The sequence below is a fragment of the Lactuca saligna genome, chromosome 6 (assembly GCF_052625555.1).
Source record: "Lactuca saligna cultivar CGN05327 chromosome 6, ASM5262555v1, whole genome shotgun sequence".
Classification (NCBI taxonomy): Eukaryota; Viridiplantae; Streptophyta; class Magnoliopsida; order Asterales; family Asteraceae; genus Lactuca; species Lactuca saligna.
The window spans coordinates 82,649,808-82,710,755 of record NC_136422.1 but is presented as its reverse complement, the minus strand read 5'-3'; the positions used below and the strand labels follow the sequence as shown (position 1 = coordinate 82,710,755).

At 40.0% G+C, this 60,948-nt stretch overlaps 1 protein-coding gene across 1 annotated transcript; it reads right to left on the bottom strand.

The window, feature by feature from the left end:
• Positions 1–6,084: 6,084 nt before the first annotated feature.
• LOC145001914 (large ribosomal subunit protein uL14) lies at positions 6,085–7,593 on the bottom strand. The gene is made up of 4 exons (XM_078961242.1): positions 7,491–7,593; positions 7,073–7,357; positions 6,415–6,456; positions 6,085–6,309 (listed from the first exon to the last, which is right to left on the bottom strand). Exons 1-4 carry the CDS (start codon positions 7,501–7,503, stop codon positions 6,227–6,229), a joined length of 423 nt encoding a protein of 140 aa, XP_078817368.1. The 5' UTR covers positions 7,504–7,593; the 3' UTR covers positions 6,085–6,226.
• Between the last annotated feature and the right edge of the window lie 53,355 nt (positions 7,594–60,948).

Here is a 60,948-nt window from a genome sequence, read left to right as displayed (position 1 = left end):
ACTCCCAGCATGTCTCGTAATCACCATACTGCAAACACTGCAATCATCAGATAACTCTCACAAACCTAGGAACCAACCCCCAACCCAACCCTAGGGGTTATGACTTCCTTGATGCGCGTATGGCTCCTTTGCTTTCAGTAGTACGGGCCCATACTACCTTCCACACCTAGCCATATTTACATCAAGTATCACCACAACACCCTAAAGATGAACTAACATAACAAGCAACAAATCCTCACTCGTAGAGGAAAACTAAATATCTCATACTGACCTACCGGTCCCACAACTCACCCGACAATGAAACTTCCACCAACTCCTGCAGCACTAGTGTATGCTAGTCATACATAACGATGGACCCTTTAGACTTTCGAATATTCAATCCTACCCTAAGCTCCCAATCAAACAAGAACAGAACATAAGGCCAAATCAAACATTCTCAAGCTACAAGATCTTAATTACATATGGTCGTGATGCATACACTAAATATCTACAGTAATGATGTCAATTTCATACAAGGAAACCCTAGGCTAGCAGGCATCATATAATCAGGCAATTCTATCATGCAATTCCTGAAGATTCCTAGCCTAGTACTAGCATGTTGTTCTATCATATCTCATAAACAAATAACTTGTATGGTATTTTGGGGCTACTTACTGGCTCCGGCTGATCGTACCTCCGCGTCCTCCTTTATTCTTTTTTTTAAAACCATGTTAAATTCTCTTTTGAAAACTCTCCTTGATTTGAGACTGGATTCACACGAATGTTTCTCCAATGCACTCAAACCAAGGCTCTGATACCAACTTGTAACACTCTAAAAATTCAAGCCAATTTAAACTTTTCGAAAACAACCCAATTTCATTAAGTTATTTCAAAAAGATTTTCAATACATTTATTATCAGAGTATTCCCAGAACCATATCGTAAAACAAGAACATGAGGAGCGGTACAATCACGCCTTCGCCTTGCCACGGTCTCCTGAAGTACCTGAAAAACATTAAACCACAACTGTAAGCCCGAAAGCTTAGTGAGATACCCCCAAAATACCAACCACATATACCATACACGTAACATATCATACAGAACAGAACAACCATGCATATCGAGTCTACAGTGTGACTGGTCCACCTGCACCAGGCCTTCAGTCCACCCGGTCCACTCTCTCTATCTGATTCTACAGTGTGACGGGTCCACCCGCACCGGGCCTTCAGTCCACCTGGTCCACTCTCTGAGTCTACAATATGACTGGTCCGCCCTCATCAGGACTTCAGTCTGTCTGGTCCACTCTCCAAACCACGACACGTCTGGTTTGCCCTCGTGGGGCCTTCAGCCTATCCGGACCGCTCGCTAGGCCTTCCGTCTAACAGGTCCGCCCTGGGTATGTTGGCCTACAGCACAAAGTAGGACTCGCCTCAACCCAACCCAGTCCAACAACCATGTGCACATAAACATATAACATATAACCATTCACAACTAATCAACCGATCTAACAGATCACATAGCATAGCAACATCCTAACCAGGATACCGACCTAACCGGTTAGTAACATATACCATCCTATATACCACGATACCAACCTTAGCCAGATCTATAACATATACCATCCTAATTACCAGGATATCAACATAGCAAAGTAATAACATATCACGACTACTACCCGGATTACAATCCGATAAAGGGTCGGCCTTGGTGCCTTAGACCTTATCGATATATTGAGGATAACTTACCTCGCAACTGCTGATTGGAAAGATAAGATCACGCTACTCCAACCTCCGACACGAACTCCACCACTGATCAATACCAAATGACTGAACTCAATAAATACCAATAATTACCAAAATACCCTTGGAAGTCAACTGGTCAACTCTTGGTCGAAGTCAAAGTCCTCAGTCAAAGTCAAACTTCCTGACTGACTGTACTCACCGAGTCAGCCCGCTGACTCATCGAGTCCCTAGTCCGTGAACACTCCCATATCGCGACCCAACTCGTCGATTCGTCCCAAGACTCACCGAGTCCCACAAACTCTGAGTCGCCTCCTGCTCAACTCACCGAGTCGTCCCTCGACTCACCGATTTACAGCTCAACCAAAAAGGTTTGGATTCCACGACCAGACTCGCCATTCCAAGAACAGACTCGTCGAGTCCAAGGCAATCTTCAACGAACTCGCTGGGTTGTTCTTCCAACTTGCCGAGTTCTTGCCTATCTTCATCCAACTCGCCGAGTACACCCATGTGACTCGCTGAGTACCTCTAGTTCTTAACCCATGCAGTGGCTTTTTAAGCCATTCTGGAGCTCCAATCCATAGATCTACCCTTCCACGAGTTATTCCTCACGTAAAGTTGCAAACTTTACGTGAATCCAAAGAGATCTAAGCATAAAACACTCTTGCGCTAGGGTTTGGGACAAGAAGGCTTCACTAACAACTCTTGGGCATGAACTTTATGGCTTCCTGGACCATTACAATCCTATATCTGAGGTAGCAACCTCAGATCTTACACCAAACTCGAGATGGACCTCATTTATGCTCCAAAAAACCCACAATTGATAAATCTAGATGCACAAAAGCTCAAGAACAAATCTCTTACCTCCAATGCAAGCTCTCAATGGAGAATGAACCAAATCTCTGCAAAGCCCCTTGCTCCAAATCTTCTTGCTCTTCAATTCCCCTCCAAGATTTCCTCCTCCAAGGCTCTAATTACTCACAAAGGAAAGCTCACACGAATCTATGTCTTCTGGAACTCAAAGGGAAGGTAAAGAGGCTGGGGAAGAGGTGTTAGGCTCTTTATATAGAGCACAACCCCGAAAATTAGGGTTCTCTCCACCCAGCACCAACTCGCCGAGTCACTCCTCCAACTCGCCGAGTTGGTCACTTAACACATGACTAGATTTGCAACCCGACTCGCCGAGTCTATCCATTGACTCGCCGAGTCGGTCTTCCATATTTACACAAGCACCCTGAACTTTGCTCTTCTGAACTCGGGGTGTTACACAAAAGAGATTGGGTTCTGCGACCAGACTCGCCGAGTCTAAGAACAGACTTGTCGAGTTCCAAGGAAATCTTCAACAGACCCGCCAAGTTGTTCTTCCAACTCATCGAGTCCATGCACATGTTCATACAACTCGTCGAGTACACCCATGTGACTCGCCGAGTCTCTCCAGTTCTCAACCCATTCAGAAGCTATTCGAGCCATGCAGAGGCTCAAATCCATAGATCCCCCCTTCTACAATCTAACCCTCAGATAAAGTTGCAAACTTTACGTGAACCCATGGAGATTTAGACCCAAAACACACTAGGGCTTGGGTTTTGGACAAAGGGGCTTCACCAACATCTCAATGGCTGAAACTTTATGACATTATGGACCATCACAAGCCTAGATCTGAAGTAGCAACCTCAGATCTAAGCGTCTAACTCGAAATAGCTCTTAATCATACCAAAAGTGCCCCAAATTTCAAATGATAATAGATCTAGATACCAAAGAGCCCAAGCAACAAATTATTACCTCCAATATATGCTCCACTAAAGTAGATCCCGGATCTACACCACTCCTTTGCAGCAAGCCTTTAATTCCTCAAGCTCTTTCCCACCAATTTCCTCTTCCAAGCTCCAATCTCCTCAAAAATGAAGTCTCACACGAAAGTTAGGGTTTCTGGAACTCTCAGGGGGATTAGGAGGCTGGGAGAAGGACATAAAGTCCTTTAAATAGGGTGCAAACCCTAAGATTAGGGTTTTCTCATTCCAGCACCAACTCATCGAGTCCAGCTTCCGACTCTGCGAGTTGGTCACTTGATTCGCGATCCAAACCCGCTCTGACTCGGCGAGTAAGCGTACCTACTCGTCGAGTCCCTTCCTTTATTTACACTTAGCACCCTTCACTTCTTGTTCCGAACTTAGGATGTTACAATTTTACCCTCAGACAATATGTTTTATAATAATTCATTTATGATTTACCATTTAACTTATAACATTACATTTTTTTATAAAAACATTCAACCCACTGTAAAAAGTAAAGAAATTAAAGATTTAAAACTTGATAAACATTGTTGAAGGATCACATGGAAATGATTGAAAAGTTAGTCATCCAAGGGTCCCATTTATTATACATGTAAAATTTATCATCAAGTCTAACAGAATCAACCCTGGTAAATGTTAATGATGTTTGATACTTCAAATCTCTAGCAATTGTATATGTAGAAATCTCTAGCATCCTTCATCATCCATCGAAATAGAAGAAGAATATTGTTTTTTTTTAGAAAGGAAACTTCCCTAATGAGGGTTTCCGGGCCAGCTTTCACGTACTGACTAATCTCCCGCTGCGAACATGAAGCTTTGCCTCATGCCCTGGAGTCACTGCAGGCAAAACTCCATGGCCACAAAGGCAAGAAGAATATTGTTTACGCTGATGGATTTGCTTTTTTAGTTGCAGCCTATGATTACATCATTCAAATATATTAGGCATCAAAAGTAAAATTCAATTATTCTTTTTCGTAGCAAAAATAGGACATTACCTATATTGATGAAGCTTTTCTAATTGATGAGAGTTTGGGGGTGTTTGGGGTATCTTTTCAAAGGGCAAAAGAACTTTTGGGAAAAGTTCCAAAAAGCCAGGTTTCTGACTTTTCCGAAAAGTCAGTTTTTCTTCTATAAAAAATCCATAAGGAGCTTTTACCAAACATCTTTTCTTTTTTGCCCTCTCAAAAGATATCCCAAACACCCCCTTCAATTCACTAGCATTTTCAATGAGATCATTTGATATTGAAATAAGAATATCCCTCATATCTTGCAAATGGGTTGCAGCTTCTGGGCAAGTTCCTAACCGAAACAATTTTGGAAGTTGCATGCCTTAAAAAACCATGACTAGGGTGATACAATCCATATAATAATGTGAGATTTGTTTATATAATGTTTGAAATTACATAAGCCCACAGTCCACATCCAATTCTGTAGGTAAACTTATGACCTCACATGCTACAATACTATTATTTGTAGCTGGGGTGAAGGGTGGAGAATTTGAGATTAATTGATGTATTGTGCAAGATGATTGGAAGTGTTTGATGCACATCCAAATTCAGCAATGAAGATAACCCCCGTATTTCTGCATTCCGGTTCCTTGTATATAACTATATATTTCATAACTCCAATTGAGATGACAAAAACACACAAATACTAACAAATGTCTACAATAGGAAATCGAAATTAACATATGAAAGGAATGCAATCTAATTTCAGCATAAAGGTAATATTTCTTTCAACATCTCATTTCAGAAAATAAGCAAAACCAATCTGATTTCAATCGAGCACCTGGTATGAATTTCATTAAATGCCAAGTACATATTTCCAGTTTACAAACCACTAGAATCATAGAAATTAGGAGTGCATAAAAAACGCAGAAAGAAGAATGAAAAAAAACAAAAACATTGCAATAAGAGAAAAACTTACCAAAGAAATTGATGGTTTTCTTTTCTGTAAAGATGATAAAAAAAATCGTCAATTAAAGGTGAGAATCGATTGAAGGTTAATAGGGTTTAACGCTGAGCAACAACCAAAGAAGTTAATTTAAGGTTTTCATAGGTTTCGAGTTCCTTTACAAACCTCATTTGGTAAATAACTTCTCCATGGATATTTCTTATATGGAACTTTCCTTCCATGTTCTCATTGACATACATTTCTTGCTAGAATTTAAAGTCAAACAAGTTGACAGGTTCACTACCAATTCACCTTAGGATTGATGTAACGCATAACATCAGACAAATGCAGACTCTGCCACAAGCAAGAAGAGGGTATGACCTGTGTCATGTGGGGGAACGCACAAATGGGGAAATTGTTCTCGCTTACAATGTTTTTATCTCTACCACCAACGTAAAAAAAAAAACACAGATGATTTTGATGTTACGCCATTTTGGTGCAAGTAGGAGAAGGCATGAAGGAGAAGAACTGCAAAAGCATAGGTGACAGAATGAAGGCGTAGGTTGAGGGAAGACAAGAAGGTCATGGTCAATTTTTTTAATTAACTTAATTTTAAATATGAAATACACTTATTTGGTAAATAATTTAAATACACTGCTTTTTAACAAAATGGACAAAATATCATAAGACAATCAAGCATTTTAAGCATATCATCACCTTCCAATGGAATATAAAAGTCAACTAAAAGTATATAACAAACAGAACCAAAAAAAACTCAGGCAGCTCATGTTTTACAAATTTGATTTTGTGAAGAATAAGAAAATTCTTAGACTATTGCATTTGCTGCACTAGCAATTCTTGGCCACAGATCAGCACATTCTTTCCCAATCGGTCCAGTGATTGCAGACCCTAAAAAATCAACCACCATCAACAACATAACTTGTAAGGGTATAATGATAAGTAAAACAAACTTTTCACCATTAATCAATAAACCAATCAAAATATGCCATGTACCTTTCATTTCTCCTTTTGGGTTGACAATAACGCCAGCATTATCTGTTACCATATAAAAGATATACCATATTAGGAACGCCATAGTTTTAATAAGATGATTTAAAACATAAAGTGTACAATGTCTTCGTTAGAATGGAGGCAAATGTAGCAATCAGATGTAGCAGTTGCAAGCTTAAAAAGAACAACAACTGTAACGATTGATCACAGATTGATTTTCCAGACGTGTAACAATATCATCCAATCAAAATGAGAAGATATTTGACTAGTCTGGATATATTTCCATTCACTAACATTATAAGAGTAAACCGGTCAAATAACATTTTCACTATTTACCATAGACAAATACATCCCAAAGAAAACAGAAAAGAAAATTGAAGTTTAGTTAATGTCAAGTCTACATGGAGCAGATGAGTGCTTAATTAGCATAAGAACATCTGTAACGATAGATTTAGTTTATATTCCAGACGTGTAACAGTATCACACAATCAAAATGAAAAGATACATGACTAGTCTGGTTACATTTTCAGAGAGATCTTTTTTTAAAAGAAGAGGCATGTCCCAATCTTGAGAGATCACCGAAGTAGGGTCAAAAACCAAACAAAAATCATGCAAATGTAATGGAAGGATTCAGAGGAATACGAAAGTTAACGAGTAATACCTTCAAAGTACATGAAGACGCCATCCTTTCGGCGCCATGGCTTGCGTTGTCTGACGATTACAGCAGGCATCACTTTCTTACGAAGATCAGGTTTTCCTTTCTTCACAGTAGCCATCACCATATCTCCAACACATGCTGAAGGCAACCGATTCAAACGTCCCTTGATTCCCTTTACGGATATTATGTAAAGGTTCTTTGCTCCGGTGTTATCAGCACAGTTCACCGTCGCCGCCACTGGCAGACCCAGTGACATTCGAAATTTGTTACCCGCAGAACCTCCCCTTCCTGCATACAATGCACATTGAAAAATCAAACCATTGAAGGTAGGAAACGAATAGAAACAAGGATCATAAATCAATTGGAAACACTTGTAATGAAATTTATGCATATAAACTAAAATACTCTTCTGATCATTTACCTCGCTTCGACATCTTTATGAAAGGATGATCAATTAGGGTTTAGAGTTGGACGTGTATATTTATAGTAGCTTGCTCTGAAGCTAGGGTTTCAGTCAGATTCAGTATTGGGCTAATGCATTCAAATTGGCCCAGTTAAAATTATGGGCTCTAAGTAGTTAGCCTAAGTGTGTGTTTTTACAATAACTGACTTATAAATTTTTGGTTATTAATATTGAAAATATATTTTATTGGAATGCCCCGGAAAAGCTTAAATTTTTGGTTATTAATATTGAAAATATATTTTATTGGAATGCTCCGGAAAAGCTAAGGTTGTGTTTGGTAGAAATTCTTTTTATTTTTTAAAAATATTTTAAGAAGATAGAGTTGAGTTTTCAACAAAAATCTCAAGAACAAATTTGATCGAAAACTTTAATAAACCATAAAAATCATTTTTTTAATTTTCATACAATTTGGAAAATATAAAATTATCATTCTTTTTTGAAAATTTTGAAAATTGAATCGACCAAATATGTTTTCAAGATTTTAATTTTCATTTGAAAAATTCTATAGAGAACTGGAAAAAATTTCACAATCAAACACACCCTAAATATCTCTAAGTTATATATTTCATACTCATTTAAAACAAATTGAGGTAAATGTGGTAAAATCACATAGAATGGTGTCGGCCTGACAATCGTATCGTGTTTGGGTTGGCGTGTCGCGGGTTGACGGGTTGGCGGGTCAAAATATGTCAACCCACACACGACCCATTTAAATTTACAGGTCAGGGGTTGGCGGGTTTGGAACATAAACCCACATATGACCCACCGACCCATTCATTTATATGGGTTTACAGTTTGTCGGTTTCGTGGGTCAGATTTGGGTTCATGGGTCTGAATTTTAGACATTTAAGTCTTAAACGTCCAAATGAAAATTAAAAACATTCATAGAAACATGTTATAGACTTAGCCTGATAGGTCACGACTTACGACCTTAGACCATCCATCACGAGTCAAAATGTCAAAATAGTCAAATGGTCTATGAATCAATGGTATATATTATATAATACCTATTAAATATTAATACTTGATACATAAATACATTTAAAAATAAAATATTTTTTTTATTAAGAATATAAACGGGTTGGCAGGTCAACCCATTTATTTTTTTGAGAAACTCATATATGACTCGTTTAATAAACGGGTTGGCGGGTTAGCGGGTTGAAAAACTCAACCCAAACTCATTTATTTCGTGTCGTGTCGTGTGTCGTGTCGAGAATTGTCAGCCCTAAAATGGTGTGTTTGTAATCCATTTAAACACTTTGTAACTTTATTTCACAAAGATCATATTTTACTTTTCTTATATATATATATATATATATATATATATATATATATATATATATATATATATATACATATATATATATATATATATATATATATATATTGTAACAGCCCGGATTTCCAGGTATCTTTTAATTTCATATTTTTGGTATTTTGTGAGGGGACTCGGCGAGTTGGAGGTCGAACTCGCCGAGTCGGGTCGCGGTTTTGGACGAAGGTACGCGTCTGGACTCGGCGAGTCCACGCTGTTTAATGAAACCCTAATTTTCCGGTCCTAAGCCCTATTTAAAGGACCTTATGGCCCTCCATTGCGGCCACCTTGATCCTTGAGTGCACCAAAGCAGTTGAGAGTCCTTGTGAGTGAGATAAGAGGCTATTTGTTCACCAATTTGTGTGTTATTGCAAGAAAGGAAGGAGAAGATCAAGCTAGAAGAGTTGGGGAGCTTGGATCTGCTTCTATTTCGTCAAGGGAAGCTTCTTGAGGTAATTTTCAGAGCTAATCTTCGTGTTTTGGTTGATATGTCAAATCTAGGGTTTCTTCTTGCCTTATTTGACTTGTATTTGAAGTGTGAAAGGTCCCATGGAGATATGGAACCTAGATCTGGACCTTAACAGGTCCAGAAGGCCCCAAATGATATGCTTTATGTCCATTATTTTGAGTTGGGGACTAGGGTTGCCATATTAGAGGTTATTTCCCTAAAGAGAGCCTTGTAAGTGTTGCATGGCAGCCAAGACTGAGACTTTACGTGATAAATGAGCTTGGGAAGGCCAGATCTATGTGTGTATGGAACAGATCTGACCGCAGAAGCAAGTTTTAGCTGATGCATGGCATGTACTCGCCGAGTCTGAAGAACAGACTCGATGAGTAGCTTGAAGATTGTCCTAAAAACCACCCAGTGAGTAGTCATGCCGAGTTATAGGTGACTCAGTGAGTCACAGAGAGTTAGAGAGGTGTTGACAGGTGGACCGAGTCGAGTTGGGACTCGCCGAGTTGTCCTTGCGACTCGGCGAGTTGAGTCGTGGTGGCCCCGTGATTCATGACCAGGTGGAACTCGTTGAGTCGGGGGAGTACTCGACGTGTCAAAGGGAAATCCTTGCGAGTTGGTGAAAACGCGTAGACTCGCCGAGTCGCTCTAGTGCACTCGCCGAGTCTGGTCAAATTTACCGTTGACTGTTAACCAGAGTTGACCAGTGTTGACTTGATAGGGATGGTCAACCTTAGTGGTACAAGTATTAATTATAGATATGTGATGTTATAGGAGGATTATAGCTCGGGGATTCGAGCTCGAGTGATTTCCAGGGTTCGCGAGTTATCGAGATATACGAGGTGAGTCTTCTCACTATACTGTACCCGGAAGGGTTTGACTGTGTGACCGGAAGGTCGAATATGATATGAGATATATGCATTATGTGTGATAAGTTAATCGTTATATGTGCCATGTATGATATGCTTGATATGGACCGGAAGGCGTTATGTTTTGGGCCAGAAGGCGTTGTAAAATGGACCGTAAGATTGACGTGGGTAGGACCGGAAGGTTTACCCAGACGGGACGGAAGTCCCCTGGGACACATGGATTGGAAGGTCAGGGCCTGGAAAGGCGTATGTGCGTAGGTTGTATTTTGGGGAACTCACTAAGCATTTATGCTTACAGTTGTCGTGTTATGTGTTTCAGGTACTAGCGAGGACCGTGGGAAGGCGCCGACGTGATCGTACACACACTCAGGGGAAACTATTTTGCGATCTTTGTTATGTAATCGGTCGTGACAATATTGTTTACATTGGAACCTAAATTATTACTCGATGTTTTTGATGTTTGTAAAAATGAAAAAAAAAAATTGGTTTAAAATTTACGTCGTTATATATATATATATATATATATATATATATATATATATATATATATATATATATATATATATATATAATGAAATGAGAACACATAAAATGTTAAGAACGCGAGAACAGATCTTAACCTTCCAAATAGTAATATCTATGGTTATTAAAAATGTGTCATTTATATAAATTATGAAAGTTATGAGGTGAAATTAAAAATGCTAAAATGAACGTAAGGGCATTATTAGAATTACAATTTGTTTGACTTCCATAAAATTAGCCTATATTTAGAGGATATCTCCCTCATCTCTAATTAAATTAGGGCTCATCATAATCACATTCACCAATTTAATCATCATTTGTCTCCAAATCACCCCTTTCACCGTCTTCCCTGCTCCTCCACCATTTGTTACGCTTACTTCATCCCTTTATCTTCTACATTCTGTAATATCCCAAAATATAAGACCAAAAAATTCATTTTTAAATAAGTTATTATAAAACCAACAGTATAAGATAGCATCCATAATAATATGTCATGTCAGAACCTAAGTAGGAATAGTCAAAACATATTATCATAAAACAGTATCACAGTGTAATCCCAAAGATCTCATGTGCGGAAAACCATAGTGTGACGCGCTGCGATCGAGCCGACTCCTTTTCATTTGAAAACGAAGTACCTGAAACCAAAACTAAAAACCGCAAGCACAAAGTTTAGTGAGTTCCCCCATCATACCACATACCATATAATCACATAAAATACATATATTGTCAGTCATATCTGGGTGCCCGGCCTACCCCTTCGGTCCTCTCGACCGGATACTGGCTAACATATCTGAGTGTTGGCCTCCCCTTCGGTCCTCTCGACCGGATACTGACTAGCATATATAGGTGTGGGTCTCCCCTTCGGTCCTCTCGACCGGATACTAGGGACTATTTCACCCCTACTACTACCATATAACACATCATATAATCTATCTAGCATGGCTGGGCATGACTACCCCTTCGGCCCTATCGACCGGTACTCTGGGGACTATCTCCCCTACTGTTACTAGCACATAGCATCATATCATACTAGCACATAACATATCAGGTAGTAGCAAACCTAAATGAATATCACATAGACAATCATCTAATTATACAACTCCTACTGATGGGCCGACATTGTGGCCATAACCCCACATAGCTGAAGTATCGCAGACTTCACCCCAGCTGCTAGATGACAGATTCTCGAACTGTCAACACCAAAATAACACCCAATTAATAATTAGGTTCCAACACATAAACATAAATACATACTTGGGTAAATACTACTTTACCCCTAACTCAGCTTTATCCAAGCCCAAGGCCTAATCCAAAGGCGTAAAAGTTAACTATGAGTCAAAGCCCAACATATGACCCAATTTTCTAAATTGGGCCCAAACCCTTACAAGGTCTTACCATAAGGCCCAACCATTTAGTCCAGTCCAACATTGAACATTCTAACGACCCAATATCACATAATCATAAAGGCCTAAACTATGGCCTAATTTTCCAAATTGGGCCCAACTCTTCATATGGGCCTTACCACAAAGCCCATTAATTATTCTAGTCCATTTGCTTGATCTTGGATGGCCTATTTATAACCCAATCATCAAGGCCCAAATGAAAGGTCTAATAATAAATCCAAGTGAAATTAGGGTTTCACCTGAAATGATGATTAGGGTTAAGTTTCCTACTTAACCCATTAAGGACTTAATCCATTAAGTCCACTATCGCTTAGATTAATCTTGTCATTGTTTATTACTTAATATTTCAAGTTATTAAATAATTTTCATGTGTCCCGATTAATTCCCCAAATTAGGCTTTCATTGGCATTAAGGTTTTCCAATCCAAATATTAGCCCATTTATCAATTTGTTGGGCTTTTAGGTCAATTAGGGCTTTATTGGGTCTATTAAGCCCAATAGAATATTATTAAGCCCATTAGGATTTTATTGGGTCCATTAGAGTCCATTAGGGCTTCCTTAAGCCCATTGATCACATGTTTGAGCTTTTATGTCCATTAAGCCTCATTGGGCCCATTAGGGTTTTTGTCCCTTGTCCAAACATCCCCAAACTAGCAATCCAAACACAACTAAGCACACCACCACCCGACACGGCGGCCGGTGGCGACAGGATGCGGCGGCCACCACCATACGGTGGTGGTTTGACTTTTCCTTTTCATTATTTCGTGATGGTTATAGTTTACAAAGCTAACTCTCAAAATAAACACACACTAACAAAATAAACACACACAACCACCCTATGGTGGCCGGTGGTGGCTCTTCTCACAATTTCCGACCAAAAAGTTACACACTACAATCGGAACACACACACCCACACATTCCTGCTTGAAAAGTGAATCCAGCACCCACTTGTGGTGGGTGGCGACGACAACAACACCCTAACGACAGCAATGGCGTGACAACGACGGTGGTAGGAAGCATATCGCGATAACAGCCACACCACACGAATCTGAAACATCAGCGTCCTTGAACCCACGTGAGACACGAACTCGACCACCTCTCGGGTGGCAAACGGTGATTGGAGCAGCAACGCGTTGCACAGGTGGCGGCGGCGGATCTGTGACAACATAACAGAAGAAGAACAAGGAAGAAAAGGGAGTCACGACTCCGACTGGTGAAAGGAAACATCAACAACTCATGTCCCCCAACTGCCCACGGCCCCGACGACCAAGGAGCAGTCTTCATCGGCAAAGGAAGGAATGCATCGGTGGCGTTTTTCTGGTAGTTCTTAGCGGAGGAAATGGATATGGCGTTCTCGCCAACGGAATGTAACAACGGCGGTTCATAGCCTCAACATCAGCGATGCAACAGCAGAGATGGTGGCGACCGGAGGTGAAGGAGTGGGAGTAGCGGCCGGTGGTTAGGGGATATAAGGTGGAGAGATGGCGGTTGTTGAGAGCCGCTAGGGTTAGGGTTAAAACCGGGGGTGACGGGTTTATATACCCCGATCCCCCAAACTTGTTTCCATAATGGCAAGTTCAACCCCTCCTTTCCATTTTCTTTAAAAATGTGATCCAATATTTACACTTTCAACCCAATCCATGGAGATCCCTTACAATTTATGACCCATAAATTATCAAACAGCCCCCAATATCTTAATTATGACATAATCAGCCCTTCTACCTCATTTCCTTTTAAATTAAATTCAATTAATTACCACGGAGCCCCTGTCTTCATAAATATTTATAAAATGAGCCCCAAACTCATGCTTTTAACCCCCGACTTCTGAAAATGTGGCAACTAACTCCTCGAACCCAACACTCTACATATATAATTATTTATTTTAGGCTATCATTCGTTCATTAACTTATTTATTTAACTAATAAATAAACGGGTGTTACACATTCTTTCATTCCCACAAATCTTTCACGTCTTCTAAATAAATAGAGTTTTCTTATTTTTCTCTTTCTTATCGCATCCTTAATCGGACCCTTGAAAAAACATATATAATCAACATTTCGAGTTCATCTGACAATGTCATCTAGCTCATCAGACGGGGGTTCCTCACGTCTACAGTTCTTTCCCTCATTGACTCTTGTGATTCATCTAACATTGACGTTCAATATATGTATGGTTGATTATCAATACAATTGAGTAATAGGACTTGAGGGATAGAATAAGGAGTATTCCTTCTTCTCTATCAAGTTGGTATAAAAAATGGTGATAAAAAGTGTTTGATTCTGTGTTTCTTTCCATATTTCACGCAAGTTGATGAACATAGAAAGAATAAGGGTTGGGATATGTGTAACTACTTTGAATTTTTCTGGATGTAATTAAGGATAAACACAAGAGAAGCAGTGTATTCATTTGTGAATAACAGTGCATTCATGTGTAAATTAATGTATTTATTTATGATTAGAGGTATTCATTTATTCATTTGTAAACACGAAGGTATTCATTTGTTAATAGTAGTGTATTCATTTGTGAATAGCGGTATAATAATGTGTTAATGAGTGTATATATGATTAAAGGTATTTTTTTATGAAGAAATTATATTTTTTACACTCTTTTTATTTTTAGTTAATTAAAAAAATGAATTGAATTACTTGTAAATTAATGTGTATTCGTTTGTGATTGGAGCCAGGTTTTTTGAAAAAAAAAAATCATTTATGAATACAAATGTATTGATTTGGGGTTTGATTTCTATTCATTTGTTTTTGAAAAAAAAAATGTGAAATAGGAGAAAAAAAATTGATTTTTTTTAAAAAAAATTAATTTTTTCAATTTAAAAATAAATTTTGGTAAAAATGTTTTTTTATTCCATTATTAAGAAAAATAAAAAATTGAATAGTTCTTTCTTTTTGGATAACTGATCCTAAATTTAAGGGAATTGGATTGAATTTTATTTTATTTTAATTTAATTAAAATATACAATTACTAATATCACATTATATATTGATTGGTCCACAATTGTTTTTGCGTTCTCAACCTTTTAAGTGTTCTCACTTGATCCTTCCCTTGTGTGTGTGTGTGTGTCTATCTATCTATATATAACGATTTTTATAACATTGATATATATATATATATATATATATATATATATATATATATATATATATCAATGTTGTAAAAATTGTTCTGATGATAAGCGATTAATCAGATTCGGCGGGGATTAATCGACGATTAATCGGGGACCCTAAATTATTTAAAAAATCAACTATTTGGAAATTTTAAATTTTAAAATTTTGAAATTTAAAACATTTTAGCATAATATTTTAAAATTTGAAAGTTTAAAGATTTAAAATTTTAAAATTTTGGTGTAGTATTTGAATTTTTTTTTTTGAATTTTTTAAATGTTTCCTGCCTATGACCGTCAAACCCGATTTTGACCAATTTACGTCAGGCACCTTAATCGTAATTGGTTCGAGGCCGTCAAACGATTAATTGGCCGCCAAGACCGATTTCTGCAACACTTATATATATATATATATATATATATATATATATATATATATATATATAGAGAGAGAGAGAGAGAGAGAGAAAAAGAATGTATGTGAAAATTAGGATCATGAATGTATAACTAAATGTATAACTAAATGCGGTCCAATCATTTGATAAATGATGTTATAGTAAATTGATTATTTATATTAATTATTATATAAATTATGTCTTTAGAAACTTAATCAATAGATTTAATTTAAAATCAATCATTTTACGGATAATTACTTATTATTCTCAAGGCTATCACTATATTCAACTTATCGTAATTTTCTTCATCACCATCCATTGTCATCATCACCATAAGCGACCACACCCGTTCCTCAAGCAACGATCTCAAGGACTCGAAAGGCGAAATTAGGTTCTTGTTGTCGATTATTAAGAAATATTGGCTTCCCACAATTCTATTATCCATCTCGTTCTTTCCTTCATTCTTATTATGATGGTTTGTGGCTTTTTACTTTTTGTCAAAGTTTTTAGTTTTGTTAATAAAATTTGATAGATTATTAACTAACAAGATGGAGAGTGAGTGACAAGATGGAAAATTGATGAGAATGTTTTGATTAAATTAATCGGTCATATGAATTCAACCTAAAGAAATATTATTGGAGACACATTTAAGGATTTATATGATCAATCTCTTATTGATATTCTTTATTCAATTCTTTTTATTGATTTTTGTGTATTTCGTTTTTGCATCTCAACATATGAAAAAGTAAATGCACATTAATTATAAGTAAGTTGAATTCTTGATTTTGCATTACAGAGAGTAATGATAATGTAGACATTCGAACCAGTAGAAATGGATCAAGGCTACTATACAAAGCTTTGAATTCAAAGCAAATTGGTATGCGTACACTAGTAGTAATAATCGAAATATACAAGGACTAATATTGTTCCACAATCATTTGCACTAGTAAAATAGTAATCACGAGTTCTTGAGTTGTTGTCGGTTTCAATTAAAGAGATTCTCAAATTTCAACTTGTTTTTATTATGCAGAAGTTATTTTGGTTTATAATACCTTACATGGGAATGAGAGTTGGAAAACTTTAAATTTGAATTTGATAAATGGGGAATGGGAGTTGGAAAACTTTATATTTGAATTGGGATAATGATTTGAAAGGGTAACGAACTTACGATTTTTGTCACATTTAGTCACTAAACTTTTTTTCGTTATCTATTTGCCATTGAACTATTGAAACTGTTCACATTTTACCCTTATGACCGGCTGTTGTCGATCATAAGGGTAAAATATGAACAATTTCAATAGTTCAATGACAATTAGATAACGAAAAAAAGTTTAGTGACTAAATATGAACAAAATCGAAAGTTTGTTTCCCTCTAAAAAGTTCAATGACTAAATGTGAACAAACTTCCTCTTGTATTATGTTTTAGCAAATTATTTATTTTTGTTAAATTGTAGCAACATTTGTTGATGAAGAAATCTATGAAATAGAAAAAAAAAAGTCATTGGTTTGTTTAATAGTGTTCTGCTTGTTCTCATCTTCCGCGACTTTACATGCACAAGAAGTAGAATCATCAAAAACGTTCACCTCAACATTCTCAGTTGACCCAGATTGTTCAGTCTTAACTAAAGTGTAACACCCGTTTATTTATTAAATAAATAAATAAATTAATGGATGAATGGTAGCCCAAAATAAATGATTGAAAGTTTAGGGTGTTAAAAATATATAATCTCGGGATTATTATAAAGATTTTAGAGGTCAAGGGGCTAATGAGTGAATTCTGGAGTTCATTTGTAAAGAATTTTAGAGGATGGGGTTGAAAGTGTAAAATAGGGACTTAGATTGAAATGAATAAGAGAAGGAGGGGCTGGAGATGTAATTATGGGAGAGTTGCAATAAGGACCGGGGTCTCGCCAATCCCCAAGGTGAGCTACTCGGTCGAACAAACCCCTTCCCCAACAGCTTCTGAAGCTGCGAGGATAACTCCTGCATTTCTAGTGGAGCAAGACGATAAGGCGCCTTGGCGATGGGCGCCGCTCCCGGAACCAAATCGATACTGAACTCCACTTGCCTTTCCGGAGGCACACCTGGTACTCTTCGGGGAACACGTCCGAAAACTCGCATACTATAGGAACGTCGTCAACCGAATTGGGCCTCCCCACGGCCACTCGAGTATCCATCACGTAGGCTAGGAATCCATTGCAGCCTTGCTGCAAACTCTGCCTCGCCCTGGCAGCCGAACAAAACGCCGACCCACACCGGGTCCCCTCGCCATACACAGTAAGCACTCCCCCACTAGGGTCTCGAATAGTCACCAATTGTCTCTCGCAGTCAATGACTGCCCCAAATTTACTCAACCAGTCCATGCCCACGATGACACAGACATCCCCCATCGCTATAGGAACCAAGTCTATAGGGAACTTGACCCCAAAGATCTCGAGCACGCATCCTCGAATCACATCAGTGGCGTATACCGCTTTCTCATCCGCTATAGAAACTCGCAGGGGTCGACTCATCACTTCCCGCTCAATACCGATGTGCTGGCTAAAAGTCAACGATACAAAAGACCGACTCGCACCCGAGTCAAATAATACCAAGGCAGGTACAGAATTCACAAGAAAAGTACCTACGCATATCATAATATAAGCACAATACCTTATCATAAAAGTAAATACACGAAAGAATACATACCAGCTACGATATCAGGTGCCGCGCGGACCTCCTCCGCAGTCAACTGAAAAGCTCTCCCACGAGCCTTCGGAGCCTCGGCTTTCACTCGCCGAGTCTCGGTAACCCTGGCAACAGGCGTAGATCCCTGGCGAAGCTGGGGGCACTCGGCCTTCCGTTGCCCGGTCTGGTTGCAATGAAAGCAAACCATGAATCCCTTGGGGCAATCCCTAGCAATGTGCCCCTCCTTGCCACACTTGTAGCAAGCACCCGATCGACATGCCCCCTTATGACCCTTGCCGCACTTTCCGCTAGTGCTGCCCTTCTGACCTCCCGACCTCGAATCGGTGGACTTGGTCCGCTTGGCTGCCGGCTGGGACTGAGCCGGCCGCCGATCCACCCGTTGAGACTCGGCCTCCTCCCTGGCTTGGGTCTCCAACTCGATCTCACGCTTCCTGGCATTCGCCTGGAGTTCAACAAAAGTCTGGTATGACGAGTTCGATACGAACTCCCGGATATCCCTCCTCAGCACACCCAAATACCGGCTCATCCGAGCCTGCTCCGTGGACACCTGCTCAGGGCAAAACATCGCCCTCTCATGAAACATCAAAGTGATCACCGTGACATAATCATTACCTTGCTTGAGGGTCAAGAACTCCTGAACCAACCGTTCCCTCTCCACCGGGGGAACATACTCGTCTCTGAACATAGCAGTAAACCTCTCCCAAGTCACGGCTGAAACCTCCGCCAGAGTGAAGTTCGCCGTCACGAACTTCCACCAATCCTTTGCTCCTAGGCGGAGCTGGTTCAAAGCGAACCGTACCCTCAGATGCTCCGGACATGAACAAGTGTAGAAGCATCCCTCGATATCAGAAATCTATCTCATCGCAACGATTGGATCCTGCGTCCCGTCAAACTCGGGTGGCTTCATGTTGCTGAACTCCCGGAACAGCAACGAGTCACCTCCTTGTGGTCTGGCAGCGGCCACAACTGCGGTAGCTGCAGCGGCTGCGGCCACAGTCACCGCGGCCTACCGCTCATCAAAAGTCTCCATCAGTGTGGTCTTAATAGACCCAAACATCTCCGGAATCTCAGCCCAGATCGTTGTAGCCACCTCCTCGTGAATCATCTGACGAAGCTCCTCGTCACTCACACTGCTCGTGCCAGGTCTGTGGCGTGGTCCAACCATGATGCCTCTGAAATACAACATAGAAATATCAGAGACTGTATCGAGCATAATCGCACTCAATAATGCAACCCTACTTAGTCTCCGATACCCAGGGATTCTTACTTGGGTTGCCCACTGACCCGGTGTCTTCAGTAGTACGGGCCCAATACTACCAACTACACCGCATCAGCATTCACCCCAAGTCCTCCTCCCCAAACCCCGAATCATGAGTACTATATTCTTGCCATGCACTAGCTACCCACTCGCTCTCAAAGCACTTCATAGAAGCAGATTTCCCTAGACTAAGGCATCACAAATCAGGCCACTCTAGTCCTAATATGAATACCTAGTCTACTAGCATGCATAACATATCATATCATATCTCATAACACACATTGTAAGAGTATTTTGGGGATGTTGCCGATCGGGCCCTGGCTGACCGTACACATTTCTTTTCCTTTGGTTGTTTCGAAACCTCTTATCAAATTTTTATTGATTTTATTAATAAAAAGATTTTCTCAAATCCCCGGTTTGAGTTCAGTTACGCCCGAAAGTGTATCCGAATCCCTCACACCAAGGCTCTGATACCAACTTGTAACGACGTAAATTTTAAAACCAATTTTTCATATTTGTAAACATCAAAAACACCGATTAATATTTCAAATTCAAACGTGAACAAATATTGTCACAACAAAATACATCCCAATGATCATAAAATAGTTTTTCCCCGACAATGTGTACGATCACGCCGGCGCCTTCCCACGGTCCTTGCTAGTACCTGAAACACATAACACAACAACTGTAAGCATAAATGCTTAGTGAGTTCCCCAAAATACAACTTACGCACATACGCCTTTCCAGGCCCTGACCTTCCGGTCCATGTGTCTCAGGGGACTTCCGTCCCGACTAGGTAAACCTTTCGGTCCTACCCACGTCAACCTTACGGTCCACATCACAACGCCTTCCGGCCCATAACATATTCGCCTTCCGGCCCATATCAAGCATATCATACATGGCACATATAACGATTAACTTATCACACATAATACATATATCTCATAACATATCCGACCTTTCGGTCACACAGTCAAACCCTTCCGGGTACAGTATAGTGAGAAAACTCATCTCGTGGAAAGTCTAAGATCTCGCGTCCTTGCTATCACCGAATCCCAACGACGACTCTACCTCACCTAAACATAAAAATATCATTTAATACTCAAAGACTTCCACCACCAAAACTTTACCCCTTATCATCATTCCTCAGAGGGTAAAAGACCATTTTACCCTTCCTTGACCTAAAGTCCTCATGTTGACCAAAACCCTAAAAGTTAACAAAAGTCAACCCTAAGAGTACGCGGGGCGTACATCGCCAATCCCCTGGATCGGGGTCTCCACCCAGTACGTTGCGCGTACTGGTTGGTACGCCCAACGTAACCATCAGAGTCCAACACTCTTCATTTCTGGTCTTAATCGATTAAGCCATAACTCCAACTTCTAGATCCGACTCTTTTAGTGCGTCTAAACCCATAAAGTCGAGACCTTTAAGCCTTGACATGGCTGTAAAGGCTCCAACATCTCATAACATCATTCTATTCCTTCTCAAGGACCTAGATCTCATGCATGGTGCAATATCCACGTCCAAGATGCCATTTTTATGAGTCTACAACTCCAATAGATCAGAAATATGAAGTTCTAAGCTTATGGAGGCCATTTGCACAAAACGTCTCCACCTTTGGGACTTAAACCCTAGAAAATGATACCTTAAGCATATAACATGAACCAAGTGACAAGATCTGAACTTTTTACCTGAAAATGAAGCTTTAACCCTTGCAAAGCTTAGATCTACACTTCAGCACCACTTCTAGCCTTTTCAATATGCTCTTCTTCTCCTTTGCAACCTTAGAATGGCACCACCAAGCTTAGAATACACACACAAAGGCTAAAGAATGAATGCACACACTTTTTAGGGTTTCACTCTAAGGGATGGTGGCTGAGAAGTCCAGCCACACATTCCTTTTATAGCCCTCCAAAGGAAATTAGGGTTTTAGATCTGGATAAGTTATGTCGGGCGTAACCTTGGGTACGCCCCGCGTACCTAAGGGTGAATGCGTCCAAAATGTGCGCGAGTACGCGCAACGTACACCTTGTACGCCCAGCGTACTCGCCTATCATGAAAGCCCTAAATTAACAACATAACTAAGATGCAGGGACAAAAGAAGAATACCTGGATTTCGGGCTGTTATCCTCAGTTTGTGTCTGAATTGTATTTTTATGAGATGTCATATGCCAATTGCATACCGAGAAGCATTGGCGAATAGTGATAGACCAATTCCCCAGATTGCGGGATTGGGAAAGTAAAACGTCATCTGGGTTTATTCCAAGATTGAGGAGCAGCAAGAGAAACACCTGAGGGAGGCGCTAGAGACTTTGAGGAGGAAGATAATTTTCACAAGGTTCTTTAATCGTGAGTTCTGGTTGCGCGGGGTGCAATTTCTTTGGGTACCTCGTCAATCGGAAGGATATTCTAGTCGATCCGGCCAAGATAGAGGCCAAGATGAAGTGGGAGATTCCGATGGTCTTCAATTGAGATTCAGAGCTTCCTGGGTGCAGTGGGTTATTACCGGAGATTTATTCGGATTTTTAGAGTTGTGTGATCTTTTGGATTAGCTAGTGTTGAAACACTAGCAATGGTAAGTGTGGTTTCTAGCAGATTGGTCATGGGTGGTGAGAAGGATTGGGAATTCTTCCAGTTTTGTGTGCTGTAGGGCATTAGCTGAATCAAAGTAGGGGAGAATCACCCAAGGATTTAGAAGCAGGAACAGTTTTGAGACTAGGATAAGTTTCGCATCCTTATTGGGAAGGAAGATAGCATCAGAGTGTTGTAAGTCTGCGGGTGTAGCCGTAGCATTCACTAGCAGTCAGATAGCATCAGAGTGTTGTAAGTCTGCGGGTGTAGCCGTAGCATTCACTAGCAGTCAGATAGTATCAGAGTGTTGTAAGTCTGCGGGTGTAGCCGTAGCATTCATTAGCAGTCAGATAGCATCAGAGTGTTGTAAGTCTGCGGGTGTAGCCGTAGCATTCACTAGCAGTCAGATAGTATCAGAGTGTTGTAAGTCTACGGGTGTAGCCGTAGCATTCACAAATAGTCAGATAGTATTCGAGTGTTGTAAGTCTGCGGGTGTAGCCGTAGCATTCACAAGATTAGCAGATAATATTAAAGTGATGTGAGTCTGTGGGTGTAGCCGCAACCTTCACTAGGTTGGTAGATAGCGTGAGTGCGTTGTTAGGACGCAGAAAGATCAGTTTACCCACCAGTTCAGGTATAGCAGTGAGGAAATGGAAATCCACAGATTGGATTTCGGAATTTCCCAGATGGATGAGACCTGGTTAAGCCAGTGATAAGATTGTAGAAGCGCCGCTATAGAGATGAGAGCAAGGAAGCAATGGACTGCTTAAGGTCATTTATGACATAAGGCTACAATTGGTGATGTAGCAATCATGTTTAGCCTTGGGTTTGGTGACGTCAGGATTGAACGCATGGAACCAATCAGTTAGAGCAGAAGGCCGTTAGGGCCACAATGACGAGATAACTAGTAGCAGTTGGATCCATAGAAGGATTTTGTTCAGAAGTCGTGCGAGGCGGCTAAGTAGGGAGTCTTTGGCTTTGCAGTTGGGCTGGAACCCGATATTTCAGATGATTAGTGGAAAATTGAGACCAGGTAGGTCTCGGTAGATGTTGGGCAGTAGCCATGTGGCAGTTTCGTGTTTCAGACAGTTCAGTGTTTTAGGCACTTTAGTGTTCAGGCAGTTCAATGTTTCGAGCAGTTCAGTGTTCAAACAAATCAGTGTTTTAGGAAGTTATAGCTCTTGGGAAATGTTAGTAGTAGTGCCCTAAGTTGCAAGTACAGACATGATAGCTGGTTTATTGGGAAGTGACAAGTCACTCACATTGGAAATAGCTGAGCATTGGCCAAGTATAAGTGATCTACATGAATAATTAGGTTTGTGAACCTGTTTTGTAGTGGGAGTTTTCGAGCTAGTAGAAGTTGAGTAGTTAGTTGAGAGATAAGCAGGCTGATTTCATCGATAATGATTCAGTAAGAGTGATCTGCCAAGATTCAGACCATCTCGAGACAACAGAATTGAAATGAGTGTGATCTGGTCGCGAGGTTTGGTCATAGCTACCCTGAGAAGGTTAGGGTGCGCCTAGGATGGTGACCATGTTTCTTGAGTGGTTAGCGTGTAAGGTATGATAAGGAGTGATTACGAGGACGAAATCTAATTTAAGTGGGGGAGAGTTGTAACACCCGTTTATTTATTAAATAAATAAATAAATTAATGGACGAATGGTAGCCCAAAATAAATAATTGAAAGTTTAGGGTGTTAAAAATATATAATCTCGGGATTATTATAAAGATTTTAGAGGTCAAGGGGCTAATGAGTGAATTCTGGAGTTTATTTGTAAAGAATTTTAGAGGACGGGGTTGAAAGTGTAAAATAGGGACTTAGAATGAAATGAATAAGAGAAGGAGAGGCTGGAGACGTAATTATGGGAGAGTTGCAATAAGGACCGGGTATATATGCAATATGATGAGTCATTTGTGACCTAACCCTAACAAAGAGACTGCAGCCGCCATCATCAGTTCATCATCCGCCTCTATCTTATTTCCCCCACCTAGTGTCGCCGCTCCCTTCGTAGAGTCACCACCGCCGCTACTCTCCCACCGGTAACGACCAGCGCTGCAAGGAAGCCTCCGAGGCCGGTGCACCTGTCGCATCTGTTCCATCTCCTTGTTGAAGACGTCGCCACCATGCGACCTTGCTGTGACGATAGTAACCTCCAACCACCGTCTGGCATCGTGATGGTGTTGTGCGGGTTGCATCCTAGGTCATCACCGATGTATTATATCATTGCTCGGGGCTCGCAAAGTAGGTTCGTTCATGGGGGATGGAATCTGCCAAGTTAGAGTGGTGATGAACCACCATGCCGGCCGGCCATGGTGGCTGTCATCGTTAGCACCGTTGCTGAAGCTGCTGCTGTCACTAGTGTTGTAGTTTTTGTCATCACCTTCCACCTCATCTTCAGTCTCTTCGTCAACCACAACCTGCCAACGTTCTTTCTGCCTCCGACCACCGTAGGTGGGAGTTTTGGACCCATTTCTCGAGCATAGAAGAGTATTTTGTTTAGTGTATGTTGTGTGTGTGTGCCATGCTTGGTCGGAAAAATGAGAAGAAGGGTCACCACCACCGTAAGGTGGTGGCTGTCGCCACGAGCCACCACCGGCCACCATAGTGTGGCTGTGTGTGTGAGTGATTATTTTAGTGTTTATGTGTGTGTGGTTGATTGAGTTAGCTTTGTAAAATGTAATTTGAATTGGAATAATGAAAAGAAACTCAAACCACCACCGTGAGCCTCCATTGACCACCACTACCCGAGGTGGTAGTGGGTGGTGCCCTGCTAGCAAACCCTAATTATGAGTATTGGGCCTTGGACTTATTGGACCCACTTTTGGGCCATTGGGATTGGATTGTGAATTAAGCCCAAATTTTTCCATGCCATTTATCTAGTATAGTAAAGGACCTAATGAACTAAATCCTTAATGGGCTAATTGAGAAAAATCTAATATTTGAGAAATTATCAGGATGCACACGAGAATTATTTAATAAGTGAAATATTAAATAATAATCATTGGCAGAAATTAATCTAAGCAATAATGGACTTAATGGATTAAGTCCTTAATTGATAAAGTCCCTAGTGTGTTAAGTCCTTAGTGGGTTAAGTAAGAAACACTTAACCCTAGTTATCATTTGATGTGAAACCCTAATTTCACTTGGGCTTTGTGTTGGGCCATCCGAGAATAATTAAATGGACTAGAGTAATTAGTTGGGCTTTAGGGTAAGGCCCATATGAAGGATTGGGCCCAATTTGGAAAATTGGGCCATAGATGGGCCATAGTTAGGGCCTAGATGGTTGTATGATATTGGGCCCTAGAATGATACATGTTGGACTAGACTGATCAATTGGGCCATATGTTGGGCTTTGATCCCTAGTTGACTTTGAGCCTATGGATTGGGCCTTGGGCTTGGGTAAGCCAAGCTAGGGGTAATGTAGTAATTACCCAAAGTATGTATTTATAGTTATGTGTTAGAACCCAATTATTAATTGGGTGTTATCTTGGTGTTGACAGTTCGAGAATCTATCATCCAGCAGCTAGAGGTTGAGTCTGCTGGACTTCAGCAGTGTGGGATTTTGTCTATGGGACTTCAGCAGTGTGAGGTGAGTTTCCTTCCAGTAGGAACGGGTCTAAGGCCACAATGCCGGCCCATTTAATTAGTAGTAGTTTCGGACTCCAGTCTGATGCAGTAGTTCATTATGCTTGGTGTCTTTGTGATACAGATGAGTTATGTGTTCCGAATTATGGTCCGATGCAGTATGTAGTATATGTGTTTATATTATCTGCTATGATTATGTTATGCTATGTTCAGTTAGTTCCGGACTTTCGTCCGATGCAATAGTTAGGGTGCTTGATGTCTTTGTGATTCAAGCATGTTTTGTGTTATGTGTTCCGGACTCTGTTATGATGCAATATGCATTATATGTATTCATGTTAGTTGATATGTTTATGATATGCTATGTTCAGTCCGTTTCGAACTTCGGTCCGATGCAGGGGACTGGGTCCCAGTCAGTTCCGGACTTCGGTCCGATGCAGTTAGTTCCGGACTTCGGTCCGATGAGGGGACGGGTCCCAGTCAGTTCCGGATTTCGGTCCGATGTAGTTTCCGGACTTCGGTCTGATGCAGTGGGCAAGGCCCAATATGTGTTTATATGTTAGTATATGGTATGTGGTAGTTTTGGGGAGCTCACTAAGCTTTGTGCTTATAGTTTCATTTTTGGTTTCAGGTACTTAGTTTTCAAAAGAGGAGCTCGGGAAGATTGCAGTGCACACACCATTTGTTCAACCTGGGATGTTTATACTCTGATATATTTGACAGTTGTTATGATATTTTGAGATATATTGTTTATGATTCTTATATGACGTTTGATGAATGTGGTTTAATTACTAATTTAAAACGAAATTTTCAGACTGTGTTTTGGGATGTTAGATAAAGCTGGTACGGGGATTTGGCGGTACTAATCAGGAACTTCTTCCTCAATGGTCTCAAGGGGTGGGTTATAGTTGTCATTAAAGGGAGGTGGAACGTTATTCTACCCTAGACCCTTGGTTGATTATCTTTAAATTTTAGTTGTTTTCTATCATAGATGCAACTACCTCACTTGACACATCACATTTCTTAAAGTTGAATTCAACATCTTTATATTTAGCTTTTAATGCATCAAGTTCGGTAGTCATGTTAGCAAGTTGTTCCTTAACATATCTATAATTTGCACATTTATTGCTATATTCTTCTTGAAGTTTTGGAAGTCCTTGGTTTTGGCCTCTAATTGTGCTTTTAAAGGTTTTTTTGGCCTTCCTAAGTGTATATATTTCATATTTAAGGTGCTCATTATCCCTTTTTAGCAAATCGTAGCTTCACAAGATTGAGAGCATGGAACTTCATTGACCGGAATATTTGAGGAACTCATTGTTTATCAAAAATGCCCTTTGACTTGAAACCTTGAAAGTCAATCCTTAAAAGTCAAACTTAAAAGGTCAAACTTAAAAGTCAAACCTAAAAAGTCAAATGTAAACACCTTTACAACCATAAATGCCACATGGACCATAAACCCAAGGTTGTTTTCGGTCCTAGACTGAAAACTACAATCACCTAGAAACGTAAAATATAAACCATATTTTAGACCCAACAATCTCCCCTTGGTTTATTGCTTTCTGTTCTTTGACCAAACAAACTCCCCCTAGGATTGTAGCTTACATTTCTTCTTAGTCTTCACTACGTGAGCTTGGCTACAATGTTTATCTTCGATTTCTTAACAGCTTCAAGATGAACAAATGAATCTTCTAGGTGAATTACTTTATCTTGAAAAGAACAAACGGTTTTTAAACAAAAATTCAACAGGTACTTTAACGAGATCGATAGTGGTTAAGCAAAATTTGGTATCGTCAAAGTCATCGTCTGGGTTATCGGCTAATCTTAGACGGAAATCCAAACGATCGAAACCAAAGAAAAACATTTCGAAAACACAGGTAAATGTTTCTGAACCTAATTATAAATGGGTGCCCAAAATTTCAAATGTCCAATCACCTCAACGTTCTATGTGTACATCTAATAATCAATCTGTTTTGTCAAGTAAAAAAGTTAATTATGTTGCTTACAAAGGAAAACCCAGTGTTTATACGACATGAGTTCCTAAATCTAATTAATCCTGCACATCGTGCAGGAACAAAAATGGAGGAATATCATCAGACCTTGTTATATCGGTAGTGGTTGTTCCAGGCACATGACAGGAGGCATCTCCTAATTGTAAGACATTCAGAATTTTAATGGGGGGTTTGTTTCCTTTGCGGGAGGAGAAGGAGTAAAGATCACTCAAAAGGGTACTTTGACAAATGGTGTACTTATTTGTGATTAAGGTTATTCGACTCATTTTATGAACAAGGAGTGTCTCATTCTGAAGCTCGGAATCATCATACCTGAAGAATGGATTTTATTTCAATCTGAAAGAGAAGGGAATGCCTATGTTATTGATATGAATCATAACATTTCCGAGCAACTTACTTGTCTTTTCTCTAAAGTCTCAGAACACAATGCCATGCTTTGGCACTGTCATCTCGATCATGCTAATAGCAAGAACCTCAATCACCTCGCTAAAAATGAGATTGTGCACGGTCTTCTTGTCAACGACTTCATAACCTTTGAAAAATGTGTGGCGTGTGCTCAAGGCAAGCATCATCACAAGCTATATTTGCCAAAGACGATCAATTTAATCAACAAGGTTCTTCAATTGTCGCGTATGGATTTATTTGGTCCAGTCAACGTTCTCAACATCAACAAGAACTCTTATTGTCTTGTTATGACTGATGACTACTCTCATTTCAGATGGGTTTTCTTTCTATCCAACAAGAGTGGGATTGATGACTTGATCAAGAAGTTCATTGTGATGATTGAGAATCAGACAAATGAAAAGGTGAAGGCGCTTCAAACTAATAATGGCATAGAGTTCAAGAATGTCGTTCTGGATCATTTCTGTGTAGAAAAAGGAATCTTGCGTCAATACAATTCTGCTCAGACACCACAACAAAATGGTGTTGCAGAACAAAGAAATCGTACTCTGATGGATGCTGCAAAGACGATGATTTGTCATTCCAAATTGTCGGTCTTCTTTTGGGTTGAGGCGATCAACACTGCTTGTTACGTTTAAAATCGAGTCCTGATCAACAAAGCTCAGATGAAGACCCAGTACGAGATATTATACAATCACAACCAATCGGTTACTCATGTCCTTTAACCCTTCTTCACCTCGAATCCAACCCCAAGTTCAACTCAAAGGATGTTGACTGTTATTTTGTGGGATACACCGCACACACGGCTTACTGTGTATACAACATAGCCAACAAGAAAATTGTGGAATCTTATGATGTGCGTTCGCTGGAGGAGAATGAGACACATGCAAGAGTTAGACCTGACTGGTTATTTTATTAAGCATCATTGTTTAAATCTTTTAATGTGTATTTTGATAATGTTTCAAGTTGATGCTCACGTTCAAGTACAATTGTTGAAGATGAAGAGGAAGATGTTGTGTACAGACCACCCCTAGTGACTCCCGCGTCTCCTAGAGTGGATGAAGCTGCTCCAAGTACTTCCTTAAGTTCTCTAAGTCAAAGAATTTGTTTTGATGCTGAAGCCACTCCCCTTACTCCTGCTGAAAGAGAATTCATGTCAAGGGATACTTCCACTGCTACTCAATCATTCATGGAGCTTCTCTTTCCTAAACCGATTTCAAATGAATACATGGTGAGTACCTCTTAGGATCCTAGATCATCTGAGGCGAGTGATTCAGTGTATTGTGTGTAGTAGAGTCATAAAAACTCAATCTCGGGCGTTAGGAGTGAAACTGGGGCATACGCTGGGCGTAATCCTAGTATGCGCGGTGTAGGGGTCGAGCATCCCCAATGTCTGCATGGCAGTCGAGTACGCGCAACGTTGAGACCAAGTACGCGCAACATACTCCCATCAGTTGAATTTTGTTGACTTTTAGGGTTTGGTGAAATTGTGGACTATTAAGCCTATGGAGGGGTAACATGGTCTTTTCACCCTTCTATGAGTGTAGAAGGGTTAGTCTAGTTCTTGTGAGCTGATATTAATTAGAGATAATTATTATGTGTTAGGCGGAGGCTAGACCAGTGGGTACAGTTCGAGATTTCCGCGTTCGAGGTTTCCTTTGCTAGCTTACGAGGTGAGTTTTCTCACTATACTTACCTTGTGTGGTAACTTTATGTGTGACGAGAGGGCCTTTTGTGAATGAGTTGTGTTTGAGATATCATGTTATTTGTTTTGTGATATGTTTACTATATATTATATAGAGCTGTTGAGTTGAGGGACCAGAGGGTCCATTTAAGTTGTGGGACTGGAGGGTCCCACTGAGACACATTGACCGGAGGGTCTTATTGAGTTATGGCCTCTAGTGAATAATGTGATGTGTGTGGTATTTTGGGGAACTTACTAAGCTTTATGCTTACCGTGTTATATGTTATGTGTTTCAGGTAGTTCTGAGGATCGCAGTAAGGCACTGACATGATTGTACACACTGGCGGGAGATTGTTTTTATGATTCTGGGATTGTGTTTTATTTGATGACATTTGAGACATATGTGATTTTGAGAATTATGACATGAGTTTTATTGTGTTTGAAAATGAAAATTTTTGTTTGAAAATTTACGTTGTTACAAGTTGATATAAGAACCTTGGTTTGAGGGATTCGGATGCACCCTCGGGTGTTTTTGGACTCAAACTGAGGATTTAAGAAAGATTTTCAAAAGAGATAAAATCTTCTAAAAATGTGAAGGAGTTTAAGAGAAGATGAGTCGGGGCAGTGTGTACAATCAGCCAGAGCTCGAGCGGTGATTTCTCAAAATACCCTCATTTTGTGTTACGAGATATTTTATGAGATATATTACATGCTAGAGAATAGGCTAGGTAAATCATATGTTAGGACTATGGTGGCCTGATTTGTGATGCCTTAGCCTAGGGATTTCTGCTATCAGTGAATTGCTTTAAGTATGAGTATCTAGCAGGAGCGATCCATTGAGAGGACTACTGTGAGAGTAGCTTGTGAGGCATAAAGTACTTGTTATTGGGATCCAAGGAGGAGGACTTGGGGTGAATGCTGATGCGGTATGGAAGGTAGTATTGGGCCTGTACGACTGGAAACACTAGATCAGTGAGCAGTCCAAGTAAGAATCCTTAGGATGCTAAGGAACAAGTAAAGGCGAGTGATCGAGTGTGAGTATGCTCGAGCGAGTCTCTGATGATTTTGTGTTGTGTTTCAGAGACATCATGGTGGGTACACACCACAACCCTGGAGCCAGTAGGAGTAGTGATGAGGAGATATGGAGAATGATCCACGAGCAGGTGGTTGTAGCTATCCGAGTAGAGATTCCAGAGATGTTTGGGTCTATCAAGACCACCTTGATACAGACGTTCGTTGAGCGATATGCTGCTATCACTGAGGCTATTATTGTCATGGCCACTACAGTTTTCGCCGCTGCTAGACCTTAGGGAGGTAACATGTTATTGTTCCGAGAGTTCAGCAACATGAAGCCACCAGAGTTTGATGGGATGCAGGATCCGATTGTTGCGATGAGGTGGATCTCCGATATCGAGGGGTGTTTTTACATGTGTTCTTACCCTGACCATTTGAGAGTTCGGTTTGCACTGAACCAACTTCACTTGGGAGCAAAGGACTGGTGGAAATTTGTGCCAACTGGTTTTACCCCTGCAGATCATGCTGCAGTGTCATGGGAGAGGTTTGTTCGGATGTTCTGAGATGAGTATGTTCCCCCGCTGGAAAGGGAACGTTTGGCACAAGAGTTTCTGTTTCTCAAGCAAAAGACAGAATCAGTGACTGAGATTTCGAGGATGTTTCATGAGAGGGCGATGTTTTGCCCTGAACACGTGTCCACTGAGCAGGCACGTGTGAGCCGATATCTGAGCATATTGAGGAGGAACATACAAGAGTTCATCGAGAACCCATCATATAGGACATTCTCCGAGCTTAAGGCAATGCCAGGAGGAGAGAGATTGAGCTTGAGTTGCAAAATAAGGAGGAGGAGGAGGAGTCCCGGGGAAGGGATCGGAGACCAATATAGTCGCAGTCGGAGACGAAGCGGGACAAGCCCGCTGATTCTAGAGTTGGGGGCCAGAAGGACCGCACTTGTGGCAAGTGCGACAAGAGTCACGAGGGTTCTTTCCATACGAGGATCTACTACAAATGTGGTAAGGAGGGGCACATGGCGAAGGATTGACCCAAGGGATTCTTGGTTTGCTTTCATTGCAACCAGACCGGCCACCGGAAGACCGAGTGCCCTCATCTCCTGCAGGGATCATCCCTGGGATCTGCACCTACTTCTATGCGTGCTATTGAGATTCAGCCAACAAAGGCTGAGTCACTAAAGGTTCGTGGGAGAGCCTTTTAGTTGACAACAGAGGAGGTCGGCGCAACACCCGATGTTGTGGCTGGTACGTGTTCTTATTGTATTCTTTTGAGATATTTTGTGCTTATATTATGATTGTGTATATGTACTTTTCTTGTGAGTTATGTGCCTGCCTTGGTGTTATTTGACTCGGGTGCGAGTCGATCCTTTGTATCATTAGCATTTAGTCGTCACATCAGTATTCATCGAGAGGCGTTGAGTCGACCTCTGAGAGTTTCCATAGCCAATGAACATGCGGTATTTGCGACCGACGTGATTCGTGGATATGTGCTCGAGATTTTCGGAGTTGAGTTTCTGATAGATCTGGTACCGATTACGATGAAGGATGTTTGTGTCATCGTGAGCATGGACTGGTTGAGTCGATTTGGAGCTATGATCGACTGTGAGCGTCAACTGGTGACCATCTGAGACCCTAGTGGGGGAGTGCTTACAGTATGTGGCGAGGGTACCCGATTTGGGTCAGCATTTTGTTCGGCCGCCAGAGTGAGACAGAGTCTACAGCAGGGACGTATGGGATTTTTGGTGTATACGATGGACCCGCGGGCTACTGAAGCAAGATCGAGTTCTATCTCAGAGGTTTTGATAGTGTGCGAGTTTCCAGATGTTTTTCCCGAAGAGTTGTCGGGAGTGCCTCTCGAGAGGCAGATAGAGTTTCAGATCGATTTAGTGCTGGGAGCGGCGCCTATTTCCAAGGCACCTTATTACATTGCACCTCCGGAGAAGCAGGAGTTATCCTCACAGCTGCAGGAGTTGCTGGGGAAAGGGTTTATCAGGTCGAGTAGTTCGCCGTGGGGAGCCCCGATCCTTTTTGTCAAGAAAAAGGATGGTTCACACCGGATGTGCATTGATTACCAAGAGTTGAACAAGTTGACGGTCAAGAACCGTTACCCATTTCCAAGGATCGATGATTTGCTCGATTAGTTACAGGGGGCATCTTGGTTCTCCAAGATCGATCTGATGTCTGGGCATCATCAGATGAGAGCCCGCGAGGAGGATGTCCAGAAGGCGGCCTTCAAGACATGTTATGGGCACTATAAGTTCATGGTGATGCCTTTCGGGCTCACCAACGCACCAGCAACGTTCATGGACCTCGTGAACCGGGTGTGTAGGCCCATGTTGGATCGTTTGGTGATTGTGTTCATCAGCGATATTTTGGTGTATTCGAGGTCCAGAGAGCAACATGAGGAGCACCTGAGAGAGATTCTAGGTGTACTGAGATCGGAGAGGCTCTATGCCAAGTTTTCCAAATGTGATTTCTGGTTACGAGATGTCCAGTTTCTGGGACCCCTTGTTAACCAGAATGGTATTTTGGTCGATCCGGCCAAGATTGAGGCAGTTATGAGATGGGAAGTGCCGAGATCCCCTATCGAGATCAGGAGTTTTCCTAGGACTGGCCGGATACTACCATAGATTTATAAGAGATTTTTCTGTCACAACTAGCATTTTTAGCTAGGAAATTCTATTCTCATATAAACATCATCCATTGTAAAAGTCGCTACTCTAAGTGAATACGATACTCTATTCTCATTCATATATATCTCATATGCTCAAATAAGGGTTGGAAACCCTAGGAATGCCGACTCAAGTTCTTTATGGACAAGGATTCTCTTATTGGGCCTAATGGACCAATAAACTTTCAAATCGACTATTTGGGGCTCTACTTGGACCCACAATCATGGAACTAGATTGTTTTGGGCCATGAGGGCCTAAAATAATTCATTTCTATCTCTACTAGGCCTTGTTGGGCCATAAGATCCATTTCTTTTATGCCATTTTGGGCCGTGAGTTACCCACAAGGGCCCAATAGGCCGAAAAATGCTTGGAGCTTCACAAAATTTCGAACAAGGCCAAGGTTAGGCCCAAATCATTTCATTCTTATTACTTTAGCCCAAATCTATGCCCAACTCACAATTATACAAAAAAAAATCTTGCTTATGACACCTCATGTTTGCATGGTGGATATCCATGCAAACATCACCTCAATCTTCTTATTCTCCATCTTCTTCTAAATTCTGCCAAACCCTTCATTCCCCACCATTTTCATTTCCTCCAAACACTCTTAAGAAGTCTCTAAAGAACTCATCCTCCTTCTTCTTCATTTTTGAGTTTTGGTGTTTGGTTTCAAGAGGAGTTTTCATCAAAGATCATCATCATTGGTAAGATCTCACAACCTAAATTGATTTGCTACATCTTTAAACTCAAATCACTCCTCTTACCACCTTAAATTCATGACCATGCTCCCTAGAACTCATCAAGATTCAAAGATCACTTCAAGAAGCTAGCTAGAGTCATAACTTACACCACCTTCTTCTTATCTTCATCAAAACCGAAATCCATACCCTAAGGTGAGTTCATACCCCCTTGTTTTTTGTTTTTACTTGTTTTTTGGGGGAGAATACAAGTCTTATGTTTAGATCTATGTATATATGCATGATTATGTGTGTTATCTTGAAAAATTTGGTGATTATGTGTTGATTTCTTCACTAATCTAAAAATATGTTAAGAAACTTGAAGTGTATCACTAGGATATTCATATGAAACATGAGAAAAGTATGTTTTATCTCATATAATACATGTAAACTTGTAGATCTGGGATATTTATACTTGATATAGCAAAAATAAGTGTTGGGTTCAAAGATCTATAAACTAAACTCACAAAACAGCCATTGACAGAAAAGTTTTGGTCTAATCTCGGACTGTTTTGACCCTCTTAATGGAAGTATTTTTCAAAAATGTTTTACATGGATAAAGTTCATATTTATACCATTAAAATGACTACTCCCATATTTTCATACGATTTTTCTATAATTTTTGGCGAATTTTACAAAACTGCCTATCAAATTTGAAACACTTTTGGACCAACCTGTGAAAGTAAGCAATTTCACACTAGTTTGAGGCCATCAAAAATTTTAAGAAAAATTGTGAACAAAGTAGACAAAATTTCCAAACTTCCAGAGTTTACATATCCAAATTTCGACTTACGGTGAATTTTTTTACAAATTTTCCAAAAATTAGGTCGGAAAAGCCCAACACCAGAAAAATGTGCATTTTCAAAAAAACCAAGCCAATATGATATTTTGGACAAAAATGAGTTTATAAATGTTATTTTTACCACAAACTAGTCATCAACACAAGTTTTGAACCAAAATGCAGACTAAAGTGTTATTCTTACAAAATTGGGCTTTAATCGCAAATTTTTGGCTTATTGGGCCAAGAATGTCATTTTTTTACAAAAAGTGGGCTTTAGATATCAATTATGTAAATAATCAATCTAAAATAAACAAAACAATAACAAACGGGTTAAAAACGATATTCATATCCTTATTGGGCCTGGAAATAATATACATGTTTAGTGAGCCTTAGTGTCCTTTTACATGTATATTGGGCTCGGGATAGGTATTCATATCCTTATTGGGCCTGGAAATAATATACATGTTTAGTGGGCCTTAGTGTCCTTTTACATGTATATTGGGCTTAGGATAGACATTCACATTCCTTTTGAGCCTGGAAATAATAGACATGTATAGTGGGCCTTAGTGGTCCACCTACATGTTTATTTTGCTTGAGAATGGGTTTTATATGCGTTCTTTTTATGCCATTTTAGTGAATACTTGAACTAAAACCAATGATAAACCAACAAATGGATTTAATTTGATCATTTTCTAGGTTATTGGGCCTTAGTGACCCATGTTTATGTGTGAGAGGTCCTGTATATGTTTATTGGGCCTCATTGACCCATTAACATGTGCGACGGACCTTGGATACTATTTGTGTGCCATTTGGGCCTGTAAATACTTTACATGTGAAATGAGCCTTAGTTGTCCTTTCATATATATATATATATATTTCGGGCCCATGTTATATAATCTCATTCCAGTTGGGTCGTGAAATGATTTACATGTTTAGCGATGCCTTGGTGGTTCACTTACATGGATCATTGGTCCTGGAATGAGTTTATACCTTTTTCTTCGTGTAAATTCGATTAAAGATCTAGTGAGTTTTTGTCGGTTGGCACCTATTAAGTGTACGATTGTAGCCTGTAGTTATAACCAGAGTCTCTTGGAGGGAGAACGGGGATTTATGTATAGATCTATACGGGGTTGACACCCCACACCTCAGCTGTTCGCTACAGTTAGACTAACTCAGTCTAGGGTGACGAAAACCTTATAATCAAAATCAAAACCGGCATCCAACGATGCCAAGACAGGCAAAATTGTCATTATTTAGTATGGTTTTGACGGCTCGCTTAGAGGAATTAACGTTATGAATTTACGAAAGACCTTTTTTTTTACAGGCAACATTGGGTTATCTGGGAACATTCTCTGTACATGCTCTTACATTCTCTACACATTCTCTTTACCTTTTTAGTCAAATAAACAATAACATACATGCATTAATACAAGATCTAACACAAACACACTAAACAGTTTTCAGAAAATATCGGATTTTCTGGTGGTTTTCAAAATTATACAAATCATTTTCACAAGCATGCTTATGAACTCACCAACATTTTTATGTTGATCGTTTTCAAAATAACTTGTATTCTCAGGAAACCGTTGAAGCAGGATAAACGAAACAAACTAATGGATATTGGGTTATATTTTGTTTCATCATACTCTTACTATTTTGGCATGTAATATTCAAATACAATACTCGATGTAAACAATGAATGTTGTAATATTACATGTGTGATGATGATGATGTTATGTTTCAATTATATTCACTGTAATGATATTTCAAGATGAAGTCACGCACAAGCCCCTGGATGTTTCCGCCATCTGGTTCGGGGGTGTGACATTTTCCAAGATTTTCGTCCCTCTCACCAGTTTGACTCGGGAACGTGTTGCGTTTACTTGGGGTCCCGAGCAACAGACCTCACTTGAGACCCTTCGCCAGAGATTGTGCGAGGCTACCGTGTTGGCTCTTCTAGAGGGAATGAAGGATTTTATGGTTTATTGCGATGCATCTATTACGGCCGTGGGTGCCGTACTGATGCAGAGAGGACACGTGATAGCATACGTATCGAGGCAGTTGAAGCCTCATGAGACGAGATATACCACCCACGATCTGGAGCTGGGGGCAGTGGTGTTTGCCCTTAATATCTGGCGTCACTATCTGTATGGGGTTCGGTGTACCATATACACGGACCATAAGAGTTTGAAGTATCTTATGGATCAACCTAACCTTAACATGAGATAGAGGAGATGGTTGGATGTGGTGATTATAACTGCGAGATCCTGTATCATCCGGGTAAGGCTAATGTGGTAGTTGACACACTGATTCGTAGAGCAGAGAGTACCCCGATTCGAGAATTGTGTTTGATAATGACAGTGATGACTCCAATCTTAGATATCATTCGAGAGGCCTAGGTGGAGGCCGTGAGACCAGAGAACCATAAGAGGGAGCAGGTGATTGGGCAGGTGCCCGAGTTTGTGATGGACAACAGAGGACTTATGACCTTCCAAGGGAGGATTTGGGTGCCCTATACGGCTGGAGCTCGATGCACACTGATGGAGGAGGCACATAGATTGAGATTCTCGATCCACCCAGGGGCCAATAAGATGTATTTGGACCTAAAGAGAGATTATTGGTGGCCCTATATGAAGAGAGATGTTGCGTGGGTAGTCAAGAGGTGCTTGACCTATCGCCGGATTAAGGCCGAGCACCAACGTCCTCATGGCAAGTTACAACCATTGGAGGTTTCCTAGTGGAAATGGGAACAAATTTCTATGGATTTTATCACCAGGTTGTCGAGGACCATGCGGGGTGTCGACGTGATTTGGGTGATTGTGGATCGGTTGATGAAGAGCGCTCACTTTCTTGATTTCAGTGAGAGCTCTTCTGCTACGTGGCTGGCAGAGATATATGTATTGGGTAAGGTGTCTAAGTCCATAACTATTTCTGGTATGTACTCGACCCGACCCGGCATGGTCCATTTGGGTTGCATGGCACCATGCAATTGGATAGACTAAATGAGAGAATTAACATTTGGAGATTATTAATATATTATAAGTTCTAATATATTAATAATATTATTTGATTAGTTTGATCAAGAATTAATTTATAATTAATTAAGTGATCAAAAGATAACTAATTAAATATATGGGTTGATTATGTAAATCATCCATATCTTGTATAGTGGGCTAAGAGGCTCCATGGATTATCAAGTTGGGTTCCACCCATAGGATGCTCCATGGGAGTTACAAACCCATAGGTCATGGAAATGAAGAGTCATGACACATTAGGGTTTACATGGTGTAACCCTAGATGTGTCAACACTATATAAGGATCCCATTCTCCACCAAAATCGGCTACACATATGAAACAAGAGGGCTAGGCCGATTTCAAGAAGTGTGCATTCTCTCAAAAGTCTTTCCAAGAGCATTTGGTGTTGTGTGAAGCATTTGAGGCATCGTACTTGGGGTGCTAGGCTCACAAGGTTTCAAGGAACATAAGCAACAACAAGGTAAGTTATTCTATCTATCATTCAAGTTAAAAATTGTTCCCCATGTATGCTAGATAGGAATATAGCCTTGGAATTCAACTTTGCATGACAATTAGACAAACATAGATCCAAGGTTATTAGGGTTGCATGTACACTTAGGAAGTGTTAGAATGCTCAAAACCCATCAGTGGTATCAGAGCCTAGGCTTGTTTGTTTGTTATTTGTGCTAAAAAGTTGAAAAAAGTCGAAAAACTTGTTGTCTGACTGCTGGACTCGTCGAGTTCACTTGTATCTTCAACCTACTCGTCGAGTAGGATCATGCACTCGGCGAGTAGGGTCGACAGAGTGCAGATTTTCGACTTTAGTTGCTGGAAATGGATTAGAAACATTACCCTAAACTGTTTTGGTACTTGAAAACTTGTTTTAGATGGTGTAATGTCTTTGCTAATTCATTTACAACAACTAGTTATCAAAATTACAAAGTTTTAAGTGTAATTTTGATTTATGAAAGTGTTCATATTCATGTTCTTGTTCTTATGATGTTTAGATGATCATAATGTGTTTTAATGGAGTCCATAACTTGTCCTCAAGTTATGGAAAACCAAAAGTCACTTGAATTAAAACCATTAAAAGAACACAAGAGTTAGAGAAGAGTCTTCATTTTATTACTCTATTAAACTCATAAGTTACAAGAAATGAAAAGTTTTTGAAGTTTACAAAACTTGCCCTCAAGTTTTGGAACAAGTAAAGTCATATTAAAACTTTAGTTCCAACCCTTAGTATTTTAAAAGTTCAAATTCAACCCTTATACTTATATTATTATAATTTAATATTTTTATATATATGTATAAGAACAAAGTCGTCTTACCGCTAGTACGCCTCATTCACGGAGCCGGTCTATAAGGTGGGTATAAGGTTGTTGCCTATAAAATGGCAACTTGATGGGTGTCCACTCTCACCCACCGCTCGCTTGACTGGTGGAGGGTCGTTAGCCGAACGGGTAAGACAAGGACTTATAAATTCTCATTAAAAGTATGATGAATATTATAAAGTAACTAAATGTTTTATTAAATTCCCAATCTTAGTTACTTTAGGAAAAATGTGAATAAGGTGCTAATCCATGAAATTACACTTTACACTTTGTTTAAGTCGTTGGTGGAGCGTGTGTGGTTAACCGACACACTAACTTGGACTTAACAAGGTAGGTAAAGGGTGACTTAAGGTTTATTATAGTATCGATGGAGCGTGTGTGGTTTACCGGCACATCGATTGAGTGATAAACTTTAAGGGTACCAAGTGATTTGCATGGTTACTTCACACCTCGTTTTGTGATCCTCGGTATCTCAGTCACAAAACTTGGAGGGCACACTCGAGATTGAAACATGCCTTTGAAAAGTTCATTGAATCTCAAAGAATATAGGAATTTCTAAGAACCAATCAAAAACCTAATATCTAATATTTCGGTTTTCGTGGTGGAAATTGGTGAATCGTCATTCACCTACCTTTCAAATATGTTATAGCTTGGATTACGACATACCTCTTCTAAGTTATAATATATTGTGATTAGATCCTAGCCTTAATATTACATTTGGGTGTTTTATTAAGGACTCTCCATATCTAAACTAATCTTGTCCTCTTCTTTCAGATGTCTTCAAACAATGCTGCTTCTGGCTCTAATCCTAATGACTCCTTTACCCTTATGAACTTGTGTGGGAAAGTCATTTTTGATGGATCCAACTTCAATGAGTGGATCAGGAACATCAGGATGATTACCCGCTACGAGGACAAAGAATATGTCCTTGACAAGGAGCTTAAGGAGATTGATGAGACCACTGCAACTCCTTAGGAGATCGCTGACTTTCAGGCACATGAAAGGGATGCTACGAAAGTGGCATGCATCATGATGGCCACGATGACAGCGGAACTCCAAAAGTCCTATGAGGATTTCTACCCTTATGAAATGCACCAAGATTTGATGGAAAGATACCATCAAAGTGCACGACAAGAGAGGTATGAAATCATCTGCTCCATGATAACAACCTTGATGAAGGATGGGGAATCCGTCACGAGCCACATGCAGAAAATGCAAAGGTATGTGGATCGATTGCTGAAGCTTAATGTGAACTTCCATGAGGAGCTTGAAATAGATATAATTTTGCTCTCCTTACCTTCGTGCTATGATCAATTTCGCATGACATATCACATGAATAAGGAAGAGGTCACACTCAGCAAACTTCAGGGACTTCTCAAGACCGCTGAATCAGGTCTTAAGGGGAAGTCGGTTGTTAACACTCCTACTCCAAACTCCACTCCGGTTTTGGCAATCGGGAAAAGTCGAGAGAAGAAGAGAAAGAGTTCTTCGAAGGGTACCAAGGTTAGGACCCTTGATGGCTCTTCTTCAAGTGGAACCAAGAAAGGTTTCGTCACTCCTTCTTCTGACCCAAAAGAGGCTGAATGGTTCTATTGCCATGAAAAATCACATTGGAAGCGGAACTGCCCAAAATACCAGCAAGATGTGAAGGATGGGAAAGTTAAACCCAACGATGCAGGTATTTACACTATCATTTCTAATAACTCACCCCATTCTAAATCTTGGGTCCTTGATACCGGTTGTGGTATTCACATTTGTTGTGACTTGCAGGGACTAAGAAGAAGTGAGAATGTGGAGCAAGGAAGAATAAACTTAATCATGGGGAATAGGAAAGTTACACTTGTCACCAAGATTGGAGTTTATACTTTGTCGCTAAGTAGTGGGTTAAATTTAGATTTGAATAAATGTTGTTATTCGCCAGAAATGGCAAGAAATATTATTTCCTTTCATGCATTGTATAAACAAGGTTTCACCTTTTCATTTGATAATGAAGTTGGTTCGATTAATGCTTTCTTTAATAATGTTATTTATTTTAAAGCATTACCTTGTGATGGTGTGTATGAAGCTGTATCTGTTGTAGATAACTTAGGAAATAATGTTTTGTGTATTGATTCTCCTAATAACAATAACTTGGATAAAGCATCTTTATGGCATTTTCGTCTTGGACATATAAGCAAGAAACGCATAGGCCAACTCCAAAAGGATGGAGTCTTAGAGTCGTTTGACCTAAAGTTAAATGATAGTTGTGAATCATGCTTACTTGGAAAAATGACAAAGTCACCCTTCATAGGCTCGTGTTTACATGGTGTAACCCTAGATGTGTCATGGAAATGAAGAGTCATGACACATTAGGGTTTACATGGTGTAACCCTAGATGTGTCAACACTATATAAGGATCCCATTCTCCACCAAAATCGGCTACACATATGAAACAAGAGGGCTAGGCTGATTTCAAGAAGTGTGCATTCTCTCAAAAGTCTTTCCAAGAGCATTTGGTGTTGTGTGAAGCATTTGAGGCATCACACTTGGGGTGCTAGGCTCACAAGGTTTCAAGGAACATAAGCAACAACAAGGTAAGTTATTCTATCTATCATTCAAGTTAAAAATTGTTCCCCATGTATGCTAGATAGGAATATAGCCTTGGAATTCAACTTTGCATGATAGTTAGACAAACATAGATCCAAGGTTATTAGGGTTGCATGTACACTTAGGAAGTGTTAGAATGCTCAAAACCCATCAATATGTGCGAGAGGTGGTAGCTCGGCATGGGGTGCCGACATCTATAGTGTCCAATCAGGATGTGCGTTTTACTTCCAGGTTCTGGAAGAAGTTTCACAAGGAGTTGGGAACACGATTACATTTTAGCACAACCTACCACCCACAAACAGACGGACAGAGTGAGCAAATGATTCAGATGCTTGAGGACATGCTTTGAGCATATGTTATGGACTTCGGTGGAAGTTGGGGCACATACCTACCCTTTGGCTGGGTTCTCTTACAACAACAACCACCATTCCAGTATCGACATGCCTCCTTTTGAGATTCTTTATGGGAGGAGGTGTCGGACCCCCATCTATTGAGGAGAGGTAGGGCATCGAGTGATGGGTGGCACTAAGATAGTGCTCAAGACGACTTAGCAAATTCAGCAGGTCATACAGAGATTACTGACGGCTCAGATTTGCCAGAAGAGTTATGCGGACATGCGACGATCCGAACTTGAGTTTCAGGTTGGAGATTTTGTTCTCCTGAGGATATCCCCGTGGAAAGGGGTAGTACGATTCAGGAAGAGGGGCAAGTTGGGGCCCCGATACATCGGTCCTTTCAGGGTGACCGCTAGAGTGGCGAAGGTAGCATACCGCTTAGAGCTATCTGCGGAGTTGAGCTAGATCCATAACACCTTCCGCGTATCCCAGTTGTGGAAGTGTGTGGCCGATGAGACGACAGTGGTACCAGTAGAGGACATATTCAGGTGGATGCGAGCCTGAGTTATATCGCGAGACCGATCGCGATTATGGATTGAAAGGTGAAGGTTTTGAGGAACAAAGAGGTGCCCCTGGTTCAGGTTCAGTGGCAACATCGAAAAGGGTCCGAGATTACTTGGGAGCCAGAGTCCGAGATGCGGGAGCAGCATCCGGAGCTATTTGAGGAGCATGACTTCGAGGGCGAAGTATGATTCTAGGGGGGGAGAATTGTAACATTCCAAGTCCAGGTATACTTCATGAACATTAATCTATTGAGCTATTATCTATCTTAGCCCTTATTATAAAAAGAGTAAAAAACGAGTATGCGAGGCGTACCTGAGGTGTACGCTTAGCATACTCATCAGCGTGCATGTGATGTGGAGACCAACTAGTATGTTGGGTGTACGCGTGAGTACGCTGGGCGTACTAGGCCCAGAGTGAAACCCTAATTTGAGGTGAGTCCCCTATATAAAGGATATGATGGCCTCATTTCTGGCCACCATTACCAGAGAGAAAACCCTAAGAGTAACCTAACCCTCGTTCTAAAGCTTGTGTATGTGATTGAGCCTTGAGAGTCTTTGTGTGATTTTGAAGAGAAGAGAAGGTCTTGAAGAAGGAGTTGGAGCCCAAGCTTCTAGATCCGAGAAAGTATGAGTGGGAAGCTTGTTATTGAGGTATAAAGCTTCAGACTTTGCCTTTCCTTTGTCATGAGCATGTTGTTTGAGTATGTTAGGGTTTTGTCCCAAAAGATGGAGACTTTATGAGATAATGAACTCCAGAGACCTTGATCTGCCCCTTTTCAGTGTATTGTGTGTAGTAGAGTTATAAAAACCCAACCTTGGGCGTTAGAAGTGAGCCATGCATGAGTTATGAGCTTCATAAGGAAAGAGAATGGGTGTTTTGAGTGTTTGTGACCTAATCAGCCATGCAAAGGCTTAAAGTCACTGACTTTATGGACTAAGTGACGTTAGGGAGTCCAGATCTGAGATATGAGCCTATGTCTTAACTGGTTAAGACCAAAAATGAGAGGAGTGTGGAACTGGGGCGTATGCTAGGTGTAATCACAGTACGCACGACGTAGGGGTCGAGCATCCCCGATGTTTGGATGGCAGCCGAGTACGCGCAGCGTAGAGACCGAGTACGCGCAACGTACTCCCTACCGTTGGCTTTTGTTGACTTTTAGGTTTTGGTTAAATTTCCGACTATTAAACCTATGGAGGGGTAAAATGGTCTTTTCACCCTTCTATGAGTGTAGAAGGGTTAGTCTAGCTCTTGTGAGCCGATATTAATTAGAGATAATTATTATGTGTTAGGCGGAGGCTAGAACGGTGGTAGAGTTCGAGATTTCTGAGTTCGAGGTTTCCTCTGCTAGCTTACGCGATGAGTCTTCTCACTATACTTACTTTGTGTGGTAACTTTATGTGTGACCAGAGGGTCTTTTGTGAATGAGTTGTGTTTGAGATATCCTGTTATATGTTTTGTGATATGTTTACTGTGTATTATATTGAGCTGCTGAGTTTCGAGACCAGAAGGTCCATCTGAGTTGTGGGACCGAGGGTCCACTGAGACATATTGACCGAAGGGTCTTATTGAGTTATGGCCTCGAGTGACTAATGTGCTGTGTGTGGTATTTTGGGGAACTCGCTAAGCTTTATGCTTACTATGTTATATGTTATGTGTTTCAGGTAGTTCCGAGGATCGCGGTAAGGCACCGACATGATTGTACACACTGGCGGGGGATTTTTTTTATGATTACTGGATTGTGTTTTATTTTAGGACATTTTAGACATATATGATTTTGATAATTATGACATGAGTTTTATTGTTTTTGAAAATGAAAAATTTGTTTGAAAATTTACGTTGTTACAAACCTAATTTCATACATTGAGGTGTGAATCGTTTAATAATATATACAACGAAGAACTATTTTCATATGTTGAGGAACCCATTTCCATACAACAAGGAACCCGTTTTAATACAATAAGGGGCTATTTTCGTACATCGAGGAAACTAATTTCATACATCAAGGAACCTAGTTTCATACATTAAGGAACCTATTTTCATATATTGAGGAACAATTTTCATACATTGATGAACTATTTTCAATCATCGAGGATTTATTTTCATACATCGAGATACTACTTTCGTACATCATGAAACTGTTTTCATACACCGAGAAACAACTTTTATACAACAAGAAACTACTTTCGATAAAAAATACTCCTAACCTATGAAATCTACTACATTACATTGGCGATCTTTGGAAACACTTGTATTCTTAGAAAAATAGGAGATGGAAGCTTACACTCACATAATAAAGTATTAGAATCACAGTCCTCTATAGATTATGAGTGAAGTCTTATTATCCTACTGATTGAGGCCTACTTATGTTCTTTTATCTGTTTTAACACCAAGACAATTATCAATGACATATTGTTTCAGTATATTATTTTCCACTGTTATGTTACTTGTGTTTTTTCTATGTATTCAAATACTGTGATCCATGATGTCATCGCACCGCATGGCGTTTCGGCTGCCGACTGAGGGTGCGATAGATCGGTATCAGAGCCATTGACTATAGAGAACTCGTATCTCCCTAGAAGATTACAACTATAGCTGTAGTCCGACATACTCAAATTAGGTTTATCCTTAAATATAAGTATAAATTTATTATTAATTATATTACCAATTAATCTACGTATGGGAGCGGTGCATAGGATGGATATGTTGTCTGGGTTTTTGGATTTCAGAATGACTATATGCCAAAATGGTCCTGCCCTCCGACTGTCCTGACTGTCCAATCCTTACTTGATAGCCATGAAGTACTAAAAAAAATTAATAATAAAATTCAACAAATTATATAGGAATATATAACTCAATATATACAGAAAACACAGATCTTTGGCTATAACAGTAAGCTCACAAACTTAAGAATATTGGTCAAATATTCTAACTAATATTAGTGTAGTATGTGGGCCGTACCACAACTAAACGTAGACTGATCACTTATGTTTAATTATGGCCAGAACAAGACATGAATAAACTTGGATACGGTAGTTGATAAACTAAACGCTTTAGAGTTATAATGATCTAAGAATGGTTATGTTGTTCAGACACTAGCTTCTTTACTTAGATACACTACTTATGTTCCTATTAGATATTTATAAGTACGTTTGGATATACATGCATTTGCAGATTGTTACGAGTTATGGTTACCTATGACTTCTATACTACTGAATTGACTAATGTAAGATGAGTATTGTTAGTATCACATAGACGCCTTCAACACCACCACTTATGATCATCATTTATGACTCCGACGAGGAGTAGGTTGTCCCATATTCTCCTATGGAGCATGCGGTTCTACATTCCACCTCATTCTCCCACCCTATTGACTATTTCATCACCTACTTTCATATTGACGATCGATAAGGAGGAGCTTTATAAGGAAGAGATCTCGACCATACAAATAACACACACAATCAAGCTAGTAGAAACAGAGGCGCCCATACCCACTACTATACTATCCAAACATTTCCATTAACCATAACAATCCACTCTTGGAGGTGTGATTTACATGAACATACCCATGAATCTGACCATAAAACCTCGCCCTCAGAAGAGACCACTCTCATGTACCACAAAAAATGTCATCATCTGCACCAACACCAAAGGGGATCCAACCATCAGCCCAACATGGATGACCGATATTCTATAATAGTAGAAGGTTGGGGAGGGGATAAACTTTACATACAAGGTGTTTGAGTCATCCCAGACTCCCCAACCCATTTATCTCACTGATAAGCTAGTGGAGAGCACCGTGCACCTTCTAGTGTCACATAATGCTCATCTCAACCACCATCTCATATCAGTTGATGATAGAATGAAGATGGTTAAGGATACTACTTATGGAGTTTTAGCAATTTGTATCCTAATTCTTAAAAACCACACCTTTTAAATGAAACTTATTCCCATAGCATTCAAATGTGTGGACGTAGTAATTGACATGGATTGGTTGTCACCTCACCTCACCGAGATTTTGTGTTACGAGAAATTTCTTTGACTATCGTTACCCAACGAAGAAACTATTATCATTTACGAAGACAAACCAGGATAAAACCTTAAGATCATCTCATGCATGATGTCTTATAATTATTTGCACAATAAGTACAAAGATTTCTTGGCATACATTATCCATAAAAGAAGAATAGAAAAAGATATCGTAAAAATGCATGGAGTATCTATATCTAGTATCTCGGATAGAGATAGTAGGTTCACCTCGCGATTCTAGGAAGCATTACAAATATCTTTGGAGATGCAAAAAGATATGAACACGAAAGATCATCCCTAAACTGATGGTCAAAATGAAATGACCATCCAGAACTTGGTAGACATGTTCCACACTTACGTGACAGACTTTGGAAATGCATGGAATACTCATTTACCTTTGGTAGAGTTTTCATACAATAACACACTAGTATTAAAGTCGCACCGTTCAAATCTCTCTATGGACACCTATATCGATCACCGATATGTATGGTAGAAGTAGGTGATACCTAGCTAGCTGAGAAACATGCAATAGCCCCAAGATCATACACGAGACGATTGAGAATGTTGTCTGGATACAATATAGAATTAAGATTGCATGTAATCATTAAAAAGTTACACTGATCGAAGAATTAAGCCTTTAGAATTATGATTCAGAGACCATGTGATGCTAAAAGTATCTCCATAGAATGGGGTGATACAATTCAGAAAGCAAGACAAGCTTAATTCAAGATACATAGGACCTTTCAAAATTCTAGAAAGAATTGGTCCTGTAGCCTATCGACTGAAGTTGCCTCAGTAACTTAATAATGTACATGATAATTTTCATGTATCAAATCTCAAGAAGTGTTTGTCCTATGACACTTTTGTCCCTCTCGATGAAATCCAAATCAACTCTAAACTCCACATCATTGAAGAACCGATGGATTTCATGGATCGAGTGATTAAAAGGTTAAAACAAATCTGCATCCACATAGTGAAAGTCTGATGAAACTCTAAACCAGCAAAGGAGTTTAAGTAGGAACACAAGATAGAGGGGATTTATCACTGAAAAATAGATTTAAGAACAATTTGCAATTTGCATCTTCGACATATTTATATATACTTTGTATTGAGATTTAAGAACAATTTGCAATTTGCAGGTACGCTATATGTGGGGATTTATCACTGAAAAAGATAGTAGCTATAAGACCATCTACTAAAGCACGGTTGGTGTAAGAGTTGATGATGAGAACATTGTTCCAAGACCTTCAGTGAGTTATGATGATGTCCCTTATTAGCAATGTAGTATTAAGTTATATAGTTAGGATGATTATTTGTATCTGACATGTTAGTGCAATGAATTATCTTTCTTATTTATTGTATTTTATTTTGTATTTTGTATGACATTAACTTTTGTGCAATGGATTGTATTTTTTATATATTATATTATATTTTATATTATGAGACATGAAATGCAAAATTAATTTGAAAATTAGTAAATCTATAAATAATTTTTTAAAAAAAAAATAAAATAAAAATTACGATATGCAAAAATGTGTGTCATCTTTAATTATGACATGGCCTTTCTTGACAGCGGCTTTAATGGTACGCATTGCGTGTCATAAATGCACGTTGTAAATGCGCGTCGTCTCTAGACGACGCACAAAAGTGCGTCGTCTCTCGTTATGACATGACCTTCCTTGATGCGCATTTGCGCGTCGTCTGAGCGTTTTACGACGCGCAATGAGCGTCGTAAAAGACTGTTTTTCTAGTAGTGGATTATGTTCATATCAAATTCTATGATGGGGTCATCGCATATCATATAATAGATGGTGAATTAACCATGCAAAAAATGTGTGGTCACTGACTCAAGTTACGCTTAAGATTCACGAGTTCCACATCATTCTCAACTATAATCTCAAATTGATGTGTTAGTTAACCAAAAGTCCTCCATTGACATATTATAAAGAGAATATGCATATTTCATGTATAACATAAAATTCACATTTCTTTATCAAACTCTTTCGGTAACTCCACTCTAAAAATGTGAAGACATAGTGAGGATGGAAAGTTATGAGCTTTTAAAAACCGACCTTATTATGGCTCGAAGAGTCCTCCTTAAGCCCCTCTTATAGCATTAGAGAAGGTGAGCCTAGTCATGGTTCCACTCTAATGTTTTATTTGAGCCTAGTCATGGTTCCACTCTAATGTTTTATTTAAACATGTGAGGTTACATGTTGTAAAAATCGTAATACATATAGTAATCATACTACTATGTATATTAAATTTAAATCGTTTAATTTTATGACTTATCTTTTAAATATTATAATTTAATTCTCTATTAAATAATATTTTAAATTTTAATTAAAATTAAATATTCAATTTATATTCTTATTTAAACAATATTTCAAAATTTAAATTAAACTAAATATTCAAATTCAAATACAATTTAAATAATACTTAAGGAAAGAGTTATCTTAAATTTTGAAAATCATTTGATTTATTTTCCTTGTTGCACAAGTTAGGAAACTTGTCAACCAAGTAGGGTACACAAAAAAACCCCAAAAATAAAATTCAGCAAGGCAAGGCACGCTACGCCTTTTGGGACATTAAATTTTTGTTAACCGATTAATTGTTTAAAATTTATGGCTAATAAACCCTTATTTAGGGCACAAGGAATAAATAACCACAAAAAACGATTTATAAAATTTACACATATCGAAATCCTAAATCAAAGCCCTAGGAAATAGGATTTAAGCAATTATGCGGATTAATCAGTGCTATAACAATAACCTAATGGCTCTGATACCACTGATGAGTTTTCTGGCATTTTATACACACTAGTTATGGCCACGGAAGCAATATAAAACCTTGTGGGTATATTCACCCTAAAGAATCCCTCTTTTGTTTCACACCTAAGACTCCAAGTGAATAACCAAAAAAACTATAAGGAGTGTTAATCTCATAAACCCTAGAAGGGTTAACAATCATCCACTAAGAGAGGGAGGAAGGAAGATGGTGAATAATCAAGCCAATGTGCAAGAGATAATGAAATCCCTAGTACCCTATTTATATCCTTTAATCCTTGCCTAAGTTTCATCTCCCATCCCATGTAGGATGGAGTGATTTTTGAATTTCCCTTTTATCCTTAAGGCTTCTTAAAAATTCCAATTAGTTAACATTTAGCTAATCAGTATTCAACCCTTTAATTACTTAAAACTATTTAATTAAATTCCAAAATAATTTCCAATTAATTCATTAAACTATAATAAATTACCAAACTTATTTTCTCTTATTTCTTTTTGCTCAATTAGGTCATGATGGCAACCTAAAAGGTCCCTGTTACTATTAAAAATATTGCCATCAGTTAATGACCTTAAACACTTTTTCCAAAATCAATGACTAAACATAATTTTGTTAAAGGGATCATTCTACCATTAAAGAGAGTATTCTCTTATTAGGAATGCTTTATACCATCAAGGAGAACATTCTCTCATCAAGAGAGATTTCTGCCATCTAAGAGAGTGTTGTCTTACTAGGAGAGCATTATGTCATGACTTCACACCTTAACAATCACCAACTTGAACAATTAAATAACTTAGTCTTCTCTGTCGTTCAACTCTTCATCATTCCTATATATATATATATATATATATATATATATATATATATATATATATATATATATATATATATATATATATATATATATATATATATATATATATAACCTTGGAAAGGCAGTTGAAGCCATTCCCAACTTTAACTTCTAAGTTGTAAACACCTTAATACATTCATCTACTCGGTGTTTTCAAGTTTTTAAAAGTATTTGAAAATTAATTTTTGAAACTCTTAAAAGCCTCTCATCATTAAGGTAAAATGAGATAATGGCCATTTAACTTTTATGTTGTTCAAATTAGAGTTTTATGTGACTTTTGTCACTTTTTATAGCACTTGGAAGTCCGAGATTCAAGTTTTCAAAACAATGGACGTTGAAGCTTCAATTCATGATACATAATGGTTCATTTCTTATTTTTTATTAACATCTCAACTTGAATTATCATGGCATGCACATTGATGCAACACCATGCTTCTTGATATCAACTTTAATATCAAAAACATTGCCAGGATTCTTAGATGCTTCCAAGTTTCATCGAAACTTAAGGCCAATTTCCACAAATGAAAAGTAGTTGGGTTATGCAGAATAGTGAAACAAGGAGGTGGATGATCGAACTTGGTTGTTTAGTGGAGTCTTTCCCGTTCATGTACCTTAGACTTTTGGTAGGGGCGGACGTGTCACCAAAGAAATATTGTGTAACATCCCGAAAATCCCAATAAAATTTTCATTTTTTAATTAACGTTAAATGAACATTTCAATCAAAATCCCAAGTCATAAAAACCAATTATCTGATACAGTTATCCCAAAATCATAGTATCATAAAATCTCCAAAACATACCATTAAAGGATGTGTACGATCATGCCTGCGCCTTTCCCCGATCATCTGAAGTACCTAAAACATAACACTTAAACTATAAGCAAAGGCTTAGCAAGCTCCCATAAAATACCACACAGAAAACATAAACAAACATGTACATTGGGACCATAACCTATGTCTGGAATACCCCTACAGGCCCTCAGCAGAAGTCGGGATTGCCTCCGAGCCCACAGAATGAGTCTGGAATGCCCTTCCAACCCTTATGCCATGTTTGGAATGGTCCCGAGCCCTTACCATAGGTATGGTATACCCAATAGGGTCCTCAGCCTATGTGTAGGATGCTCCAGGTTTCTTGCCCTTCAGCACAAAGCAGAACCGTCTCAACCCAAATCGTTACAATATGTCGACATATACACATAAAAAAATATCCAACAAATAAAAGATAATCATGCAGATTTAACAGATCACTACAGCATAGCAACATCCTAAATAAGATACATAACCTAGTGGACTGACATTGATGCCTTCGATCAACGAGTACAGTGAGGAAAACTCACCTCACAGTCGGAAATATAGATGGACATATCACTGCTCCAAATGTTGTCTCTACTAGTCACATATAGCAGAAAAAGTGACCTAGTCTCAAACTACTATTTGAGTTACCCAAAGTACCCTAAAGTCAAACTTGGTCAAATTCTTTGTCAAAGTCAAAGTCAAAGTCAAAAGGGGGTCAACACAGATTGAGTACGCTTTGCGTACTCAGTCGCTATGCTGGGGATAGTGATACTGGCCAGAAAATAGGGCCTCTGCCCAGTATACCCTGTGTACCACTATATATACCCGACATACAAGGCATGCTTCAATTTTTCTTAATTAAGTTCTTATTCCATTAAGACATTACTTCAAGAGTTTAGATCTTGTCCCAAATATCATTCTAAGTCGTAAAGTTTCCAACTTTATGACTTCCCATGGCTAATAGAGTCCAAAAACAAAAACCCTAACTTGATATACAAACCCAAGCAACATAACTCTTTCATGGAGAGAAGAAAGGACAAAGAACACATTTTTATGGTTCTTAGCACTGAAAACATCTGAAATGACAACTTTTAAGGTTTAGAGTAAGTCGTACTCATGAATACCAATATTATGGGACCAAAATGCATAAAAATTTAAGAACTAGCAAGATCTAAAGAAACATTCATCAAGTTCTTGCAAGGTTTCTTGCAAGGTGAAAAACTCAAATCTACACGTATTTAAGCTTTCCAAAAGCACTCCAAATATCTTCTTCCTTCAAAGATGGACACAAGGCACATAAATTGCTCAAAAAATCACAATGTGTACTAGGGTTTGCAAGGGAACATTTTGGGAGGAAGGAGGTTGGAATTGGAAAGGGTTTTGAAGGGTTAAGGATGCTTAAATAGTGATCAACCCTAAAAATTAGGGTTTGCATGTAACATCCATAAAATTCAAGCCAATTTAAAACTTTATAAATCATTCAAAAACCAATAACTATTAAAAACATGTTTTCAAAATGGTTTAATGTCAGAGTATCCCATAATCAAATCATAAAAACATAAGGAGGTTCAAGATCATGCCTTCGCCATCTCGCGATCATCAAAAGTACCTAAAACTAAATCAACAACTGTAAGCCCGAAGGTTAGTGAGTTTACCCAAAATACCAATGTCATACAATCATAATCATATCATATAAACAAACAACATGCATAATGAGCCTTCAGCCTTATTTGACTGCCTCGCAGGCCTTCAGTCTATGTGGACTACTCTCCGCGCCTTCGGCACGTTTGGACCACCTTTCAGAGCCTTCAGCCTATGCGGACTGCTCGTAGGGCCTTCGGCCTGACTAATATGCCCTTCTGGGTCTGTAGTATATCTGGTCTGCCCAGGGTATGTTGGGCCTTTAGCACAGAGCAAGTTCGCCTCAACCCAACCCCAATCAAACAAATGTATGCACATAAATATCATATGCTAGCATGTATATAACAATAAAACTGATCTAGCAGATCACTAAACATAACAACATCCTATAACCAAGATACCGACCTAACCGGTTACTAACATAGCATTATCCTATATATCAGGATACTGACCTAAACAAGTCACTAAGCATATCACCATCCTAAATACCAGGATGTAATCAATTTTCATATCATGCAATAAACCTGGATACAAATCCGAAAAGGGTCGGCATTGGTGCCTTCAACCCTGTTAGTATAGTGAGGAAAACTCACCTCATAAGTAGCACAGAATGATAATGTCAAACTCCTCTAGATACAACTCCAAACCCAACACTTACATTCACCAATGATCCACTCCTATAAATTCCCAAATTACTAAAATACCCCCAAAGTCAAACTGGTTAACCCATTGGTCAAAGTCAAAGTCAACTGTCCATGTTGATCCAACTTGTCGAGTGCAGTTCACTGACTCGTCGAGTCCTTCAAAAACTCAAGAAATCATGAAAACCCTTATTGACTCACCGAGTTTCCAGGAAACTCGTCGAGTCCATGCATGTCCAAATGTCGGGAAAACCCTAACTGACTCGTCGAGTCAACTTATTGACTCGCGAGTCCATATGGAAACCCACCACGGCCAATCCTCATCCGACTCGTTGAGTTGACCATGCAACTCGTCGATTCCCTTCAGTCCATTTCTCATTCAAACGTTTTTAAGCTACTCCAAAGCTCCAAAATGCAGATCTAACCTCCTAGGGCATGATTTCCGTGTAAAGTTGTAAACTTTATGTATATGCATGGTCCTAGATGCCAAAACCAAGTTAAAGGAAAGATTGAACAAGGGTCCAAGCTTGCTAAATCTAATAAATTTATGGCTAAAGGGACTTAGAGAGTCAAGATAGAAAGTTGCAACTTTAGATCATGCCTAATACCCAAAATAACCCTCAACCCGCTAGAAAATGGCCCCACGCATTTGTATGAAGAGATCTAGCCAAAGATAAGTCAAGGTAACGACTTGTTACCTTCAAAATGATGCTAAGATGAAGTAGAGTCGGATCCACAAGCTTCTCTTTGCTCCAAGCTCCTTAGACATCAAGCCTTCTTCACCAAAACTACATTCCAAGCTTCTTTTCACACCAAAAATGGAGAGTATTCGAGATTTGGGTTTTTTGAGCTCAAGAGGGACAGTTTGGGAGGCTGAGGGAGGCTAATAACCCTTTAAATATGGTGTAAAACCCTAGAAATTAGGGTTTCATTGTTCATCTCCTACTCGTCAAGGTGGGGTCCTCCAACTCGTCGAGTAGACCCCTTAAATGCATTCAGTCTGAATCGTTTCAACATGATGAGTTGGGGCATCCAACTCGTCGAGTAAGTCTAAGAACTTGACTAAAACTTTAAACTTTATACATGGGAGTCGAGATGTTACAATTCTCCCTTACTTGAACTAGACTTTGTCCTCGAAGTCTTCTGTGGTAAATAACTCCAGGTAATGCTCCCGCTGCATCTCAGCCTCTAGCGCCCATGTCCACTTAGATCCACTCCGGTGCCGCTACTGTACCTTTACCAAAGGTACTTCCTTGTTCCATAGAACCTTTACCTTTCTCTCAAGAACTGGCACTAGCCTCTCCACATAATTCAGGTGCTCATCGACTTGAATGTTGTCTAGCGACACTACTTCCTCATTATCCAGTATGCACTTCCACAACTGTGACACATGCAGAGTGATGTGGACCTGACTAAGCTCCTCTGGGAGATCCAGTCTATACACCACCTTGCCAACCTTGGAAATGATCCGGAATGGTCCAATGTATCGGGGACCACCGAATCACAACCTTTGAGGGTGAGACCTTCAGTAATACCATGTCTCCTACCTGGAACTCCAGCTCAAATCGATGCCTGTCGGTGTAGCTCTTCTACCGACTTTGAGCGGTCTGCAGCCACTGTCTGATCAGTTGAATCCTCTCGGTAGTCTGTAGAGCTACCTCTATCCGTCCCATCACCCTATGATACATCTCACCCCAACAGACTGGGGTGCGACATCTCCATACATACAACAACTCATATGGTGGGGCACCAATACTAGAATGAAAGCTGTTGTTGTAGGAGAATTCTGCAAGGGGTAGGTAGGAGTCCTAACTCCCACCAAAGTCAATAATGTAGACTCTCATCATATCCTCAAGAGTCTGGATGGTCCGCTCATTATAGCCGTCTGTCTGTGGATGATAATCTGTACTGAAGTGCAGCCGCGTGTGCAGTTCCTCGTGGAACTTCTGCCAGAAATGGGAGGTGAACCGAGCATCGTAGTCTGAGATAATAGAGACCGGTACCCCTTGGTGACCTATGATCTCGCGAATATATAAGTCGGCTAGCTTCTCGGCCGATGAACTCTTCTGCATAGCTAAAAAGTGGACGCTCTTGATCAATTGATCCACAATGAAACAAATAGTGACATAGCCCTTTGCCGTCCTCGACAGCTTGGTGATAAAATCCATCATGATCTGCTCTCATTTCCACAAGGGAGTCTCTAGAGGCTGTAGCTGACCATGCGGCCTCTGATGCTCAGCCTTGACCATCCGACAGGTCAAGCACCTCTCACCATACCATACAATCTCCTTCCTCATGCATGGCCACCAGTAATTCAATCTCAATTCTCGGTACATCTTGGTGGCTCCCGGATGAATAGAGAAGCAAGACTTATGAGCCTCCTCCAGAACAATTTGTCTGACCCCACCAAACATCGAAACCAAGACTTGACCACAACGGGTCAATAATCCATGGCTATCCTGCACAAACTGGGTGTTCTTACCCCTGATCTTCTCAAGCTTTAAATTCTCCTGACACATACCCTCAGCCTGAGGTTCCCTAATCAAGCTCACAAATGGAGAATCCACCGATATCCTCATACATGTCACTAGAGTAGAAGATCCAGCTGACTTGCAAATCAGAGCGTCCACAACCACCTTCACTTTACCTGGGTGGTAAAGGTTCTCACAGTCCTAGTCCTTGACTACATCTAGCCACCTGCGTTGTCGCATGTTCAGGTTCGGCTGATCTAGGATGAGTCTCAAACTCTTGTGGTCTGTTTATATGATACAGTGGACCCCATAGAGGTAATGTCTCCATATCTTGAGAGTGAATACCACTGCTCCCAACTCCAGATCATGAGTATGGTATCTCGTCTCGTGCGGCTTCAACTACCGCGACGCGTAGGCTATCACCTGTCCTCTCTGCATGAGGACCGCTCTCAGTCCTGTGATGGATGCATCACAAAACACTACAAAATCCTTAACTCCCTTCGGGAGAGTTAAGATTGTAGCCTCTCAAAGTCGCTGTCTGAGGGTCTTAAATGCCCTTTGCTGCTTAGGGTACCATCGGAAATCCACCCCTTCCTTGTCAGACGAGTGAGGGGTACTGCAATCTTGGAGAAACCATGTATGTATCTCCGGTAGTACCCTGCCAATCCAAAGAAGCTCCTGATATCCAAGGGAGATTTCGGAACCTCCCACTGCATAACCGCCTAGATTTTGGCCGGATTGAAAAAAATCCCCTCTTGGTTAACGAAATGTCCAAGGAACTGAACCTCTTGTAACCAAAACTTGCACTTCAAGAACTTGGCATAAAGTTGTTCTTGCCTCAAAACTCCCAATAGCTCCTGCAAATGCTCCTCATGCTGCTCTCGGGTCGTGGAGTACACCAAGATATCGTTTATGAACATAATGACTGAGTGATCGAGCATCGGTCTACAAACCTGATTAATTAGGTCCATAAATATTGTCGGCATGTTGGTGAGCCCAAACGACATCACCACGAACCCATAATGTCAGTACCAAGTCGGAAATGTGATATTCTCCATGTCCTCATCCCTAATCCTGACCTGATGGTACCCGGACTTTAGGTCTATCTTGGAGAACCAAGAGGCCCCTGCAACTGATCGAAAAGATCATCTATCCTCGGGAGTGGATAACGGTTCTTCATCATCAACTTGTTTAACTCCCAGTAGTCAATACACATCCAATGTGAAATCCCTGATGACTGGAACCTCTAAAACTGAAGTCTGATCCCATACCCGCATGTCCACCACATATGCTAAATAACCATCACTGTATTGCCAAGACCTAGCAGCTGAACAAAACCCTGATCCCAATATGGTACTCTCGCCGTAGACAATTAGTTTACCCCCACTTGGGGTTCGAACTACCACTTGCTGATCCTCGTAGTCAATCATGGCACCGAAGCGACTTGGCCAGTCCATACCCACGATAACACACACATCCCCCATGGGGATCAGAATCAAATCTATCAGGAAAGATACCCCGAAGATATCCAACACACAACCCCAATAGACTGATGAAGCGAAAACCTCGTGTTCGTTGGCGATAAAGACTCGCAACAGACACTCTATCTCTCCTACTAGCACACCGAACTCCCTACTAAATGTCTGAGTGACAAACGACCGACTCACCCCCAAGCCGAATAATACTGAAGCAGGTAGGGATTTCACTAAGAATGTACCTAACATGGTACAACACATATAGGAATAAAACAAATATAATTAGTAAGATAAGGGATAGAAACATACCAATAACCAAGTATGATGCTGCCCTGGCCTCCTCTGCTGTAAGCTGGAAGGCGCATCCCTGGGCCCTCAGGGGCACTGCTCTACCCTGACTCCCATTAGAAATCCTCAGTGTAGCCGACGTTGGAGCCTGTGTCGGCCTGGCATCAAGCTACGGACAGTTGGTCTTCACTTGACCAACCTAATGGCAGTGGTAGTAGATCTTCATATCCTGAACTGGGGATGTCTGGCAACACTCCCTCACAAGATGACCCTCCTTGCCGCATTTGCATCACACACTGCCCAATCTACAAACCCCCGAGTAACCCTTCCCGCACTTGCCACAAGTTCAACCCTATTTTCCCTCTGACCTAGAATATGTGGTCTTCGACTGATTTGGCGTCGGCTATGACTGCGCCGGGGTCTGGCTCTACTCTCTCAGCTGTAACTCAATCTCAAGCTCCCACCGCCTAGCGGCCTCCTATAACTCCAACGATGTATCACATCGCTGGGTAGCAACAAACTGATGGATGTTAGTCTTGAGCATGCTCAGATAACGTGTCATCTGAGCCTGCTCAGAAGCAAACTCCAAGCAAAACATCGCCCTCTCTGTGAACATATGGGTGATCTCTGTCACCATCTCACCATCCAGTCTCAATTCCATGAACTCCTAAGCTAACCATTCCCACTCGACCCATGGTATGTAGTGAGCACGAAACATATCCCTAAACTTCTCCTAAGTACCGCAGCTCTCTGATCATTTGAATACGACCCAATCATCAGCCTCCACCAGTCCTTTGCCCTAGACCTCAGTAGGTTCAGGGTACATCTGACCTTCTAGTCAAAAGGACATGAGCATATGAAGAAACAACCCTCCACGTTAGATAGCCACATCATGGCTCTAACCGGATCCCGAGTACCATCAAATATCAGAGGTTCGTGTTATCGAAGTCTCGATACTAAAAAGTTTGACCAACTCTTCCCCCTGCTGTTGTTACAACTACTATAGCAGCTGCAACAGCCGTCTCAGCACTGCCTGCATAGCGCTCGTCTAAGTACTCAACCATAGCAGTCTTAATAGACCCAAACATCTCTAGCAGTTGTGCCCAGAATAGAGTCACGACCTCATCATGCAGGATCTCTAGGGTCCTGGCATCCATCTCATCCGACCTCATCTAAGTAATGACCTCGGGCACTATCGGTCCCTCTTGCCTACCATCTCCTGATCCTGATCTGGATCCAGCCACAAAGTGTCTTGTAACCACCATACTGAAAATACACTAGGAAGATATTAGATAATCCACATAAATAACAGGGAACCAACTCCTAAACAAAGCCCTAGGGGTTGTGACTTCCTTGCTATGCATATGGGTCCCGTGCTTTCAGTAGTACGAGCCCATACTACCTTCCACACCTACCCATATTTGTCTCAAGTATCATCACAACACCCTAAAAATATACATAAAGATGGAGACCGCTCAATTCTCACTCCTAGAGGAATGCTAAATATCTCATACTGGCCTACCCACATCACAGAATCCACCCATGAAACTTCCACCAACCCTGCAACACTCGCGTATGCTAACCGTACATAACGCTAGACACTATAGAATTTCGAATACTTGATCCTACCCTAAGCCCTTTATCAAACAAGAATAGTAAATAAGGCAAAACCAGACATTCTCAGGCTATAAGATCTTAATTATGTATGGCGGTGATGCATACACTAAGCAACTACAGTAATGATGTCAATTTCATATAATGAAAAACCCGTATAATCAGGTAATTCTATCATGCAATTCTTGAAGATCTGTAGCCTAGTACTAGCATGTTGTTCTAACATATCAAAAAATCAAATAATCCGTAAGGTATTTTGGGGTCTATTCACGAGCTCCGGATGATCGTACACTTGCATCCTCCTTTAGTATTTTGAAAACCCTTTGAAAAATCATTTTAAAAATCTTGACCTTAGTTTGATACTGGAGACACACGAGTGTTTCCTCCAATTCACACAAACCAAGGCTCTGATACCAACTTGTAACATCCATAAAATTCAAGCCAATTTAAAACTTTTTAAATCATGCAAAAACCAATAATTATTACAAACATGTTTTCAAAATGGTTTAATGTCAGGGTATCCCATTATTAAATCATAAAAACATAAGGAGGTGCATGATCACACCTTCGCCTTCTTGCGATCATCAGAAGTACCTGAAACAAAATCAACAACTGTAAGCCCGAAGGTTAGTGATTTTCCCCAAAATACCAATGCATACAATCATAATCATCTCATATAAACAAACAACATGCATAATGAGCCTTTAGCCTGAGTGGGCCGCCTCGCAAGCCTTCAATCCACCTGGACCGTTCTCTGAGCCTTCGGCACATCTGGACCGCCTCTCAGGGCCTTTTGCCTATCCGGACCACTCTTCGGGCCTTCGGCTTGACGAATATGCCCTCTCGGATCTGTAGTCTATCCGGTCTGCCCAGGGTATGTTGGCCTCCAGCACAAAGCAGGTCCGCCTCAACCCAACCCCAATCAAAAAATCATGTGCACATATGCTAACAAGTATACAACAGTCAAACCGATCTAATATATCACTAATCATAACTGTTGGATTAGTGTCTAAGTCCATAACTATTTTGGTATGTACTTGACCCGATTATGAGCATGGTCCTTTTGGGTTGCCTTCACCATAGCAATATGTAGGATGATTTAAGGAGATAAAGGTTTAAATATGATTTATTAATATATTATGAGAATAATATATTAAAGGAGAAATCATATTGTTTAATTAATATTAGTCAAGAATTAATTAAGAATTAATTTTGTGGCTAAAAGAGATTAATTAAATATAGGGGACTGGACTGCAATTATTGGATAATTGAGTTATTGGGCTAAGGAATGCTAAAGGAATAAGGGGTGAACGAAATTATGATGGAAGCCCATCATATTTTCGTCCATAGCCTTGTCCAGAAGGTTCCATGGACTGCTTAGAGTTTAAGTTGTCCATTAGGGTTTTGACTGAAACCCTAACAGCCCACACTAGTATATAAAGGACCCCTTAGGCCCCAAAAACGTGGACAACACTTCCATTAGGGTTTCCAGCCGTTTTGGTGCCTCTTTTTCTT

What these genes read in the sequence shown, in the direction of transcription:
- LOC145001914 (XM_078961242.1), bottom strand. An exon ending in CGTCTTCATGTACTTTGAAG is followed by an intron (nt 6,457 to 7,072) that starts GTATTACTCGTT and finishes ATATGGTAACAG; the next exon opens with ATAATGCTGGCGTTATTGTC. An exon ending in CCCAAAAGGAGAAATGAAAG is followed by an intron (nt 6,310 to 6,414) that starts GTACATGGCATA and finishes TTGATTTTTTAG; the next exon opens with GGTCTGCAATCACTGGACCG.